General features: G+C 38.3%; 1 non-coding gene across 1 annotated transcript; it reads left to right on the forward strand.

The window, feature by feature from the left end:
* The first annotated feature begins 27,421 nt into the window (after nt 1–27,421).
* Nucleotides 27,422–27,492, forward strand: TRNAE-UUC (transfer RNA glutamic acid (anticodon UUC)). Its single transcript has one exon. It is a non-coding gene; the product is annotated as a tRNA-Glu (tRNA).
* Nucleotides 27,493–72,089: the final 44,597 nt, after the last annotated feature.

The raw sequence follows: 72,089 nt of genomic DNA on the forward strand, positions 1-72,089 counted from the left end.
GGGGAAGGCTTTCTCTCTCTGTGGGCTCTGGAGGAAGGTCCTTGTCCTCAATCTTCACCTGGCGAAGGAGCTTCTCAGGTGCAGGGAACCCGTGTCCAGAAGATGTGCTCTGCTCCTGATGCTGCTTTCTTGGTGGTATGAGGTCTCCAACTCTCTGCTTGCTTCCCTTTCATTTTATCTCTTGAGAGATAAAAGGTGGTGCAGGCCATACCCCAGGGAAACTCCCTTTACCTTGGATCAGGGAGGTGATCTGGGTAAGGGTGGCATTACAATCCCACCCTAATCCTCTCAACATAAAATTACAATCACAAAATGGAGGACAACCACACAATACTGGGACTTGTGGCCTAACCAAGTTGACTTATTTTTGAGGGGACACAATTCAATCCATAACAATAAGCAGTGTCACATAAATTATTTTTAAACTCCAAAATATTTTTTAGTTATCTGTATGTGAAATAGAAATTTTGAATTTTTATAATCAGTGATATGAATTCGATGCTTCCTCTTGTATGGAGAGTGGCTGGTTATGTTGGACATATTCCCTTTATGCCTTCTGCTCAGCTCTAGTCTTGGGGGGACCCTTACAGCCCAGGTGTGTTGCCATCATCACACTTTGGTTCATCATTTTTCACCTTTTTGGAATGTTCTCTCCCCTTCCCCTTACGTATTTAAATCCTTCCAATGTTTTAAAGCCTAACCAAAGGGCTGCCTCTTATGTTCAGCTGCCCTTATTGATTTTTGTTCACATAAAATTTCCTGCGTCCCAGTACAAACAGTACACATACATATATTTACATCACAGCTTAGGCAAATTGTTGAATTTACACCACAGATTTCAAAGATCATCTCTTAGGTCCAATCAATATCGTTGGGGTACATGATAGCAGCTTAATAAGAAACTTAATGATGAAGAGTATTTACTTCAACATAAATTTGAGTTTTAAAAATTCACTATGGCTGCTGGCTGACAGCCTCTTATCCTGCTCATTGATTACTGCCTTGTTGTTAAGGACACCAACTTGAGAGTCAAACTGCCTGGGTTTGAATTTTAATTCTACCACTTACTCAAGAGTTGGCTGACCTTGGATAATTTAACCTTTCCATCTCTCAGGTTCTCCAGGTATTAAATGCAGGTCATAATAATAATATCCATCTCATCTGGTTGTTGTGAATGTTAAATTAATGAAGCAATTAGAACAAAGCCAGAACCATACAGGCAGTCAACAAATATTATTATCATGATTAACCCATGAAAACACTTATTGTCTTCCCTAAACAGCTCATCAACATGCAGATAATTAAATTACAGCAACAAAAGGTGATATATCACAGTGTTGGACTGGGGCTAATAAGCTGAGGTAAGACATAGTAATAAATAGTAGCCAAACATTTCCATTTAGCATTTTAACAAAATGGGATAAGTGCAATCTCCATTTTCTTGGCTAAATCAAACATACTATGAAACCATGTTGTAGTTAGGTGCCACTGAGTTGATTTTGACTCATAGTGACCCCATGTGTTACAGAGTAGAACTGCCCCATAGTGTTTTCTGGGCTGTCATCTTTAAGCAGATCACCCAGTCTTTTTCCCATGGAGCCACTGGTTGAGTTCGAACTGCCAACCTTTTGGTTGGAAGTCAAGTGCTTACCTTTTTGCACCACCAGGGCACCTTTAAGCTATTTAATTGTTGGTTTTGCATAGCCAAGGTCAGTGGTCAGAAAAACCATAGATATTACCCAAGCCCTTTAAGAAGAGAGTGGGAAAGGATTTCTGGCTAATTTAAGGGCCTTTCAAATTCTGAAGTACATGATGGTCTATTGCTTCTGGTATTCCCTAAGACTAGTAAATGTTATGGAAAAACAGATCACTGAAAAGGAAAAATAGGGCCCATAATGAAAATGTAAGCAATGAAAATATAATTGGAAAGAGGATAAAAGCATAAGTTTTGATCTTAAAAAAATAAAGGCTTATTATAAATTTCCAGGAAATAACTATTTTAAATGTTCCATAACTACAATCCTTGTGAACTCATACATATATATGTGTATATATATTATATAAAATATATATAATATAAATATATAATATTTTACAAGTTGAGGTTTTACATTAACATTAATTCATCTTTCACACTTTTCTGTATATAACTATCAAATAATTGAAAGGATCATTACTGTATTTTTTTCACAAACAACACACTCACGTAAATAGCACACCAACACATATAATGCAAATAGCATGCCTGGGGAAATAATGCACAAGGGAGTTGTGCAGTTGGCAAAAAACATGTAATGTGTGTGCTATTTGCACAAAAATATTGTAAGCTTAAAGTAGTCTCATGAGCCTAGAATTTATTAAATTCTTTAAAAATTAGCTTAAACAGCCACAGTCCTTACCCTATAGGAATTTACAATCTAAGATGGGAAAAATTAATGTCTCTTTAAAGCAAATACAGTGTATATAGAAGGCAAAAAAAGGAAGGGGGTGGGAAAAAAATCATCACATCAAGCCCAGTTTAAGAGAGAAGTCTCCAAAGGTGAGGGAGAGTAGAAGGAGTAGAGAGCTTGCTAAGAATAAGTACCCTGGCCTTCAGATTGGAGGGAGAGACACAAAATAGGCCCAGTGTTAGAATGCGACCATCAGATGAAACAGGTTTCCAACTCCTGTGTCTCTGTTCAGGCTGGTCCCTCTGCTTGGAATGTCCTGCTCTTCCTTCCCATCTGCCTGGACTTACCTTAAAATGTAAGTCTATGACTTTGTGTATATAAAGTTCAAAAATAGGCAACACCAAGCTATGATGTTAGGAATCAGAATGAAGGTGAATTTTTTAGTGATTAGAACGGGCATGGAGGCTTTTGTGGTACAGTTATATTTTGTTTTTTGTCCTTTGTGCCTGTTGTACTGGTGTTTTCACATTGCTGTAAACACTTATTGAGCTATACATGTATTATCTGTACACTTTCTTGTACAGATTACATATTACATCTCAACATTTATGTTTTTAAAAAGGTCAGCTCATGTCACCTACTTGATGAAGCTTTCCCTGTGATACCTTTTCCTATCTCCTATTTCCAGCCTCCTTGTGCCTACAATATTATGATTAGTTAAGAGCAAGAGCTGTATGTTTTTATTATTACCAGAAACTAGAGAAGATGTGCTTATTAATCTAGGCTTAATAAATTATTGATGATACAGTTAATAATTGAATGGCAAATAAAGATTTGTAAGATCAAAATATGAATACCAAGAAGAGACTAAAACATTTAAAAATTGCTGACCAGCAAAATCTTGAAGGGTAAGGAGATTCCTTAACTTATATGGAAATGCCTATTCAGCACATAGGTACCCACCCAGTAACTGATCACCATTATTTCATACCCCTAAAATTTTAAATTATTAACACTGAAATTGAAAATTATGGAGACTTTTTGCCCAGAAAATATCTTATTCCTGTTATTTTCATTACAAGGGGTTTGTAGTCCAGGTTATGTAGTCCAGCCATATTTAATAACTTATAAGTAGAAGCTTTATGATAATAGTGACATTGGATTTATTTTTTCTTTAAACACTGTATTAGGTTTATAGAGCTGCCAGAACAAAGTACCAGAAATTGGGTGTCTTATAAGAAGAAGGACCCAGCAGTCTACTTCTGAAAAGCATTAGCCGGTGAAAACCTTATGAATAGCAGTGGAACATTGTCTGATATAGTGATGGAAGATGAGCCCGCCAGGTTGGAAGGCACTCAGAAGATAACTGGGGAAGAGTTGCTTCCTCAGAGTAGAGTCGACCTTAATGACGTGGATGGGGTAAAGCTTTCAGGACCTTCATTTGCTGATGTGGCATGACTCAAAATGAGAAGAAACAGCTGCAAACATCCATTAATAATCAGAACCTGGAAAGTACGAAGTATGAATCTAGAAAAACTGGAAATAGTCAAAAATGAAATGCAATGCATAAAAATCCATATCCTAGGCATTAGTGAGCTGAAATGGACTGGTACTGGCCATTTTGAATCGGACAATCATATAGTCTACTATGCTGGGAATAACAACTTGAAGAGGAATGGCCTTGCATTCATCATCAAAAAGAACATTTCAAAATCTATCCTGAAGTACAATGCTGTCAGTGATAGGATAATATCCATACGCCTACAAGGAAGGTCAGTTAATACAACTATTATTCAATTATACGCACCAACCACTAGGGCCAAAGATGAAGAAATAGAAGATTTTTATCAGCTGCTGCAGTCTGAAATTGATTGAACATACAATCAAGATGCATTGATAATTATTGGTGATTGGAATGCGAAAGTTGGAAACAAAGAAGAAGGATCGGTAGTTGGAAAATATGGCCTTGGCGATAGAAACAATGCTGGAGATCGAATGATAGAATTTTGCAAGACCAACGACTTCTTCATTGCAAATACCGTCCTTCACCAACATAAACAGCGACTATTTTTATACATATGGACCTCGCCAGATGGAACACACAGAAATCAAACTGGCTACGTCTATGGAAAGAGACGATGGAAAAGCTCAATATCATCAGTCAGAACAAGGCCAGGGCCAGCTGTGGAACAGACCATCAATTGCTCACGCCAGTTCAAGCTGAAACTGAAGAAAATCAGATCAAGTCCACTAGAGACAAAATATGACCTTGAATATATCCCACTTGAATTTAGAGACCATCTGAAGAATAGGTTTGATGCATTGAACACTGGTGACCGAAGACCAGATGAGTTGTGGAATGACATCAAGGACATCATCCATGAAGAAAGCAAGAGGGCACTGAAAAGACAAGAAAGAAAGAAAAGACCAAGATGGATATCAGAGGAGACTCTGAAACTTCCTTATGAATGTCGAGCAGCTAAAGCAAAAGGAAGAAATAATGAAGTAAAAGAACTGAACAGAAGATTTCAAAGGGTGGCTCGAGAAGACAAAGTAAAGTATTATAATGACAGGTGCAAAGAGCTGGAGATGGAAAACCAAAAGGGAAGAACATGCTCAGGGTTTCTCAAGCTGAAAGAACTGAAAAAAAATTCAAGCCTCAAGTTGCAATAGTGAAGGATTCTATGGGGAAAATATTAAACGATGCAGGAAGCATCAAAAGAAGATGGAAGGACTACACAGTCGTTATACCAAAGAGAATTAGTTGATGTTCAACCATTTCAAGAGGTAGCACATGATCAGGAACTGATGGTACTGAAGGAAGAAGTCCAAGCTGCTCTGAAGGCATTGGCAAAAAACATGGCTCCAGGAATTGATAGAATACCAACTGAGATGTTTCAACAAACAGATGCAGTGCTGGAGGTGCTCACTCATCTATGCCAAGAAATATGGAAGACAACTTCCTGGTCAACTGACTGGAAGAGATCCATATTTATGCCTATTCCCAAGAAAGGTGCTCCAACCGAATGTCGAAATTATAGAACAATATTATTAATACCACATGCAAGCAAAATTTTGCTGAGGATCATTCAAAAACGGCTGCAGCAGTATATTGACAAGGAGCTGCCAGAAATTCAGGCAAGTTTCAGAAGAGGACATGGAACCAGGAATATCATTGCCGATGTCAGATGGATTCTGGCTGAAAGCAGAGAATACCAGGAGGATGTTCACCTGTGTTGTACTGACTATGTGAAGGCATTCGACTGTGTGGATCATAACAAATTATGGATAACATTGAGAAGAATGGTAATTCCAGAATAATTAATTGTGCTCATGAGGAACCTTTACATAGTTCAAGAAGAAGATGTTTGGACAGAAGAAGGGAATACTGATTGGTAAGGAAAGGTGTGCGTCAGGGTTGTATTCTTTCACCGTACCTGTTCAATCTGTATGCTGAGCAAATAACATGAGAACCTGGACTATATGAAGAAGAACGGGGCATCAAGATTGGAGGAAGACTCATTAACAACCTGCGTTATGCAGATGACACAACCTTGCTTGCTGAAAGTGAAGAGGACTTGAAGCACTTACTAATGAAGATCAAAGACCACAGCCTTCAGTATGGATTACACCTCAACATAAAGAAACAAAAATCCTCACAACTGGACCAATGAGCAACATCGTAATAAATGGAGAAAAGATTGAAGTTGTCAAGGATTTCATTTTACTTGGATCCACAATCAACAGCCATGGAAGCAGCAATCAAGAAATCAAAAGACTCATTTCATTGGGTAAATCTGCTGCAAAGGACCTCTTTAAAGTGCCGAAGCACAAAGATGTCACCTTGAAGACTAAGGTGCACCTGACCCAAGACATGGTATTTTAAATTGCATCATATTGCATGTGAAAGCTGGACAATGAATAAGGAAAACCAAAGAAGAATTGAAGCCTTTGAATTGTGGTGTTGGTAAAGAATATTGAATATACCATGGACTGCCAAAGAAGGAACAAATCTGTCTTAGAAGTACAACCGGAATGCTCCTTAGAAGCAAGGATGGCGAGACTGCATCTTACATACTTTGGTCATGTTGTCAGGAGGAATCAGTCTGTGGAGAAGGACATCATGCCTGGCAAAGTACAAGGTCAGCGGAAAAGAGGAAGACCCTCAATGAGGTGGATTGACACAGTGGCTGCAACGATAAGCTCAAGCATAACAATGATTATGGATTAAGGATGGTGCAGGACCAAGCAGTGTTTCGTTCCATTGTGCATAGGGTCACTATGAGTCAGAACCACCTCAATGGCACCTAACAACAACAACGACGTAAGAATCAGAAATGTACGGACTCACAGTACTAGAGGCTAGTAATCTGCATTAAGTTTGTTGATAGGGCCGTGTTATCTCTGAAGCCTCTAGTGGAAAATCATTTCTCGTCTTCTCCAGCTTCTGGTAGCCCTGGTCATGCTTTGGGTTGCTGCTGCAGCGTAACTCCCTAACTCCATCTCTGCCTTTGTCTTCACATTGCTGTCTTCCATCTGAATCTCTCTCTGTGTCTCCTCCCCTCTTTCCTAAGGGCACTACTCATGTGGAGTTAAGGACGACCTTATTCCCTGTAGGACATCATGTTAACCTAGCTAATAACACCTTCAAAGATCCTATTTCCAAACAAGGTCAAGTTCACAGGTACCAGAGGTTAGGAATTCAAAATAAATTCAATCCATATGAATATGTATTGAGTTTCTTCTATCTAATAAAACTTTCCACAGTCTGAAGATACACATATAGTTTCTTTTCTCAAAGATTTTATTGGTTATTAGGAAGACAGAAATTTATATGTGATAAGTGCTATGCTAAGGATTAACACAGGATGCTAGGAAAAGTTTTAAGATAATCTGCAGCTCACATAAGGAAAAATTCTAAGGATATAGGATAAATAACCACAGTTCTTTGAGAGGTATGAGTGTTTCATCTTTTCAGTAAAGTCAAAGGCAGACAAAGAGTCTTAATTTATTAATCTATCACTTACAATAATTTTTCACATTGTTGCTACTCAATTCATATTTGTATATTTTTTAAACTAGAGATGTGGGTATGATTTCTGGTTTCATCTTTGACACATAAAGAGCTTAGAAGCCATCACTTCCATCTCTACAGCAAGAAAAACTGTCCAACTATAAAGCTGGAGGATGATTTTTCTGGGATCCATCAGAGAACTGAGGTCATAGGACAAATCACTAACCCAAAAACCGGAGAGAGAGGTGAAGCCAGAAAAACAGCTGGATCTGTTTACCTGGTACAGAAGCTGCTGGAGCCATAATCTGGTAGGGTTACATAAATGGTAATCTGGACACATTATTGAAGGCTGAGTTAGTGTGAGAAAGTCCACATTTGCACTTTTTTACTTCCAGGAAGATATAACGAAGATACCCAAGTGACTCTGGTATGGGGAGGAAAAGAGGAGTCATTATGAAAAGAGTCCTCAGCCTTCTCCATGTCAAAGGCCTCCTCTCCAGGAGAAAGAATATTGCCAGAGATTTATCCCAGACTTCCTGTCTCAGTTAAGATGCGAACGGCAAAAAAAAAAAAAAAAAAAAAAAACATGGTCTACAGCTCAGGACCTTAAGAAAATAGATCGATAATGCTGCAGCCAGAGAAGGGAGTAGGAGGTAGATGGTGGGTGACAGAGGAAAGATATACCGCTGGAGAAACATTTGTGAAAGTCACACCCCTGAGACACAGGCTCACTGAAAGACGAAGATTTAATCATACAGTTACAGAACATGCCCCATCTCCCACACTTCACCACCACACCAACAGAACTCCAGTATAGTAACAGTGGATTACAGCTGAATCGACTGCAAGACACAGAATCTCTCTGAGCAGGAACACTTAGGGAAGCCCAAAGTTAGGAGGGAAGACCAAAAAAAGAAAAAAACAAAACCAAGGACACTAATGGTTTATTTTTCACTCATGCAATGTTCACTGTGGGGCTAATGGCTCTGCTGGGAAGGTATTTTCAGTGAGCCTAGGATCTAGTCTGTGGATTCCTCTAGTTCCATGATCTCTTCCTCCCTGACAGTTGAAGAAAAAGCAGGAGGGTTTCACTGTATTTCATAAGTGGTTCTGCCCAAGAGACAGACACATCATTTCTACTCAAAGCCCATCCACCAGATAACGAATTCACATCACCCCTCCGATAAAGCTGAAAGATGTGGAGGGAGCAAACTGATATTCAATAACCAATCCATGTCTCTGCCTCATCAGTCACATTGATTCACTGTAGGACTTGTGAAATTATGTCAGAAAAATAAGAATTTGAGGATTTGCAGAAATCTTGGGGCATATACCTTTTAAATGTCAAGGATCTACTGCAAAGAGAGGAAGAGAGAAGGCTCAGATTTTTTCAAATAGGAGACTTATTGAGAAATAAGGGCTTTTCTTGCCAAAGCCAGTTTGCCATCTTCTATTTTGACAATCTTAGAATGACAGATTTTTTTTTCACATCCAAATTATTAGAGCTCTGCAGATCTTGCCATTATAACAAAAGGTTTAATTTAAAGCTGTACAATTGAACTATAGAGTTGCATTAGATATGGCAGTTAGACCACATCTGGGTGACGGAATGAAACTTTTACAAGGAGCCCAGTGATAGCTGAGGCCATGCATGAAGCTTTATTTTTCATGTGTGGTGTAAGAATACAAAAGTGCTATGTAAAAAAAAAAAGAAAAAAAATCGTGAATGGAGCAGTTGTTAACCTGACATAATTGTGAGATTTCAGACCCTTTACCAAAACAGCCACAAATCTAACATCCACTTCTTAGCAAGCAGTGTTAGTTGCATCACTTTCACTGCTGTAGGCTCCTTCTTTGAAGGTCAATCTTTTAAATAGTGTTATTTATAATTACACTCATGCTAGACCATGTATGGCAAATGTAGGTCAGATTAATTTCAAGAAAACATTACCATAGACAAGGAGCAAGTGGACGAGGGCTACAGTAGACTACAAAACACGGTCAAGTGCCCAGACTGTGTATAAAATTCAGCAAGATTTCTTTTGTGAAGTGCTCACACTTTGAGTTGATTTTTGTCATTGGTTGGATTCACAGGAGCCCTTTCTTTATGGCTTTTCTTTTACTCTTCATAAGGCATAAGAGCTCTACATACCATAACAAATGGCTATTTTCTTTATTTGTAGCAAATTACCATTACGATTTCACTGTCCATCTGTGAGTTTTTTGTACTGTAGTGGTTTGAGTGTTGCTATGACTTGGAAACCCTGGTGGTGTAGTGGTTAAGAGTTACGGCTGCTAACCAAAGGTCGGCAGTTCAAATCCACCAGGCACTCCTTGGAAACCCTATGGGGCAATTCTACTCTGTCCTATAGGGTTGTGTGAGGTGGAATCGACTCAACAGCAATGGGTTTGGGTTTTGGTTTTTTATGATGCTGGAAGCTATGCCACTGGTATTCCAAATACCAGTAGGGTCAACCATGCTGGACAGGTTATAGCAGAGATTTCAGACTAAGGTACACTAGGAAGAAAGGCCTGGCCATCTACCTTTGAAATTTAACTAATGAAAATCTATGGATCACAGAACATCGTCTGAGACTTTTACTTGCTAACTTTGGACGCGTCATCAGAAGGAACTGATTGCTGGAGAAGGACATCGTTGTTCGGTAAAGTGGAGGGCCAGAGAAGGCAAGGTAAACCCTCAGTGAGATGGATTGAGACAATGGCCACAAAAATGGACTCAAACATACCAACGATCATGATGATGGTGTAGGACCTGACAACAGTTCTTTCTGTTATGCATGGGGTCACCATGAGTTGAAGATGATGCCATGACAACCACCGACAACCATTTAAGATTAAAATTCAGTTAATACCCGTTCTGCACCTCTGCTTAAAATGCTGTAAATTAATCTAAATGACAGCGTTTCAAAGATTAAAGCTGAAAAGAGCTTCAGCTCCACCCACAGTCCCTATTTCTTCATTTAACAGATGAGAACACTAAGCCCCAGAGAAATGACATGGCTTGCAACACGGCATAAATCATATAAGTGACACATGCCTGCCCTAATTATAAAGTGAAGATGAGAATTCCTTCCCTCTCTACCTTTCGGAATTCCTGTATGAATCAAATTAGACAATGTAGGCAAATATTTTAAAAATAAACTCAACAATAATATTTATGGTAATAATAATCATGAAGGTACTGTTTATTGAGCACCTAGCACAAACCAGGCACGGTGATTTACATATATTATCTCACAAACCTTCGTACTAATCTATCAGGTCTATTATTTAGTATCCCAGTGGAACAAGAAATCAACTGAGTCTCCAAATTTCTCTGAGGTTATAAATTAGCCAGTAGTGGAGTTGAGAGTTAACCCAGGAAGCCTAACCCTAAAGCTTGTCCGTCTTCCCTTTCCTTAAGGCCGAAGGATTCACAGCTTGTTTGGAAGCAGAGGTTCTATGGAACCACCATTTTTTGATTCACAGTACAGGGTCTTCTCATTGTTACTTATAATTTCCATATGATTCTTTCAGAAGCAGAGACAATTGGAACTGCCTATTGCTTTCTGGAAGCCCTGGTGGCGTAGTGGTTAAGTGCTACAGCTACTAACCAAAGGCTTGGCAGTTCGAATCCACCAGGCTCTGGTTGGAAACTCTATGGGGCAGTTGTACCCTGTCCTATAGGGTTGCTATGAGTTGGAATTGACTCGATGGCAATGGGTTTTTTCTTTTTAATTCCTTTCTAGGCTTAATTGTGGTGTATTTTTACCTTTAACATTGAGGTTTAATCTGAGAATAGAAAAACTCCCTGTGACAGTGCTATAAATGTTTTCAGCCCTCCCCCTTGGTTTCCTTTCTTCCTGTATATTTTGCCAACTGAACCTCGAAGAGTCCAGTGCTAACCCGTTTGAATAAACCTCTCATCACTCTGTGCTCTGTCTGTTTCCTTGCAGCCAGAAGCGTGAAGCTGTACACTCTATCTCAGGAATTTAAGAAAAGCTCACTGATTACAGCAATGGCAGCTGTGGGTGTGTGTTTGCATGTGGGGTTGTTCATGTGTCAATGTTCCCGATAACGTTAGAATACTGCCACCTTCTGTTTAGCCCACGTCCTGCCAATGCAACCCATTCCTGCAGCTTCCCTGAGCCCTCTGAGCTGATTTAAACCGATCCCCAATTGCGCTTCTGCAATATATAATATGACAAGTTAAACACGAAGCCTGCCAAAAAATCCTGATAGGCTCCACTTTTGTGCTGCAGCACTTGAAAAGACCATTACCACTGCCAGGCCACTAAAGTGTGCTCAGGATTTCTGACAGTGGATTATCTAAGCAGCAGTTTATCTCGGCATTCATGGGTTGTTATAACCATTTAAGGATTCAAAAGAAGGAGGATAAAGGGGATGGGGGTAGGGATAATTTTCTATTGTTCAAATGGTAGTGTGTTACTCTTCAAGGTTTTCCTGCGCTAAAAGTGTTTTATGGTTATTCTCAGGTGCATCTTCTGCTGAGACACTCGCAAGAAATGAAACATGGACTGGGAGGGATTGTACATTTGTAAATGCCCTAACCACCCCAGATGCTGGTTTTTTTCTCCAGCTAAGGGGGTTATACTGCGAGAGCCTGTGCCTTATCCCAGCAAGCTGGGCCTCCAGCAGCTGGTTATCAATAACAATCACCTCTCCTTATCAGCATTAAGCTATTGTTTCCTTCAGGACAGAAAACCTAGAGCAATCACTGACACCATAGAGTGATCCCTTAGACCTGGAGTTCTGCCAGCCTGAAATCCTACCACCAGCTCCCCTGCGGAAAGTGAAGGCAGGCCTTCATTTTCTCTCAGTTCCCCAGTCTTGCATAATTAGCTTTGTCCGGGATCATTTTAATAAAGAGCACATGAGCACCGCGTGTCTACACTGAAGTCTGGGTGTGTTGAGTCTTGTTATGTCATTAAAACACCAGGCTTGTTTAATGAAGCTGGAGAGTCAGGAGTGGAAAATAGTTCGAGGCCCAAACTGTCCGCTAAGTGCTTGCTGACCAAATTTTTATGGCCTAAGAAAAAAAAATTTTTTTTTAAGAACCTTATGCCATGTACCTTTATGATTACACTCAAAACTCCAGTTGGGTTTGAAATATATATATATATATATATCATATGTATATACATATAGAGAGAGAAAGCAAATGAGCTCTGGGGTCACAAAGGTTAAGTGCTCAGTTGCTAACCGAAAGGTTGGTGATTAAAACCCACCAGTGGCTCCAAGGAAGAAAACACCTGGCAATCTGCTCTTGTAAAAAGTACAGGCTAGAAAACCCGATGGAGCAGTTCTACTGTGTCAAATAGGGTCACTATGAGTTGAAATTGACTTGACAGCACCTACCAAACACAACACAGACATACACATATGAGATACAAAGAAATCTGGTTTTATATCTCATGTTGTAGGATACAAGAAACAAAGAGTAACATATATTTATTACCCTTAAATTGAAGCCTTATAGAAAAAATACCACATCAACTTCCAGTTTTTCTTTGTATTATAAATAATATCCTAATGTTCTTCTTTGTTTTATCTCACTTATGCATCATTTGTCTAGAATTGCTTCCTTGTATTTTAAGAGCCTTATATAGAGAAGACAGACACTCAACATTAGTTGGAGACAAGCTTACCGATCTTGGGCCTTGCAAATGCCCAAACTAATTGATAACTTTAGTGCAAATAATTTCCAAGATAAAATGCAGCAAAACATTACTTTCATATTTTGGGGGAAGAATTCTCTGTTCAAGCAGAATTAATGTCTAAGTACAAGGCCTATGTACCTTGTACAGCAGATAGCTTTACAGAAAGCAGTCCTCTCCAAGATGTGGTAGACACGGTGTCAGCACCCTTGAGAGCAGAGACCCTGTGCTTCCCAAGGCTTAATGTCCAATAGAGTCAGGCACCTAAAATGGGCCAGACATAGAACCTAACCTTGAGTTAGGAAATTTCAGATGGGTAACAATTAAGATGAGGAAGTTTTCCCCAAATGCTTTGGTATACAGACTCCGTTACCCATTAGTAAAATATTTTTCATCTTTTATTTATTCAAGCAAATACTAAAAGCACTGCTTCTCAGTGTTTGACTTTATTCACATATTATTTAACAGCTCTCTCTGACATCTCCCAATCATTTAGCTTAGTTTCCATTGAATTCTATTGACTGACACCAAGGGAATATCACACAGGATCTGAACCCTAAGACAGAATCACCCAGATCTGGAACCCCAATGGCTTCTTGGTAATCTTGCACAGATTCTAAATTAGAGAAGTGAAAGGTCGCTTGGGAAGACATCTAATGTGTCAGGTCAGCTCCCAGTAAATCAAATTCAAAAAAAAAAAAAAAAAGTATTATAAAGCTATACTGAGCAACACAGACTTTGGACCAATGCCCTCATTAGTAATGAAGAGATTTAAGTGCAGAGAATGATTCGTCCACAATGATAGAGATAGTCTAAACCAAGAAAACCAAACCCGTTGCCTTCGAGTCAATTCCAACTCAGAGTGACCCTGTAGGACAGAGTAGAACTGCCCCATAGAGTTTCAAAGGAGCATCTGGTGGACTCGAACTGTGGACCTTTTGGTTAGCAGCCATAGATAGCACTTAACCACTACACCACTAGGGTTTAGTTAGAAATAAATCTAGAACCAAGTCTACCGTCTGGCATTCTTATTTCTTTTTCAACTGCAACATCCATTTTCAGGCATTAGTGTGCCTAAGAAACACCTAGGCAATATGGTTATGAGGCAGACCTAGGCTCACAGGAAGAGATTCTGAGTCATTAGGGCTGGTGTCAAGTTCAACAACCTGTATTTTTAATAAGCTCTCTAGGCGATCATGATGCAGGTGGTCTGACACCACACTTTAACAAATACAGTATTACTTCATGTAATAGCTTCTTATTTAAATGTAGAGAAAGATTTCTGGAATTCTGCCTAAGAAATTATTCAGATGGCTAACCAAAGGGTCACCAAGGTTGAACCAGCTGACACAGGAACTATACCTCCTGCTCCTCCAAACCCAGAATATGCCAGAATATGTCTTCCTACAAAGAGCTCTCATTTCGAAATTAATCAAGGCAGCACTGTGATTATTCTCCACAGAGACAAGTCAGGGTTCTGCTCGTTGGGGTCATAAAACATTGTGGATATAATAACCTGGATAAATTGGATTAAGTTACAGAATGGACTGGATTAAGTCAAAATGAGAGATTTTTTTTTTATTCCAGAGTCCCCACCACTTATCTGTTACATTATCACCTCTCAGGTAAAAAAACAAACAACAAACTGGTTGCCATTGAATCAATTCAGAGTAGAACACTGCTCCACAGGATATTCAATAGCTGTGATCCTTCAGAGGTAGGTCGCCCGGTCTTTCTTCTGAGGCACCTCTGGGTGGATTCAAACCATTAGTCTTTAACTCAGTACCCTAGCACTTCGCCATCACCCAAGGACTCCATTTCTCAGGTAAAGTGCCACCAAAGGGTTAACTAATGTATGAAAACCATTACAATCTTCGGTCATAAGCAATCTTCTCCCACTAGAACTGAACTCCCCAATATCAGGCAATGAGTCACAGAACAGCTGCTACCTGCATCCCTGTCCTTTTCTCATACCCCCAGCGATCACCAGGCACCAGACAAGAAGATAAGAAGAAGCAAAGTAAAATCGCTGCATTTCTTTCTCTTCCTGCCTCAGACTTGGAGCTACCGCCAGCCTCTCCATTAAAAGCAGGAGAAAGGGTAGACTCGTCCTGTTTGATTAGGATTGTCACCACCCCACCGTAGTTGCAATTAGTCCACCACGCCAGCCGTATTCAGGCCTTGGATCCTTTTCAGCAGTGAAAAAGGGAACACTCGAGTTCTATTGAATTGGAGCGTGGCATCTGCTGCACACCGAGGGGAGAGGTCGGGGGTCAGGGCTTGATTTTGATAAAGCGTGCCAGATTAATTGTCTTCCATAATCCTGTTTGTCACGGTAGATATGCAGAGGCGTCTTTGTGGCCCAGGCTGACATATGGGCCAGCCTGCTGCTTTGCCTATTCAGGCCCCCCCAGCACATGCTCTTCACAGTTGGACTGGTTCCCAGAGCCTTATGTTCCAGGGGAGTGGGGCCTCCTGCTCCTATTCAGCCAGCCCCCATCTCCACAAACAGCCTCCTAATCTCTGGGCCTGCCTGGGCTATTGAAAGAGGCTGTATTATTCCAAGGGGCCTAAACAGAGAAAGGGAGAGAAGGGGGGCTGGTGAGGACAGGGAGAAGGGGCTGTAAGGGGGAGGGAGAAAAGCAGACACCAGAGATAGGAGAGAAAGATGACAGATTGGGGAGGGGGTTGGATATGGGAGGGTGGGGGGACAGAGAAATATAATTACAAAAAATAGCAGCCATGTACTTGGGGCAGGGCGCTTCAGGAGGCTGATTATAGTTCCTCTCCAAATCTGAATCTATCACCAAATTATACCCTGCCTCTTTTGTAAAATAAATGTTAATAAGAGGTAATTTGGGTCCTGCTGATTGTTAAGTTCAATGGAGATAGACATTTTTTTTTTCTTCTTCTTCTTCCTCTGTGTATGTATATGTTTATTGTAATGTCTGGAGGCCTTTTTTTGTTTTGTTTTGTTTTCTCCACCAGAATTTATATTTGACCACAAAAGATGAAACAAACGTTCCGTGGTCTGAGACAAGTACCAGAAAACCCAGGATGGTTTGAGTTGTATGATAAAGAGTGAACTCACAGATTAGAAACTGGCCTGTTAACTCCAGGAAGGGTGCCGTGGGGGTGCTCTGGAAAGAAGGTCCCCCAGAAGATAGACGAGAATGGAGCCTGGGGGAGGAAGGAGGACTGAAATTATCCTGGTGGGGGAGGGGAGGGGTCTTTGCTCTAAATAGCTTTGCCTTTCTTCGGTTTAAAAGCAGGGAATTTTTTTTTTCATTTACATAATCGTTATTTCGAGTTGCTGATAATTCTTTTGGGGGCTTTTACATGCAAAAGCACCAAAAAACAGAGACAATTCTGTGACAGATCTTTTGAAAATGTTCTTATCATGTATATTGACAAACAGATACAGCAATGGGGTGATTAGAAACAATGAATGATCACGTTCCAATCAGACAAAAGCATGGAGACATTAAAATATAAATCCTTGATCATAATAGCCCTGAAGCTGACATGCAGGTATCTTTGAAGGTTCTGTTCCTTCCAGACACAGAGGCAGGGATGGGAGGGTCTGCCTGGCTGAGGCATGGCGGCCGTCATGGTCATTGGTGTTGACCACAAGCTGCCTGGTCTCCAGTTGTTCTTGTTCTTCCATAAATGCGTTGAATATTATTTATTGTAATAATTGTACAGTAAGAGACAATTTCATTATCATCAATTTCCAGGGGGATGTAATAGATTTGTTCAGATTTAAGAAGTAGAGCTAAAAAATAATTTAACTGCTCTTTTAATCTAGGCATTAAAAGGAAAAGGGTTAGCTTTTGTGTTTTTTCCTTCTCCAAGTAATTGTCTGGTTGTCCTTAGTCATTGTGGAGCTGATTTCTACTCATGGCGGCCCCATTACAACAGAACGAAATGTTGCCTGGTCCTGTACCATCTTCACAATTGTTGGTATGCACCAGTCCGTTGTTGCAATCACTGTGTATTTTGAGTGCCTTCCAGCCTGAGGGGCTCATAGTTGTTAAAAATATGCTTCTGTTTTTAGGATATGGGTTTCAGTTTTTGTTTTACATTCTGTAGTAAAGCAAGCACTGAACTAAGTATTGCCTGTATAATGGTGATAGAAACAATTATAGTTCCTGACTCAATAGAGCTTATGATATTTGAGGGTTCATTGTTGTTTCCCCAATGTATAGAACAGTGCCAGGAACTCCTATGAACTCCTTAATTGTATTTATTTAAAAAACTTCATAAAATCATTGAAAAAATAGCAAAACAAATTACATTTGCAAGATGGAAAACATTTGAACTCATGAATTGCATCATGAAGGAGGAGGAAAAAGAAAAGAAGAAGAAAAAAACAAGAGGAAGGAGAGGAGATAAAAGAAAAAATGAATAAAATGTATGTATTATAAAGGAGGAAGAGAAAGAGACAAAGAAGAAGTTGAGGAAAAGAAAAGAAAAAAGAATGCCATTTTTAGAGTACGTAGTATACGCTGGGTATTGTGCAAAGTGCTTTATAAACAATATCCTATGAAATCTTTAAAAGGACTCTGTGAGAGCGGAGGGCTAATATTCGGCTCATGCACACTGGTAACGCCAGTCTATTTATATAATTAAAATCACATGATAACCCCTTTAAATGAGTTGTAGCTGATACTCAAGCCTCATTAAAAAGAAGCACTGTGGTTAGGGCCCCGGCTGCAGTAGTTTTTAATGCCTCCCGGGTGATTCTAATGAACATGCAAGATTGAGAAGCACTCTTTGTAAGTACTGTTTCTCAAACTTTAATGTGCATGCCGATCACCAGGGGACCTTGCTAAAATGAGGTTTCCAATTCAGTTGGTTTGTGGTGGGGCCTGAGATTCTATATTTTAACAAGTTCTCATGGCAACCCAATGTGTGTCAAAGCAGAACTGTTCTATAGGGTTTTCAATGGCTGATTTTTCAGAAGGAGATTGCCACGCCTTTCTTCTGAGGTGCCTCTGGATGGCCTCTAGCCTCCAACCTTTTCACTACTGACACAGTGTGTTAACTGTTTGTACCACCCAGGCGTCTTCATTTGTCGAAATCAAGCTGGCAACTGGTAGTGGTGATGGAACAGGTCCCCAGGTGAGGCTGACATTGCTGGTCTCTGAACCTTCTTTTGAATAGCAAGACTTTAAAGGTTAAGCAATTTGCCCAGTGACTGACCTGGATTTCCAACCTTGATTTTCCCAGCTGAGGAACCTGAGTTCTTGAGCCCTGTGATATTCTGCCTCCTTTTTTTTTTTTTTTTTTTTTATAAAATTAAGTCAGGCATTTACAGAAGGAAGGTCTGATGGGAAGAACACTCATCTGCCAGGAGATTTGAGGCTTAGGTACCATTCTTCTACTTGGCTGTGATTTTGGGTCTTGCCTCCCTGGAACTCAGTTTTCTTCTCTGTAATATGTGTTATTGGTTGTTTTTGTGGGTTGCCCTCAAGTCGATTCTGACTCAAGGCAACCCATGTGTGCAGAGTGGAACTGCTCCACAGGGTTTTGAAGGCTGTGACCTTTTGGAAGCAGCTCTCCAGGCATGTCTTCCAAGGTGCCCCTGGTTGGGTTTGAACCACCAACCTTTCAGCTAGCATTTGAGCATTTAACTGGTTGCCTACCTAGGAACCTGTAATATATATTGTTTGGAACTGATTATGGTTGCTCTCCATGAATTACCCATGTATCACCTATTTCAATGCCATCTGTGAGATCAAAACTTTCCTGCAGGAAAAAAAAAATGCTACTTTAGGCAGAGCCACAATGTTTTTCTTTTTTTAATGAACATATGTGATGCATTATCTCCTTACAAAGATGTAAAGGAGATAAAGATAAATAAAAATAAGAAGTATTGATGGTATTGAGAAGGGTCCTTGGTTCAACAATATCCCTAGAACAACCCCATATGATACCCTTCACTTTAATTTTCCCCAAATTTTATCACATTAAGGCTTAGGCAGTTATTAAGTGAAGAAAACTGATTAAAAGTAGAAATCTGTGGGAAATATTAACCATTTACATCTTGATGAGGGGCTCCCAGAATGCCCTGAGACAATCTGGGTGGCAGCTGGAGAAAGGAAGGGCATAGGTGATACAGAAATCAAGGCAATATAAAGCAAGAGGTACAATACCTGTGCCTGACTGACTGAAACACAGAGATAAAAAAGAAATTCAGAAAGGGATAAACACTATACCTTATATTCTTTCAAGGCTTTGTTTCTAGGGAGATCTGCTTCAGGGACTTCCAGCCTTTCAAAAATTGGCACTGGGAGAATCACCCTGAAGAGAATGGAAAATGACCAAAACTTAACTGGCATCTCTCTCCCCACTTCATGCCCTGAGCCAAAGCCCTTTAAACCTGTGTGATTAGGCTCTGTGGGGACCAGGCAATCTCTACCCATCTTTCTCACATGCTTGCTATGCAATTATAAGGCAAAAGTATACCTCTGAATTCCAAAAATAAGCTTACATAGGGAGAGTGTCTCCTATACTGGGCTGTAGGAATGAGGTGGAACCTAGACTGTGTGTATTTCAAGAGAATTGTAGGCATCGAGGAAGACCCAAATATAAGTAGGCATCACAGTCCTCATTTTATTCCTTCTCAATCTTCCTTTATTAGGCTTATTTGTGTCTTAATATCTTTACCTAAGTTACTCAAGAGGCTTCTTGTCAGTTTGGCATGTCTACCTGAGAAACAAGCCATGGAAAAGAAGCAGCCTTCCATCCTAAACATGCCCTGTCAGACGGAGCATCACTTCAAACCAGCTTCCACAGATAGCTTGACTTCTTTCTACTCCAGAACAAGTTACAGGCTCGCTCACCGTGCTTCCTCCAAATTTCACAAGATCAAAAGTTATGTGAAGGGGAAAAACAGCTCTAGAGAGACAGGAAAAATAAATCATGTTTTATTCAAAAAGTGGCTTCCTTGGAGTAAAGCATGATCCCTTTCAGGGCTGTCTCTAATGTTGAAGTTTAAGGAGTCTTGAAGCTTGGAGTAAAAATTTTGCTTATCTTTTAGCTCTCCCCAGTGGGCTAAGGACTCTTAACTCTATTTTTAATGCTTTCTGCCAACTCAATAATACTACAGACTTCGAATGGCTGGCTTCATGCCATGGATTGTCCACAGGCACAGGTCAGGATGAGAGAGAACTGTGTGATTCAGTCAGGTTACTTACGTAAGGTCCTTTTCAGTGGCTCATTCCTGTGTGTGTGTATGTGTGATAATACTGAGGAATAATTATTGCCCCTACCAAACAAAAGCACAAATAGAGATGTTGCTTTTATGTCCCATGGTGTTATTTAAAACCAGGTTAAGGAAAGAAATGCTTCTTCTATCTGTGCTCTGCATTTCTCTCTAGGGAAAAGAAAACAAATCCTTCTTGACTCTAAAAGATATTCTACTTCTTGGCCCGCCCGCTAGCATTTCTCAATGTACTTTAACAGTGACTAGCATCTTGGACCACCACCCATTTGCCAGTTTCTTGTACTGTGGTGACTTACGTGTTGCTATGATGCTGGAAGCTATGCCACAGGTATTTCAAATACCAGCAGGATCACCCAGGGTGGACAGGTTTCAGCAGAACTTCCAGGTTAGGAAGACAGGCCTGGAGTTTTGCTTCTAAAAATTAGCCAGTGATAACCTTATGGATCACACAAAGCATTGTCCAACCAGCTTGCTTTGGACATGTCATCAGAAGGGATCAATCTCTGGAGGACATCATGTTTGGTAAAATGGAGGGTCAGTGAGACAGACCCTCAGTGAGATGGATTGGCACAATATCGTATTTGTACACAAATAATGTGTACCTTCTACTTTTCTTTGCCAACCATGCCCTTCCCCCATGAGGTGTTTTCATAAGTGCTGCTATGCCAATTTTTTTACATGTTGCTGTAAAAAAAAATAGCATAGCGTGCTTACGAAAATACCTCACAGGGGGAGGGCATGGTTGGCAAACAAAAGTAGAAGGCTTGCTTTATTTATGTAAAAATATGGTAGCTGCAACGATTAACTGAATCATGATGGCGACCATAAGGATGATGCAGGCAACGTTTTGTTCTGTTGTACATAACGTCGCCGTGAGTCAGAGTCGACTCAACAGCAGCTGATACTATCTTTTTATCTACCTGTCTATAATCTGTCATCTGCCGTCTATGCCCTCAAAGTGTAAAATTCAATGTAAGGAGATAAGACAGAAAAACAAAATCTCAAATAGTGGAACAGAAGTAATAAACCATTGGAGAAACAGTATATGCCCTAACGAAAGGCAATTCTGATGAAATGCCAATGAGTGACATATCTGTTTTAGGCGTTATCAACTAAGAGAAGTAATTTGCAATTTAAGAGCAGACATGATAGGAGTTTCCATTTTTTTAAGTTGAAGGGTTCACATTTCTCTGGCTACTTTTTTCACATAAATTTTTAAATATATTGCATCTTCCTTGAATTGATCAGGGTGTATGTCTCTCTAAAACACTAACAGCTAAACTGCTGAGAGAATATCTTGTTAATTGACTTCCCTGTGATATTTTAGGCAACTTGTTCTCCTGGGTAGTAAACTGAGTAGAGTCTGATCTATCAGCTTGTTTGTAGAAGCCTGACATTTTAGAATGGATTGTGAAAAGGCAGCTAGCCCCTGAGATTATGAAAAATAGTAATAAACAATGTAAAAAAATGGCTTATAATCATGATGGTGCAAGGCATAATTTTAAGTGCTTTACATATTTTAATCCATAGAAATCTCAGGACAACCCTTGAGGTATATGTTTCTGGTAGAGATGGCTGGGCATTCACCAAAATCTGGTTTCTTTTCTTTTGATTACATTCACACCTTTCTTGCAGTTACCTGTGGCTTTGGAACTGACTTTAGAGCAGTATAATGTAGACAAGTGTGATATTTTCAATTTCTGGTCTGAGCCTATATACAGCATTTGTGCATACCCCTCCATGTTCTTTTCTATATCCAGCTGGCTAGAATGGAGCCACACAGGCCCTCCCCCTTTACACACACACATAGTGGCATCTTTGGGAGCTAAACATTCAAGAAGATGGAGTCACAAGATAAAAGGAGCCAACTTGGAAGAGAGCCATTCAACCAGGGACATATATTAGACTGTGATGAGAGCAATAAATAATACTTTTTTTGGTTAAGCCACTGACATTTTGAGATTTACCCAATAGTGCACCAAATCTAACTTAAGAAACACATTATTATTATTATTTCTTCCATTTCACAGTTGAGGAAGAGAGACTCAGAGTGATTAAGCAACTTGCCTAGGGTTTCTTTGGTGGAGCCAAGATCGTAACCCAGGTACTCTGACTCGAGAGCCCAAACACTATCCACTGCACTGAACTGAAATTTAACTCATTATTTTCTCCTTAGCTGTGACAGTAATACACAGTTACCTTAGCTGACACTAGGTTAGTGATGATATTGTGCAAGATATTCACTACTGTATTTTTTTTGAATAAATGGGCTGTAATGGAGCCCTGATGACACAGTGTTAAGTGCTAGAGCTGCTAACCAAAAGATTGGCATTTTAAATCCACCAGCTGCTCCTTGGAAACCCTCTGGGGCAGTTCTACTCTGTCCTGTGAGTCAAAATCAACTCCACAGCAAAGGAGTCAGTTTTTTTTTTTTTTTTTTTGGCCTTGAGCAAAGTACAATTTTAAGCAGTAGTTAAGAGTTTTTAAAAAGTGTTAATTTTCATTATCTGCTTTTGTCTCTATAGAGCATTGTGCTTGTTGTTTTATATTAGTTTTAAGTTTTAGAACATGTCCTAATATTCAGTCATCCAAAGTTTGGGTATTAGGATAAGAAAAGGTAAATGGAAACTTAGTGTTCCCAATGAAGAATCAACTGCTCTTGACAAGGTTGTATATGTTTCTTAGAGCTAGGACATTTAAACCCAACCAACTAACCCATCACCCAGTCAACCACCCACCCAACCAAACAACAAACCAAATAAGTAAGCAACAAAAATTTTCCAGGCTACATTTTATCCTTGTTCTGATATTCAGTTTTCTTGAAGGGAATACTAAACTATAAAAAATAAACAAATTGGAATGGGTTTTTAAACTGCTATAATAAAATTAATGTACATGAATTTGCAAGTCAAGGTGGAGGGGCCAAAGAGCAAAGGTGGAGGGGCCAAAGAGTACTTGGGCCAAAATATTAAACTAGACTTATGATTTGAAACTTTTTAGTGTTGACCAGGGATGATTATTACATGCTAAACTTGCCATAAGCTTCAAAGCACTCTTTCATGCTTCTCTCTCATCCAATCTACTTCCCAATTTCGCAGTTTGTATTATTTATGTTTCCACAATATTATTTCCCCTACCATATTATACAAGCCCCTGCAACTGAGAAACTGTTTTTATGCATATTTTTATCCCTCATATTGTCTAGTGTGGTATGTTCTCAAAATAAACTGTTCAATAAACATCTGCTATATAAATGAATATTTGAGTGGTCTCTAATGTGAAATGAGATTTAATACAACACTTGAGTCCCTTGACACTTACAGCACAGATAGTTATAATACTTTAGGAATCTATTTTGGTGAGCTGAATATTAGCCATTGCTTTCCAAATAGCCGATTCTATGCCTAGAGGTTCATTTTAAGTCTGTAAAGCATACTGATTATTCATGGCAAAAAAAGAAAAAATAAATAAATAAAATAACTTTTTACTCCTAGGGCTTCATATTAGCATAAAGTAAAAGGAAAGGTGGTGTACCATCTTTGAAAGTAAAAAGTATAAAAAGACATAAAAATAGTAATGAATGGAGGAACCGAAGGAACCCTGGAAGCCCACAGTTAAACACTCAGCTGCCCTAAAAGTTTGCCAGCTCAAACCAGCTCAGTAGCGTTACGGGAGAAAGACCTGGTGATTTGTTCCCTTAAAGGTTGCAGCCTAGGAAACCCTATATGGCATCTCTACTCTGTCGTGTGGGGCCGCTATGAGTTGAAATTGATCTGGACAGCACCTAATAGCAACAACAACAACAACGTGTAGAAACTGGCCGAATCTGAGTAACATCTATAGACTAGTTAATTGTAGTAAATGAGTAAATTTCCTGGTTTTGATATTGTACTTTCATTTTGCAAGATGCATCACTGAGAAAACTGGATGACGAGCACACAGACCCGTCTGTGAAATTTTTGCAACCTCTTATGAGTCTATACTTATTTTAAAAACAGAAAAGTTAAAAAAATAAAAAAGTAGAGTAAGAATATTTTCGCAATGGAAGGGGATGCCGGAAAATATTTCTCCCCTCTCAATTTGCAATATTCACCTGTGGTTAACAAAGGACGTTTGAGGACATTTTTGCTTTGAGGGTAATATCAAGGTCCTTATATTTCTGGTTACTTTAGTGCAGTCCAGCCCCTTCTGTTATATAACATAGAGTGGCAGAAATTATAAGAAAATATATTCTAGGAATAAGTATTTTTTGTTTTTGACTGTTAGCTACATTATCTAAGTCAGAACAATTTATCTACTCAGATTTTATGCGAACTATGTTTTTATAGCCTTCCATCTCATTTGATATTGAGTCATTTGGTACTGGTTTTATTGCACTGATGACATAGTTTACTGCTTTATGGTGTTTTTTTTTGTGGCAAAATATATGTAATGAAATTTTCCACTTTACACGTTTTTAATATGTATGTATTATATATATACATATGCATATATTATATATATACATATGAATAGAGCATATATATACATATGTGTATATATATACATACGTATATGCACACACACTTATTTTGATGACGGTACACACAGCCAAAGATAAACAATTTCAGCAATTTCTACATGTACCATTCAGTGACATTTGTTACATTTTTCAAGTTGTGTTACCATTCCGTTATCCTTTTCTACATTATTCCACCACCATTGTCTTAAATTCACTGACCCCTAAGCTTCCCCTCCAATCTTATGAGTTGTCGGTTGTCGATTTGCTCTAACATAGATAATTCTATAAAAGAGCACAATGCTCAAGGGAGATATACTTTACTAATTAAGATAAGCAAATTTTTTTTGTTGTTCAAAGGAGACTTTAGGGGATAAATTCGGTTTAAGTTTCAAAGTTTAAAGGTTACCTCAGAGCAATAGTTTCAGGGACTCATCCAGTCTCGATGGATCCAGATAGTCTGAATTCTGTTAAGAATTTGAAATTCTGTTACATATTTTTCCTCTTTTGATCAGGATTCTTCTATAGAATCTTTGATCGCTAAGTTTTCAAGTGTATCATAGCATTAAGTATATTCACAATGTTGTGCAACGATCACTACTATTTGTTCCCAAAATTTTTTCATCACCGTTTTTGGCAATGAAACTCTGAACCCACACAGGAACTCTGAACCCCTGGGGCATTAATGCCCATCCCCTTCTTCCACTTGCTCCTGGTAACCACTAATACACACTCTGTTTCTATGTATCTGCCTATTCTAGATATTTCATATAAGTGTGATCATAAATACTTGTTCCTTTGTGTTTGGCTTATTTCACTTAGCATGATGTTTTCTAGGTTCATCCAAGTGGTGGAGTGTATCAGAACATTTCTCTTTATGCCTATATAATACTCCATTGTGTGTGTGTGTGTGTGTGTATATATATATATATATACACACACTGCTGTTGAGTCGGTTTTTGACTCATAATGACCCTATAGGACAGAGTAGAACTATTCCACAGGCAGTTCCAAGGCTGTACATCTTTACAGGAGGAGACTGCCACGACTTTCTTCTGCAGAGTGGCTGGTGGGATTGAAATGTTGATCTTTTGGTCAGCAGCCAAGCACTTTAACCACTACTCCAACAGGGCTCATATATATACATATAAAACAAAAAAAATAACTCCTTTGCTGTTGAGTCCATTTCAACTCAGCGACCTTATAGAAAAAAAAGAACAGAGTGTAAACTGTCCCATAGGGCTTCCAAAGAGCAGCCAGTGGGTTCAAACTGCAGACCTTTTCGTTAGCAGCAGTAGCTCTCAACCACCGTGCCACTAGGGCTCCCTTCACCAATTAAGGCACTAGAAAAGTATGCCATCCCAATGCTAATGATAAAATTCTATGTTTGTAACAAAAATTTTTGAAACTATAGAATACTAAAAAGCCTAAATCAATCAACTAAACCATCACACACACACACAGATATACACATGCATAAGGAACACTGGTGGTGCAGTGGTTAAGCGCTTGGCTGCTAACAGAAAGGTCATCAGTTCAAACCCATCAGCTGCCGATGTGGCAGTCTGCTTCTGTAAAGATTTCAGCCTGAGGCAGGTGCTACTCTGTTGGGTAAGGTTGCTGTGAGTCAGAATCAACTCACCGGCAGTGAGTTTGGTTATTTCACACTCCACAATTATCCCATGAACTTAGATGCATCCAATTAGGAAAAATAACTTCTATTTAGGTCTATAATTCTCAAACTCTCTCTTCTTATTGCTTATATATTTTTTCCCCTTAGATTTATTCAGGGCAGGTTTCCTTATGAACTTTAGTGGCATCCTCAGGACTATTTTGAACAAGCTGTGCTTCTACAACTAGATTATACAAATAGAAGGATCTTCAGAAATAATAAAATCTAACTGATTCATTTTATGGAATAAGAAGCTGGGTATCCGCCATGCCAATGGTTTAGTGGCATAGACTGGGTTAGAAAACAATCTTTTAATTTTCAGAATAGTGGTCATTTCACTGTCTGATGTCATCTCACCTAAGAGAAAGTGGAAAAACCAAAATCTTAAGAGATGAAAAGTTCTATATCAGATAATTTCTTCACATTAATTCCAGGTATGACAGTCACCTGGTACTGATACCTCGGATATATATATTCACTTTCACACACCTTCTGTCCTTTTTCCCTTCCTCTGATTAATCTACCGACAGAAAAAATAATAATAATAAGACATATATCTAGAAATTGCTTAGTATAGGAATATAGTGAGAGCAAGAACGGGGCTTGAGAACTATGTCAAGTTTCTTTTTCCTCCAGTGTCATTGTTCTGTCTTGAAGTGAAGAATTATACTGCCAAAAAAATCCTTCATTTCCCTGTCATGTTGGAAGACTGCAACAGTCATATGTTGGCGTTCTGTGGATTAGTGAGATACCCTACCGTTTTATGCTTCAAAACTATTTGCCATTGTTGTTTAATTACCTAATTAGTCATTTTTCTAGTTTCTGGATGCTATTTCATGAACCACAATCACTTTTGGACAGGCAGAATTGTAGTCATTTTAGTCTATAAGAATTTTTCCTATTGCACTGAGACTTGTTTTATGAGAGCTATACTGAAGGCTTTGGTGGTTCAGTGGTAGAATTCTTGCCTTTCATGCAGGAGACCCAGGTTCAAATCTTGACCAATGCACCCATGCACAGCCACCGCCTACCTGTCAGTGGAGGCTTGTGTGTTGCTGTGATGCTGAACAGGTTTCAGCAGAGCTTCCAGACTGAGATGGACTGGGAAGAAAGGCCTGGTGATCTACTTCTAAAAATCAGCCAATGAAAACCCTGTGGATCACAACGGTCTGATTTGTGTCTGACATGGAAATGGTACAGGACCAGGCAGCATTTTCTTCTGTTGTGTGTGGGGTCACCATGAGTCAAGGGCTGCCTTGATGGCATTCACCACCACAACAAAACTGAGCTTCTGGCACTGAGGGAGAGAAAAATGGGTACAATAATTAGAAAAGACAAATATACTGATTGAGATTTTAAAAGGCCTCCCTTACCCACCGTCTTAGTCATCTAATTTTGCCATAACACAAATACCACAAGTGGATGGCTTTAACAAAGAGAAGTTTACTCTCTCACAGTCCAGTAGGCCAGAAGTCCAAACTCAAGGCACTGGCTCCAGGGGAAGTTTTTTTCTCTCTGTTGGCTCTGGAGGAAGGTCTTTGTCGTCAGTCTTCTCTTGGTCTGGGAGCATCTCAGCGCAGGAACTTCAGGTCCAAAGGATGCGCTCTGCTCCTGGTGCTGCTTTCTTGGTGGTATGAGATGCCCATATCTCTCTGCTCGCTTCTTTTATATCTCAAAGCGATTGGCTTAAGACACTATCTAATCTTGTGTATCTCATCAATATAACCACCACTAATCTACCTCATTTCATCATAGTGACAGGATTTACAACACATAGGGAAATCACAGAAAATCGTAGACAACCACACAGTACTGGGACTCATGGCTCAGCTAAGATGACAGGTATTTTGGGGGGGACACAATTCAATCCATGACACTCACCTCCTTTACTCATTCTACCAACACATGGCTGTCCCTTCTTCCTTTTCATATTGTCCCCATTTGCATTCTTACTGGTGTCTATTATAATTTAATTTCACCAATATTGAGAAGATAAGTGCATGGTGTTCATTCAAAGTATTAGGAAAAATTGCGAAAACTTCTGAAATGGATTAAAATGATTACTGGTATCTTCACTGTAAAACTACGTGGTGGGGTTTTCACCTTTCATTGTCTTTGTACTATTTTACAACTCTCTACATTTCATATAACAAATAGCAATGCAAACATTTATCTTCCATATACAAATGGATTCTGTGCAGTAGAGGGACAACAGAGTTCCCCCCTCTTATGAAAAAAGCCAATTTTACATCTATTTATAAATTCATTTCAGCATTCCAGGTTGATCTACATAACTGTGGTCCCCTGAATTCTCCTTCAAACTGATTGTCGTATCTTACTATTTCTCTCATTAATGAAATGAGATAAATAAAATCTCTGGCACATGTTCATTTTATGCTCCTATACTTGTTCAATATTTGTTTGAGACTTAAATTTTACCCTTTTTTTTTTTTGTGGAAAAACATCTTTTTAAGAAGGACTGTTTATTTGAGACTCTGACCTGCCCTTGAACATTGCCAGGCCAGGCCCTGAAGCATAATTTATGTGCTCCTGACAAGCATGACTTTATGAGTATTAACAAAAATAGGCTGTATTTATTGAAAACCATTTACTAAAATTTTCTATCAAAAATATCTAGACCCAAATTTACCTCTCAAATAAGCAGATTATTGATATATTAATTTTTCATTGCCCCTATAACAAATGACTGCCACTTGTCTATCAGTTTCTCATACTGTGGTGATTTGAGTGTTGCTGTGATGCTGGAAGCTATGCCACCAATATTTCAAATACTAGCAGGGTTACTCATGGTGGACAGGTTTCAGCTGACCTTCCAGACTAAGCCAGACTAGGGAGAAGGACCTGGTGGTCTACTTCTGGAAAGATTCGCCAGTGTAAACCTTCTGAATAGCAGCCGAACATTGTCTGATATAGTGCCTGAAGATGAGCCCCTCAGGTTGCAAGGCACTCAAAATACAACTGGGGAAGAGCTGCCTCCTCAAAGTTGAGCCAACCTTAATGACATGGATGGAATAAAGCTTTTGAGACCTTCACTTGCTGAAGTAGCCCGACTCAAAACGAAAAAAAGCAACTGCAAACATACTTTCTTAATTAGAACATGAAATGTACGAAGTATGAAAATTGGAGGTCATCAAAAATGAAATAGAACTCATAAAAATAGATATCCTAGGCATTAATGGGATGAAATGGACTAGCACTGGCCATTTTAAATCAGACAATCGTATGGTCTACTATGCCAGGAATGACAAATTCAAGAGGAATTACGTTGCATTCATCATCAAAAAGAACATTTCAAAATCTATCCTGAAGTACAACACTGTCATTGATAGGGTAATATCCATATGCTTATAAGGGAGACCAGTTAATATGACTAATATTCAAATTTATGCACCAATCACTAATGCCAAAGATGAAGAAATTGATGAATTTTTACCAACTTGTGCAGCCTGAAATTGATCAAATGTGCAAATATACTGATAATTACAAGTGATTGGAATGTGAAAGTTAGGAACAAAGAAGAAGGATTGGTAGTTGGAAAATACAGCCTTGGTAATAGAAACAATGTTGGAGATCGCATGAAAGGATTTTGCAAGACTTATTCATTGCAAATACCTTTTTCCAACAACATAAACAGCAACTATAGATGTGGTCTTTGCCAGATGGAATACACAGAAATAAAATCAACTACATCTGTGGAAAGAGACGATGGAGAAGCTCAACATCATCAGTCAGAACAAGGACGGGGGCTGACTGTGGAACCTACCATCAATTACTCAAATGCAAGTTCAAGTTGAAGCTGAAGAAAATTAAAACAAATCCATAAGAACTAAAATACGAACTTGAGTATATCCCACCTGAATTAGAGATCATCTCAAGAATATATTTGATGCATTGAACGTTAATGACCAAAGATCAGACGTGTTGTGGGATGACATCAAAAACATCATCGACCATACATGAAGAAAGCAAAAAGGTCATTTAAAAAGAGAGGAATGAAAGAAATGATCAAAATGAATGTCAAAAAAGACTCTGAAACTTGCTCTTGAACATAGAGAAAGGAAAAAAGGATGAAGTAAAAGAGCCAAACAGAAGATTTCAAAGGGTGGCTCCAGAAGGCAAAGTATTATAATGACATAAGCAAAGACCTAGAGTTAGAAGACCAAGAGGGAAGAAGATGCTCAGCATTTCTCCAGCTGAAAAACTGAAGAAAAAAAATCAAGCTTTGAGTTGCAATACTGAAGAATTCTATGGGTAAAATATGAATGATGGCAGAAGCATCAAAAGAAGATGAAAGATTCAGAATACACAGAGTCACAGTACCAAAAAAGAATTGGTGGACGTTCAACCATTTCAGGAAGTAGCATATGATCAAGAGCTGATGGTATAGAAGGAAGAAGTCCAAGGTGCACTGAAGACATTGAAGAAAGAAAAACAAGACTCCAGGAATTGACAGAATAGTAACTGAGATGTTTCAACAGATGGATGCAGTGCTGGAGGTGCTCACTCGTCTATGCCAAGAAATTTGAGAGACAGCTACCTGGCCAATTGATTGGAAGAGATTCATATTTGCACCCATATGAAAGAAAAGTGATTCAACAGAATGCAGAAATTATTAAACAATAATATCAATATCATGCAAGTACAATTTTTACTATTTTTATTTTGTTGTTGTTGAGAATATACACAGCAAAAAATACACCAGTTCAACCATTTCTACATGTACACGTACAGTGACATTAATAACGTTTTTTGAGTTGTGCAACCATTATCACCCTCCTTTCTGAATTGTTCCTGCCTGGTTAACATAATCTTACTACACCCTAAGATTCCTATCTAATTTTTTGGGTTGTTGTTTTCACTTTGATCCCATATAAATAGTTCTTAAAAGAACATAATGTTCAAGGAAGAACTTTTTTACTGGTTAAACTAACCTATTGTTTGGTTTTAAGAAGACTTCAGGGGATATTTTTGGTTTAAGTTTTTCTAACATTTTTTAAAATTGTACTTTAGATGAAGGTTTACAGAACAAACTAGCTTCTCATTAAACAGTACACATATTGTTTTATGACATTGGTTAACTACTCCACGACATGTCAACACTCTCCCTTTTCAAACTTGGGTTCCCTATTACGAGCTTTCCTGTCCCCTTCTGCCTTCTAATTCTTGCCCCTGGGCTGGTGTGCCACTTTAGTCTCATTTTGTTTTATGGGTCTGTCTAATCTTTGGATGAAGGGTGAACCTCAAGAGTGACTTCAGTACTGAGCTAAAAGGGTGTTCGGGGGCCATACTCTCGGGGTTTCTCCAGTCTCTGTCAGGCCAGTAAGTCCATTTTTTTTTGTTTTGTTTTTTTTTGGTGAGTTAGAATTTTGTTCTACACTTTTCTCCAGCTCTATCTGGGATGCTCTATTGTGATCCCAGTCAAATAAGTCAGTGGTGGTAGCCAGGCACCCTCTAGTTATACTGGACTCTATCTGGTGGAGGCCATGGTAGTTGTGGTCCATTAGCCCTTTGGACTAATCTTTCCCTTGTATCTTCATTCTCCCTTGCTCCCGAAGGGGTGAAACCAGTGGAGTACATTAGATGGCTGCCCACAGGCTTTTAAGACCCCAGACGCTACTTACCAAAGTAGGATGTAGAACATTTTCTTTATAAACTATGTTATGCAAGTACAATTTTGCTGAAGACATTTCAAAATCGGTTGCACCAGTACATTGACATGGAACTGCCAGAAATTCAAGAGGGATGCAGAAGAGGATGTGGAATGAAGGATATCATTGCTGATGTCAGATAGATCTTGGCTGAAAGCAGAGAATACCAGAAAGATGTTAATAACCTGTGTCTTATTGACTATGCGAAAGCATTCCACTGTGTGGATCATAACAAATTATGGATAACATTGCCAAGAATGGGGATACCAGAACACTTAATTGTGCTCATGTGGAACCTGTACATACACCAAGAAGCAGTTATTCATACAGAACAAGGAGATACTGCATGGTTTAAAATCATGAGAATTGTGCATCAGAGCTTTCTCCTTTCAACATATTTGTTCAGTCTGTATGATGAGCGAATAATGCGAGAAGCTGGACTATATGAAGAAGAATGGGGCAACAGGATTGGAGGAAGACTCATTAATGATATGCAGATTGACACAACCTTGCTTTCTGAAAGCGAAGAGGACTTGAGGCCCTTACTGATGAAGAGTGAAGACTACTGCCTTCAGTATGAATTGCACCTTAACATAAAGAAAATAAAAGTCCTCAAACTGGACCAATAAGAAACATCGTGATCAATGGAGAAAGGATTGAATTTATCAAGGATTTATTTTGGATCCACAATCAACACCCACGGAAGCAGCAGTTGAGAAATCAAATGACACTTTTTATTGGGCAAATCTGCTGCAAAATATCTCTTTAAAGTGTTAAAAAGCAATGATGTCACTATGAAGACTAAGGTGTGCCTGACCCAAGCCATGGTAGTTTCCATAGCCTCATGTGCATGTGGAAACTGGATAATGAATAAGGAAGATCAAAGAAGAATTGATGCATTTGTATTATAGTGTTAGCAAAGAATATTGAATATACCATGCACTGTCAGAAAAACAAACACATCTGTCTTGGAAGAAATACAGCCAAACTGGTCCTTAAAAGGGAGGATAGCAAGATTTTGTCTCATGTACTTTGAACATGTTATCAGGAGGAACCAGTCCCTAGAGAAGGACATCATGCTTCATAAAGTAGAAGGTCAGTGAAAAACAGGAAAACCCTCAATGAGCTATATTGGCACAGTGGCTGTAACAATGGGCTCAAACATAGCAATGATTGTGGAGATGGCCCAGGGTTGGGCAGTGTTTCGTTTTGTTGTAGATAGGCTCCCTATGAGTTGGAACTGTCTGGACGGTGCATAACAACAACAACAGAACAAATGATAACAAACTTAGTGGCTTAAAACATCACAAATTTATTACTTTACAGATCTGTAGGTAATAAATCTGACAAAGGTCTTACCGGGCTAAAATCAAGGTGTTGACAGGCCGTGCTCCTTTCTGGAGGCCCTTGGGGTGAATCATTTCCTTGTCTTTTCCAGCATCTAGAGGCTACCCACATTTCTTGGTTCATGGTCCCTTTCTCCATCTTCAAAGCCCAAAACACTGCATCTCTCTGACCATTCTTCTGCAGTTAAATTACCCTCTTACCCTCCTCTTCTGCCACCCTCATCTACTTCTCAGAACCCTTGTTATCAAATTGGATCCGCCTGAATAATCCAAGATAATCTCACTATTTTTTAAAAATTTTTATTGTGCTTTAAGTGAAAGTTTACAAATCAAGTCAGTCTCTCATACAAAAATGTATATACTCCTTGCTATATACACCTAGTTGCTCTCCCCCTAATGAGAGTATGCTCCTTCCCTCTACTCTCTCTTTTCGTGTCCATTCAGCCTCCTTCTGTCCCACTCTGCCTTCTCATCTCCCCCCCAGACAGGAGCTGCCCACATGGTCTCATGTGTCTACTTGATCCAAGAAGCTCACTCTTCACCATTATGATTTTCTATCCCATAGTCCAGTCCAAGTCCTGCCTGAAGAGTTGGCTTTGGGAATGGTTCCTGTCTTGGGCTAACAGACGGTCTGGGGACCATGATCTCGGGGGTCCTTCTAGTCTCAGTCAGACCATTAAGACTGGTCTTTTTATAAGAATTTGAGGTCTGCATCCCACTGCTCTCCTGCTCCCTCAGGGTTCTTTGTTGTGTTCCCTTGTCAGGGCAGTCATCGGTTGTAGCTGGACACCATCCAGTTCTTCTGGTCTCAGGCTGTTGCACTCTCTGTTTATGAGTCTCTTTCTGTCTCTTGGGCTCATAAGTACCTTGTGTCTTTGGTGTTCTTCATTCTCCTTTGCTCCAGGTGGGTTGAGGCCAATTGATGCATCTTAGATGGCCACTTGCTAGTGTTTAAGACCCCAGACACCACTCTCCAAAGTGGGATGCAGAATGTTTTCTTAATAGATTTTGTTATGCCAATTGACTTAGATGTTCCCTGAAACCATGGTCCCCAAACCCCCACCCCTGCTACTCTGGCCTTCGAAATGTTCAGTTTATTCAGGAAACTTCTTTGCTCTTGGTTTAGTCCAGTTCTGCTGACCTCCCCTGTGTTGTGTGTTGTCTTTCCCTTCACCTAAAATAGTTCTTACCTACTATCTAAATAGTGAAAACCCTTCTCCTCCCCTCCCTCCCTTCCTTCCTCCTCACTCTTGTAACCATCAAAGAATATTCTCTTCTCTGTTTAACTTACTTTTCAAGTTCTTATAATAGTGGTCTCATATAATTTTTGTCTTTTTGCAGCTGACTAATTTCACTCCACATAATGCCTTCCATATTCCTCCGTATTATGAAATGTTTCACGAATTTATCATTGTTCTTTATCAATGTGTAGTATTCCATTGTGTGAATATACCATAAATTATTTATCCATTCATCTGTTGATGGGCACCTTGCTTGCTTCCATCTTTTTTGCTATTGTAAACAGTGCTGCAGTGAATGTAAAGGCTCTTATTTCTCTAGGATATATTCCAAGGAGTGGGATTGCTGGATCGTATGGTACTTTTATTTCTAGGTCTTTACGGAAGCACTAAATCGATTTCCAAAGTGGTTGCGCCATTTTACATTCCCACCAGCAGTGTATAAGTGTTCCGGTCTCTCCACAATTTCTCCAACATTTATTATTTTGTGTTTTTTGGATTAATGCCAACCTTGTTGGAGTGGGAAACCCTGGTGGATTGTGGTTAAGTGCTACGGCTGCTAACCAAAAGGTCAGCAGTTTGAATCCACCCAGTGCTTCTTGGAAACTCTGTGCGGCAGTTCTACTCTGTCCTATAGGGCTGCTATGAGTTGGAAGCGACTCAATGGCAATGAGTTTGTTTTTTGTTGTTGTTGTTGGAGTGAGATGGAATCTCATTGTAGTTTTGATATGCATTTCTCTAATGGCTAATGATCGTGAGCATTTCCTCATGTATCTGTTAGTTACCTGAATGTCTTCTTTAGTGAAGTTCCTGTCATATCCTTTGCCCGTTTTTTAATTGGCTTATTTGTCTTTTTGTAGTTGAGTTTTTGCAGTATCATATAGATTTTAAAGATCAGACGATGATTGGAAATGTCATAGCTAAAAACTTTTTCCCAATCTGTAGGTAACCTTTTTACTCTTTTGGTGAAGTCTTTGAATGCGCATAAGTTTTTGATTTTTAGGAGCTCCCAGTTATCTAGTTTTTCTTCTGCATTGTTAGTAATGTTTTGTATGCTGCTTATGCCATGTATTAGGTCTCCTAACATTTTCCCTATTTTTTTTTCCATGATCTTGATTGTTTTAAATTTTACATTTAGGTCTTTGATTCATTTGGAGTTAGTTTTTGTGCGTAGTGTGAGGTATGGATCTTGTTTCATTTTTTTGCAGATGGATATCCAGTTATTCCTGCACCACTTTTTGAAGAGACTGTCTTTTCCCCATTTAACTGCCTTTGGGCCTTTGTCAAATATCAGCTGCTTCTATGTGAATGGATTTATGCCTGGATTCTCAATTCTGTTCCATTGGTCTATGTATCTGTTGTTGTACCAGTACCAGGCTGTTTTGACTACTGTGGCAGTATAATAGGTTCTAAAATCAGGTAGAGTGAGGCCTCCCACTTTGTTCTTTTTCAGTAATGCTTTACTTATCTGGGGGCTCTTTTCCTGATAATCTCACTATTTTAAGATAATTCCTTCCCAAGCTTAATTCCATCTGTAACCTTAATTCCTCTTTGCCATATAAACTAACACATTTATAGTTTTTGGGAAATGGGATGTGAACATCTTTGGGGGAGGTCATTATTCTGCCTACCACAGGATGATTTCAATATACCTTTGAATACATTATTTTAAGAGCAGAGATTGCTGTTACAAGAAATGAAGCCTTCTGCATATTCAAAGTTATATGCTTAGTTGTGATGTTTAATAACTTCATAATCACTACTATAATTATTAGAGTGGTAGCTGGCAGGTTTAGGGGCACATGGACATCAGAAAGATAGAGGCAGAGAGAGAGGAGAGAGAGAGAACACAAGAGAAAAATTGAGGATCAAGGAGTGAGAAGAGAGCATGAGAAAGCAAGAAATAAATATATACATACAGGGAGAGAGTTGGTCACTCACTGTTTCAGGTTTGCCTTAACCAAAACCAAGAATCAAATCCGTTGCCGTAGAGTCAATTCTGACTCATAGCCGACCCTATGGTGATGCTTCGTGACCCTGTAGGACAGAGTAGAACTGCCCCATAGAGTTTTCAAGGAGCACCTGGTGGACTCGGACTGCAACCTCTGGCTAGCAGCCATAGCTCTTAACCACTACGCCACCAGCGTTTCCAATTTCACCTTATAAACTATGTAATCTTGGCAGGGCCATGCAAGTGTAGAGCTTGGCCTTTAGTTATTTTACAAGCGGAAACTTCATTTTATCAATTTATCATAAAGATTTTTGAAATAAATTCATGTGAATTAATCACATTTAATTTCAGGCTACATCGTATAAACCAGATTTTTTAAAATATAGCTTTGTTCTGGGAGCTATATATGACAAAATGATCAATTCTGGTTTTCCAAGAGTCCTAAAATTTGCTATTAGCATGAAATTTGAGTATTATTAAAAGGCTATCAAAGTGAAGCTAACATTATTTGTTATTTTTCAGTCTGTATTTCAGTCTACACAGCTATATTTCAGTCTAAACAACCAACACACATCCCTGTGGTTAAAACGGTATCCCTGTACCATTTTGAAAAGACGCTGATCTACTCTGTGCATACAACATTCTTTTTCTATATCCCTTATCAGATGCCAATGACCTCCATCATAGCAATTTCCTCATTGTGTGCAATTTCTTTTACAGCTTTTTGTATGAGCTACATTTTACACTGATGCTATCATTCCCAGGAGGTATTCTTTGGCCCTTGCCAAGATTTAGGATGCGCTCTAGTCTCTTGCACAACGTATTTACAAATCATCTCTCTCTTTTTGCTTTTTTTTTCCTAAGAGCTTTTAAATAATGTTTATTTTTATATGTTGATTTTTTGAGGAAACTGACTTTTAGGGTAATATTATCTGTTCTTTTTCTTAAATAAGGGAATGATATTTTTGCTTGAGTGCTCTCACTTGCTAGCCTCAGTCAGAAAGAAGAATATTGTTTTTAGTGGACTAAAGACAAAAAGGGCCTGAGTAGATATTTTCTCTTCTAGACACAGACATAAAATCCCAGACCAACATTTCACAGAAATGCTTGCCAAGTAAAAATGTAAGAGTTTATCTATGGAGCACATAATAAAAGGGGACATATGGCATCCAACCTTATCTGAAGACAAATTAATGACACAATTTCCCAAGTAAAAAATGGAGTTGTTGGGTGAACTTTACTTTGCCCATGGATTTGCAGAGATGTTCAAATATGACAGATAATTGAAGTTTCAAGCAGAAAAAGGAAGCTAGAAACAACTTAGGAAAGAGAGACAGGCTATGTTCATTGTTGTTGAGAAGCATCTTATTTAACACAAAGAGAATTTTGTGATGGTTTTCTGGTGGGGAATCAAACACTGTATGAAGGATGCTGGGTGTCATATGGGACAGTATGTTTTTAATGCTGCTATCTTAATATTTCCACAAATTTCACATTGCTTGGCATATAGCTGAAACAAACAAATATATTGTTTAATGTGTGTGAAAATTTGCTTGATGTTTACGTACATAAGCTCTCAAATCATGATGGAACATCACAGATATGAAAGGAATAGTTTTATATACACATGCACAGTCAGTAGGGTTGGTGTCACCCAGTGTGGTAACTCATGGTGTCACTCCCTTTCCCCCTGCCCCGGCCCCATGGATTTCTTCCCATATCAGAGCATCCAGAATCCTTAGTTATGTTTTTTGTACTTAGGTTATTCATAAATTGGTATTCCTGTAAATCACTCCTTCTTTTCCTTTGGTTACTACTTTATTCTCAAAAAAGGTATTGATATAGGTTCACAAATACTAATTACTACAATATTGTAGCTAAAACACCAGAAAATTTGACAAAATCAGTTTCTATAAAAACACCAGCCCCAACAAAAACAACAGTGCACACTTGTAGCTCACGCACAGGAAAAAAACAGGTGATTCGAAGCATCATTGTAATTGGGTAATAATGACAGGTCTGACAGGATCACATTAGAAGGTTAAAAGAATAAATTAGCACAGAGTTTTAGCCTTGTAGGTGTATTGATACATGTAAGCTTGGCTTACAAAAAAATGTTTTTGTAATTATAACTAACTGAAGGAATTTTTTAAAATTAAAAAATGATAAATTTCTGCTGAAACACTGCACAAAAATTTTATATACAATCACTTTGGTGTTGCCTCCTCTGACAGTGTGTCACTCCATGTGGTCCACCCTACCTACAACCCCCTAGTGATGCCACTGTACACAGTACATTGTTATAATGTTTACATTAAGCAGTCTACCATTTTTAAAGAAATTTTATATATATTTATATTCAAATATACACAGTACCTTGTAAAAATGAGTAGTGAAAACAGGCCTCTTCTACTTTCTCAGATATTTATCATTTAAATGATGCTCTCTATTTTTTCTGCAGATCCAGGGTTCCGTCTCTGCGTATTTACTTTCAAGGTGAAAAAATTTTTTTTGGTATCTTGACACCATTCTCTCAGCTTTTGTCTGCCTGAGAATGTACTGATTTCACTGTAGTTTTTTAAGAATATTTTTCATGTACATAAAACTCTAGGCTAATATACAGTTTTTTCCTTTTAGTACTTTAAAGGTGTTACTAAATTGTCTTATAACGTCCATTTTTTCTAAAGAGCAATTAGCTGCCATTCGCATTGTTTTTTCCCTTTGTGTAATGTGACTTTTTCCTTTGGCTGCTTTTAAGATTTTTCTTTTCTTCTCTGGTTTTCAGCAATTCAATTATGATAATTTTGTCCTCTGGTGTTTACAGGACTTCTTGATATATGGGTTTATGTTTTGGAATGTTCTCGATCATTACTCAAATATTTCTTTGGTCAAATTCTGTCATTTCCTTCTGGGATTCCAGTAATGCATAACATACACTATTTGAAATTGTCTCACAAAATTTGGGTGTTTTGTTCTCTTTCTTTTTCTCTTTTTGTTTCAGTTTGTGTATTTTCTATTGACTTTTTTTCATGTTTGTCTATCCTTTTCTTACTGTATGCAATCTGCTCTTAAGCTGATAAACTAAACTTTGTTTTCTTATACTGTATTTTTCATTTCTAGCATTTTCATTTGATTCCTTTTTTAGTTTCAACATCTTTGCTAAAACTTAGATATCTTTACACATGCTTCCCATCTTTTTCTGGATTCTTTAGCATTTCTTCACAGTCAATTGAAAGTCCATGGCTGCTATTTCCAAAATCAGTGACTTCTCTAATTCTGCTTCCATTGACTCTTTCCTTTTTTGACAGTCACCATTTCTTGCTTTTTTTTTTTTGCATGTCTTTTGATTTTTAAATGTTTGCTGATTATTTTAGTAAAAGCACAGTAGAGTCTGAAGTAAATAGTGTTTATTTTCATAAATGGCATACCCCTTCTTATTCATCAGGTTGCTAGAGTAGAAACTGAGTCAATACACTCAGTAATTAAGGTCTAGACTTTGTTTAAATGACAGTTTAATTTTAGTTCAATGTGGGACTCAAATGTTTTCAGGGTAGGATCAGTGTATTACCTTTAGCAGGGCCTAGGATCCTAGTGGAAACCCTGGTGGCATAGTGGTTAAGTGCTACGGCTGCTAAGCAAAGGGTCGGCAGTTCAAATCCACCAGGCGCTCCTTGGAAACTCTATGGGGCAGTTCTACTCTGTCCTATAGGGTCACTATGAGTTGGAATCGACTTGACGGCACTGGGTTTGGTTTGGTTTTAAGATCCTAGTCTCCTTGAGGTTATTGAGAGCTTCCTGAGTTTCACAGATGAGCCTCTTTTTTCCAAACATAGAGATCTCTCCCTGCATTGTATCCTGCTACCAACTTTTTGGATAGCTGGAAAGGTTTCTTTGCTTTCTAGTCCTATCTGCTGCTTTGAGAGTGATCCCTGCTGGCCCTTTTGAGCCATCCTTGGTTTTTTGTGGTCACTTGGGACTGCCCTACACTCTCTGAGGATTGTGCTGTCTGGGGGAGGTATTTCTCTTCAACTTCCTTAGCTAAAATCCCAAAGTACCTGTAAGTGTTTCTCTTAGTTCTTCTTCCCTGACTCTGTTTTTAGTACACTGACCCAAGTACTTGGTAAGGATCTGTGGGTTTATGGGACTCTTTTGGGTTCAAGCTTGTTGTGTCAGTCCACACATGGCCATTAAAGGTTTGATAAGAGTTTCACTGCTTTCTACTTAACCCCATGTATGGCAAATTCTTTATCCCCATGCCATTTTGTTCAGTCATAACAGCAGCCAGGTATTTTTTCTCTCTTATAAAGGACTTGTCACTTTCTGGAGTTTAGTTTCACTAGGTTTGTGTGGGTTTTCATCTCTCTGATGGCTTTTACATGTTTATGTAACCTACCTGGCTTGTTTTAATTGTTAGGATGAGAACACTGGTCTTTTGAGATATCACTATCTGATCCAGAAGCACCGATAATGATTTTTAAGTGTTTATAACAGCCTCCAGTACGTAGTATTCAGTGCTATAAAATAGGCTTTCAATAAATGTTTGCTGAATAAATATGGATAAGAATACACATTTATTCTCCTTTGCACCAGAGTTCAGCAGAACTAGGAGCAAGAAATAGAATTATGGAGAGGTAAATTTTGGGTCAATGTAAAAAGAGAAGTACCTTTTAAGAAATACATCTATCGAAAAATCAAGCAGGCTTACTTGTGAAGTAGTAAATTCGAAGTTATTGCAAATGTTTAAGCAAAGATTTTAGTCAACAGGCAAAACTATATAAACTTCCTGAATACTGATCTTTGATGATTAGTTCAATTTTTATATCTCATTGGTTCTCTACCATTTCAGGAAGAGCAAGTTTTATTTTTGTAAACTATGTAAAAGTGGCCAAAAATTTACACACACTATTCATACGTGCAAAGAAAATGTGACTTCTTACTTTTTTCAATATCGTCTTCTTTAAGCATTCCCATGCCTTAGGGTAGTTGTGGAAAAACAAACAATAAAAGTTCTGAGCTTGCCCAATCAATAGTATCTTAACTCCCAGGGGATTTAGTAGTTTCTGAATGACTTTGTCTCATGTGTAAATGTTCTATCTTACAGATTCCTCCATGGCCTGATCATCTCCACAATCTCTGGGTAAGAGCTACTGCTTACTGTTTCCTTTACTCTCTCTCTCTCTCTGGTGCCTTGTCTGATGAGGTTCCTGGCCCTTACTTGCAGAGGTGTGACTGGTCTCATCTGCCACTTGGGGTATTTTGTGGTACCAACTAGAGACCGCTATTTTGTCCAATGTTAGCCTTAGATCAGGAAGTTTTCTGAACCTTGGCATCTCTGTGTAATCCTACAGATTTCTTCTCATCTGCCAGCCTTCTCAATCCTCCTCTAGGCCCTGTACAGACCCTACGAAGCCAAACGAGCTAGAATCTGAAACTCAGGCTAATCTACCCCAACCATCCTTCACTGATTTTTTTTTTTTCTTCTTTTTTTTTTTTTCAATGTGGCTTCTGGCAGGGTTGACTTACAGCCTTCTCAAGTTATGCCATCACTGTTGTCTCCCGCAATTAGGGGTTTTCTCCAAGAAAGTAAAAGAGAGGATGGCATACCTGACCCCTCAGCTCTCAAGCTCCATGTCTGCTTCCCTCCTATTCCACCCTGATGCAATGGTAGCCTCTAAGTACACTTACCAGTTGCTGGTTGAGTCAATTCCACCTCATGGTGACCCCATGTGTATAGAGTACAACTGTACTCCATAGGGTTTCCAATAACTTATTTTTCAGAAATAGATCCCCAGGCCTTTCTTCCAAGGTATCTCTGGGTGGACTTGAACCTCCAACCTTTCGTTAACAGCTGAGCACTTAACTATTTGTGCCACCCAGATGGCCACCAAATATACTGTTATATAAGTTATACCCAAGTTATGAAACAAAAGCTCAAAGGCTGAATTGAGATGAATGAACTACATGGTTTATTAAATTCAAAACCACAAGTGAGAAGCAAGGGAAAGAAAAGAAAGTAATTTACCCATACCATCAAAATTCTAGGTTATGCAATGTTCCTATATTCCACCTCTTTCTCTGATGCATAAGCATTCCACAATGATGGTATGGTTACCAGGACCAGAGTGGAGGTTTCTCAAGGAGGTCTAATGGCTGGAAAATGCTTGAGGCCAACATTCATATTTGCTTATCAGAGACCCAGGGGCAAGTACATCTGGTCAGAGCTCATAGCTAAAAATTGTCAGTGACCTGTGGAGCAGCCACAGTATTTTATTTGTCTCAAGAAGGGGACATGTGGGCCAGAAAGTGTATCACCAACGAGTAGGTAAGACTTCATGAATATTGGATGCCTCATAAGCCACATGTATATTTAGTACGTCATGAATATTTAGTGTTTATTTTGCCATTTAAGTACTCAATACCTTTGTTCACATGCATATGCTTTGCCTGCAACATAACCAAGATTGCGTTGTGTGTTGGTGTGAGCTCTTTCTGCTGTTACGTTTATAATGCCATTACTTTAGGGAGTCCATTCTGTTTTACGGTCCTTAAGCATTGCTGATACTTACACAGCTGTTCTACAGTTACATAGATGATCAAGTTAATGTAACTGATGCTTAATCTTTGCTTTAATACTACAATCTGCTGTTAAAGGGACAGAAGTGATAACTAAATAATGAGCAGGTAATAGGTTTGCATGATGGTAGTTCATGTTGATGGATAGAAAAAAAACATCTGTCCATTGATAATTTAGCTACACTCAGAGCATATTGTTATTTCACCTCCAAAATATTAACTGTATATTTTTTCTAATAGTTTCTGGTTCAGAGGACTTACAGTCCAGTACAGTTTGGAGCCCAAAGTAATTTGAAAGCCACTAACAAATTTAGTGGTTGACCAGTTTAAATATAAGTTCTTTTTTCAGGAAGTTCTGTTTTCACTGAGATAATACATTGAAAGAATGTAGCAATCAATATTTATGCTGACTTGTGGTAATTACTGTGAAATCATGTACAGCCCTACAGTAATTCCAGTGTGAGTCTCTGAACAATGGGAAAAAAGGTATCTGCACGTGTAAATCCAGGTTAAATCCTAGAGTGCTGGGATTGCTTATACATGGCAATAATATCGCCATGTGCAGGCAGAGAAAGCTCCTGGCTGTCATAAAATGTAAATCCTCTCTTAAGAAAACAACCGACTTGAAGCGTTTTTGTATCTGTGGATCATGCTGTCAGGATTTTAGTGTTCTAATAACCCAGTTCTAAAGAGTTCTTATGATTTATTCAATAAGGACTAAAGGTCTTTTATATAATCGTTACCTTGATGGCAAATACAGTAGAATAAGAGTCTCAGTTACTTATAAAATTCTACACAGAGACATTATTTAGCTCCTATCTCTGGATAACCAAAATAAATAGTTTTAATCACAACTTTTTTATTAAAGAAATCACCACAGTCAAAATTATTATTATTTTTCAGTGGCATAATCACTGTTTGGAATTTACCCAGTGGAATCTGTCTTCAGGTATGAGAGTCATTTTAACTATAAAGAATGGTCATGCAGATGAAGTGATAACTATGGATTCCATTTTGTCTAGGGATTATGTTAATAAGTTAAGACTAGGAATTCAAAAATGAATCCTTCAGTATTGGTATCAGTATCACATCTCTTTATTTTTCTATAACACAGTGCATATTTATAACTGCCCATAGCAGTTAAATGACCTGCTCCTTTTTTCTTAGCTGATTTTGTACACATCTACTCAAAAAAATCATAATACCCATTCTTCCAATTGATTAATCAACTGGAATGAGATGGTCACATGCATACACAGTCAGTGTGAAATGAATCATTGATAAAGAGACAAAGGGATATTCAAATTATAATTTATATAGCTGTGAGTATTGGTGCCTCATTAAAAAAATTAAAGTACTTGTGAAACTTCTGCTATTGGTATTTATGTGTGTTTCATCTTTGTTATCTTCTTCTATCTTTGCCCTTTCTCACCTTCACATTCCTAATATGGTATCTGGACTATTTTTGATTCATTTAATTAACCAATATACATTATATTCCATTATGTCACAGTAATAGGCACCAGAAATACAAATTAGTAAGTTACATGAAAATGTTTAGAAATTAATAAATGATTGAAAAATTAATAATTCCAGCAGCTGTCAAGACACTGAAGTGGTTTTTTATTTGTTCACTTTTGTTTGTAATCAGTAGGGGTGAAGCTCTTTAGAGTTATACAGTACTTAAAGATTTTTGCATTGGATTGTAAATATGATGAAAGAGTAGGTCAGCCATGTACTTTTCTCTGACTTCTATGCTGCTTCAGATCAACAATATCGGCAAGCCCTATAACTGCTTCTTAGGATTGTTTTAAAAGATTTTATTATTTGATATGTGATGCATACTGAAGAATATGTGTGGCATAAATATGTGAGCTATGAAGCATAATAATACCTATAATACAAAGAAACATACTACACATTTATCAAAAAAAACAGATTTAAAGAAAAATAAATGAATGGTTAAACAATAAATGTGTATATTATGTTCCCAAGCTAATGGGTTCTAAAAACCATTATTGTCATATATAGCTGTACATATTTATGTGTGTGTATGCATATGTATATGTCTATTTGTTGTGTGGGGGGGGCTTAAGTGTTGTTGTGATGCTTGGAGCTATGGCACTGGTATTCAAATACCAGCAAGGTCACCCATGGTGGACAGGTTTCAGCTGAGCTTTCAGACTAAGACAGACTAGGAAGGAGGACCTGACAGTCTACTTCTGAAAAAAAATTAGCGAATGAAAACCTTACAAAATGCTGTAGAACATTATCTGATATAAAATTAGCCCCTCAGATTGGAGGGCACTTAAAAGATTACTGGGGAAGAGCTACCTCCTCAAAGTAGAGTTGACCTTAATGATGTGAATGAAGTCAAGCTTTTGGGACCTTCATTTGCTGCTGGAGCACGACTCAAAATGAGAAGAAACAGTTGCAAACTTCCACTAACAATAGGAACAGGGAATGTACGAAGTATGAATCTAGGAAAATTAGAAATCACAAAAATTAAATGGAACACATAAACATTGGTATTCTAGGCATTAGTGAGCTGAAATGGACTGGTGTTAGTCATTTTGAATCAGACAATCATATGATATACTATGCAGGGAATGAAAAATTGAAGAGGAATGGCATTGCATTTATAGTCAAAAAGAACATTTCAAGATCTATCCTGAAGTACAATGCTGTCAGTGATAGGATAATATGCACTAAAGGTTTTTTTACCAACTTCTGCAGTCTGAAATTGATCAAACATGCAATCAGAATGCATTGATTATTACTGGCGATTGGAATGCAAAAGTTGGGAACAAGGAAGAAGGGTCAGTAGTTGGAAAATATGGCCTTGGTGTTAGGAATGATACAGGAGATCACGTGATAGAATTTTGCAAAACCAATGACTTCTTCGTTGCAAATACCTTTTTTCAACAATATAAATGGTGACTATACAAGTGGACTTCATCAAATGGAATACACAGGAATCAAATCAACTACTTTCGTGGAAAGAGACCATGGAAAACTCAGTATCATCTGTCAAAATAAGACCAGAGGCTGAGTGCAGAAGAAAGCATCAATTGTTCATATGCAAGCTCAAGTCAAAGCTGAAGAAAATTAGAAGTCCATGAGAGCCAAAGTAAGACCTTGAGTATATCCCATTAAATTTAAAGACCATCTCAAGAATAGATTTGACACACTGAACACTAATGACCAAAGACCAGGTGAGTGTGGAATGACATCAAGGATATCATACATTAAGAAAGCAAGAGGTTATTAAACAGACTGTAAAGAAAGAAAAGACCAAAATGGATGTCAGAAGAGACTCTGAAACTTGCTCTTGAACTTTGAGTAGCTAAAGCAAATGGAACAAATGATGAAGTAAAAGAGCTGAACAGAAGATTTCAAAAGTTGGCTTGAGAAAAGAAAGTACTATAATGACATATATGCAAAGACCTGGAAATAGAAAACCAAAAGGGAAGAACACATTTGGCATTTCTCAAGCTGAAAGAACTGAAGAAAAAATTCAAGCTTCGTGTTGCAATAGTGAAGGATTATATGGGCGAAATACTGAACTACGCAGGAAGCATCAAAAGAAGATGGAAGGAATACATAGTCACTATACCAAAAATAATTGGCCGATGTTCAATCGTTTCAAGAGGTAACATATGCTCAAGAGCCGATGGTACTGAAGAAAGAAGTCCAAGCTTCACTGAAGACATTGGTGAAAAACAAGGCTCCAGGAATCGATGGAACACCAATTGAGATGTTTCAACAAATGGCTGCAGCACTGGAAATGCTCACTCATCTATGCCAAGAAATTTGTAAGACAGCTACTTGGCCAACTGACTGGAAGAGGTCCATATTGATGCCTATTCTAAAAAAGGTGATCCAATTGAATGCAGAAAATATTGAACAATTTCATTAATATCATACACAAGTATAGTTTTGCTGAAGACCATTCAAAAGCCTTTGCAGCAGTACATCGACAAGGAACTACCAGAAATTCAAGTTGGATTCAGAAGAGGAAGTGGAACAAGGGATATCATTGCTGATGTCAGATGGATCCTGGCTGAAAGTGGAGAATACTAGAAAGATGTTTACCTGTGTTGTATTGACTATGCAAAAGCATTTGACTGTGTAGATCATAACAAATTATGAATAATAATTGTGAAGAACGGGAATTCCAGAACACTTAATTGTGCTCATAAGGAACCTTTACATAGATCAAGATGTAGTCACTTGAACCAAACAAGGGGCTACTGGGTGGTATAAGTCAAGAAAGGTGTGTAATAGGATTGTATCCTTTCACCATACCTATTCAATCTGCATGCTGAGCAAATAATATGAGAAGCTGGACTATATGAAGAAGAATGGGGCATCAGGATTGGAGGAAGACTCATTAACAACTTTTATTATGTAAATGACATAGCCTTGCTTGCTGAAAGTAAAGAGGACTTGAAGCACTTGCTGATGAAGATCAAGGACTACAGCCTTCAGTATGGATTACACCTCGACATAAAGAAAACAAAAATCCTCACAACTGGACCAATAAGCAATATCATGATAAACGGAGAAAAGATTGAAGTTGTCAAGGATTTCATTTTACTTGGATCCACAATCAACACCCATGGAAGCAATAGTCAAGAATCAAAGAATGCATTGTATTGGGCAAATCTGCTGCAAAAGATCTCTTTGGGTTAAAAAGCAAGGACGTGACTTTAAGGACTAAGGTGTGCCTGACTCAAGCCATGGTGTTTTCAATAACCACAACTGGAGGATGGTGCAGGACTGGGCAGTGTTTTCTTCTCTTATACATAGGGTTGCTATGAGTCAGAACCGACTAGACAGCACCTAACAACAACATATATATAATATTTTTTCCACATAATTTCCAGTCATATCATAGCTTTATGTTTTAAATGCATCTTTTGAAAACAACATGTGGCTGGGTAGTTTTGTTTTTTAACCCAATCTCTGCCTTGAAAATGAAAATAATATATATATGATTGCTTGAATTTTTAACTTGTTTTAACCAACTTTCTCTGAGTTTTCCACTTGTTCTGCTTTTTTTTTTTATAACTTTTATTAAACTTCAAGTGACCGTTTACAAATCCAATCAGTCTGTCACATATAAGTTTACATACATCTCACTCCCTACTCCCACTTACTCTCCCCCTCTTGAGTCAGCCCTTTCAGTCTCTCCTTTCTTGACAATTTTGCCTGCTTCCCTCTCTCTCTATCCTCCCATCCCCCCTCCAGACAAGAGTTGCCAACACAATCTCAAGTGTCCACCTGATATAATTAGCTCACTCTTCATCAGCATCTCTCTCCCACCCGGTGACCAGTCCCTTTCATGTCTGATGAGTTGTCTTCGGGGATGGTTCCTGTCCTGTGTCAACAGAAGGTCTGGGGAGCATGGCCGCCAGGATTCCTCCAGTCTCAATCAGACCATTAAGTTTGGTCTTTTTATGAGAATTTGGGGTCTGCATCCCACTGATCTCCTGCTCCCTCAGGGGTCCTCTGCTGTGCTCCCTGTCAGGGCAGTCATCGATTGTGGCCGGGCACCAACTAGTTCTTCTGGTCTCAGGATGATGTAGGTCTCTGGTTCATGTAGCCCTTTCTGTCTCTTGGGCTCTTAGTTGTCATGTGGCCTTGGTGTTCTTCATTTTCCTTTGCTCCAGGTGGGTTGAGACCAATTGCTGCATCTTAGATGGCCGCTTGTTAGCATTTAAGACCCCAGACGCCACATTTCAAAGTGGGATGCAGAATGATTTCATAATAGAATTATTTTGCCAATTGACTTAGAAGTCCCCGCAAACCATGTTCCCCAGACCCCTGCGCTTGCTCCACTGACCTTTGAAGCATTCATTTTATCCCGGAAACTTCTTTGCTTTTGGTCCAGTCCAATTGAGCTGACCTTCCATGTATTGAGAGTTGTCTTTCCCTTCACCTAAAGCAGTTCTTATCTACTGATTCATCAATAAAAAACCCTCTCCCACCCTCCCTCCCTCCCCGCCTCGTAACCACAAAACTATGTGTTCTTCTCAGGTTTACTATTTCTCAGGATCTTATAATAGTGGTCTTATACAATATTTGTCCTTTTGCCTCTGACTAATTTCTCTCAGCATAATGCCTTCCAGGTTCCTCCATGTTATGAAATGTTTCAGAGATTCGTCACTGTTCTTTATCGATGCGTAGTATTCCATTGTGTGAATATACCACAATTTATTTACCCATTCATCTGTTGATGGACACCTTGGTTGCTTCCAACTTTTTGCTATTGTAAACAGAGCTGCAATAAACATGGGTGTGCATATATCTGTTTGTATGAAGGCTCTTGTATCTCTAGGGTATATTCCCAGGAGTGGGATTTCTGGGTTGTATGGTAGTTCTATTTCTAACTGTTTAAGATAACGCCAGATAGATTTCCAAAGTGGTTGTACCATTTTACATTCCCACCAGCAGTGTATGAGAGTTCCAATCTCTCCACAGCCTCTCCAACATTTATTATTTTGTGTTTTTTGGATTAATGCCAGCCTTGCTGGTGTGAGATGGAATCTCATCGTAGTTTTAATTTGCATTTCTCTAATGGCTAATGATCGAGAGCATTTTCTCATGTATCTGTTGGCTGCCTGAATATCTTCTTTAGTGAAATGTGTGTTCATATCCTTTGCCCACTTATTGATTGGGTTGTTTGTCTTTTTGTGGTTGAGTTTTGACAGAATCATGTAGATTTTAGAGATCAGGCGCTGGTCGGAGATGTCATAGCTGAAAATTCTTTCCCAATCTGTAGGTGGTCTTTTCACTCTTTTGGTGAAGTCTTCAGATGAGCATAGGTGTTTGGTTTTTAGGAGCTCCCAGTTATCGGGTTTCTCTTCATCATTTTTGGTAATGTTTTGTATTCTGTTTATACCTTGTATTAGGGCTCCTAGGGTTGTCCCAATTTTTTCTTCCATGATCTTTATCGTTTTAGTCTTTATGTTTAGGTCTTTGATCCACTTGGAGTTAGTTTTTGTGCATGGTGTGAGGTATGGGTCCTGTTCCATTTTTTTGCAAATGGATATCCAGTTATGCCAGCACCATTTGTTAAAAAGGCTATCTTTTCCCCAGTTAATTGACACTGGTCCTTTGTCAAATATCAGCTGCTCATACGTGGATGGATCTATGTCTGGGTTCTCAATTCTGTTCCATTGGTCTATGTGTCTGTTGTTGTACCAATACCAGGCTGTTTTGACTACTGTGGCTGTATAATAGGTTCTGAAGTCAGGTAAGGTGAGGCCTCCCACTTTCTTCTTCTTTTTCAGTAGTGCTTTGCTTATCCGGGGCTTCTTTCCCTTCCATATGAAGTTGGTGATTTGTTTCTCTATCCCCTTAAAATATGACATTGGAATTTGGATCGGAAGTGTGTTAAATGTATAGATGGCTTTTGGTAGAATAGACATTTTTACTATGTTAAGTCTTCCTATCCATGAGCAGGGTATGTCTTTCCACTTAAGTATGTCCTTTTGAATTTCTTGTAGTAGAGCTTTGTAGTTTTCTTTGTATAGGTCTTTTACATCCTTGGTAAGATTTATTCCTAAGTATCTTATCTTCTTGGGGGCTACTGTGAATGGTATTGATTTGGTTATTTCCTCTTCGGTGTTCTTTTTGTTGATGTAGAGGAATCCAAGTGATTTTTGTATGTTTATCTTATAAGCTGAGACTCTGCCAAACTCTTCTATTAGTTTCAGTAGTTTTCTGGAGGATTCCTTAGGGTTTTCTGTGTATATAATCATGTCATCTGCAAATAGTGATAACTTTACTTCTTCCTTGCCAATCCGGATACCTTTTATTTCTTTGTCTAGCCTAATTGCCCTGGCTAAGACTTCCAACACGATGTTGAATAAGAGCGGTGATAAAGGGCATCCTTGTCTGGTTCCCGTTCTCAAGGGAAATGCTTTCAGGTTCTCTCCATTTAGAGTGATATTGGTGGTTGGCTTTGCATAGATGTCCTTTATTATGTTGAGGAATTTTCCTTCAATTCCTATTTTGGTAAGAGTTTTTATCATGAATGGGTGTTGGACTTTGTCAAATGCCTTTTCTGCATCAATTGATAAGATCATGTGGTTTTTGTCTTTTGTTTTATTTATGTGATGGATTACATTAACGGTTTTTCTGATATTAAACCAGCCTTGCATACCTGGTATAAATCCCACTTGATCAGGGTGAATTATTTTTTTGATGTGTTGTTGGATTCTATTGGCTAGAATTTTGTTGAGGATTTTTGCATCAATGTTCATGAGGGATATAGGTCTATAATTTTCTTTTTTTGTAATGTCTTTACCTGGTTTGGGTATCAGGGAGATGGTGGCTTCATAGAATGAGTTGGGTAGTATTCCGTCATTTTCTATGCTTTGGAATACCTTCAGAAGTAGTGGTGTTAACTCTTCTCTGAAAGTTTGGTAGAACTCTGCAGTGAAGCCGTCCGGGCCAGGGCTTTTTTTTGTTGGGAGTTTTTTGATTACCGTTTCAATCTCTTTTTTTGTTATGGGTCTATTTAGTTGTTCTACTTCTGAATGTGTTAGTTTAGGTAGGTAGTGTTTTTCCAGGAATTCATCCATTTCTTCTAGGTTTTCAAATTTGTTAGAGTACAATTTTTCATAATAATCTGAAATGATTCTTTTAATTTCATTTGGTTCTGTTGTGATGTGGTCCTTCTCATTTCTTATTCGGGTCATTTGTTTCCTTTCCTGTATTTCTTTAGTCAGTCTAGCCAATGGTTTATCAATTTTGTTAATTTTTTCAAAGAACCAGCTTTTGGCTTTGTTAATTCTTTTGATTGTTTTTCTGTTCTCTAATTCATTTAGTTCAGCTCTAATTTTTATTATTTGTTTTCTTCTGGTGCCTGATGGATTCTTCTGTTGCTCACTTTCTATTTGTTCAAGTTGTAGGGACAGTTCTCTGATTTTGGCTCTTTCTTCTTTTTGTATGTGTGCATTTATTGATATAAATTGGCCTCTGAGCACTGCTTTTGCTGTGTCCCAGAGGTTTTGATAGGAAGTATTTTCATTCTCGTTGCTTTCTATGAATTTCCTTATTCCCTCCTTGATGTCTTCTATAACCCAGTCTTTTTTCAGGAGGGTATTGTTCATTTTCCAAGTATTTGATTTCTTTTCCCTAGTTTTTCTGTTATTGATCTCTAGTTTTATTGCCTTGTGGTCTGAGAAGATGCTTTGTAATATTTCGATGTTTTGGACTCTGCAAAGGTTTGTTTTATGACCTAATATGTGGTCTATTCTAGAGAATGTTCCATGTGTGCTAGAAAAAAAAGTATATTTTGCAGCAGTTGGGTGGAGAGTTCTGTATAAGTCAATGAGGTCAAGTTGGTTGATTGTTGTAATTAGATCTTCCGTGTCTCTGTTGAGCTTCTTACTGGATGTCCTGTCCTTCTCCGAAAGTGGTGTGTTGAAGTCTCCTACTATAATTGTGGAGGTATCTATCTCGGTTTTCAATTCTGTTAAAATTTGATTTATGTATCTTGCAGCCCTGTCATTGGGTGCGTAAATATTTAATATGGTTATGTCTTCCTGATCAATTGTCCCTTTTGTCATTATATAGTGTCCTTCTTTATCCTTTGTGGTGGATTTAAGTCTAAAATCTATTTTGTCAGAAATTAATATTGCTATTCCTCTTCTTTTTTGCTTATTGTTTGCTTGATATATTTTTTTCCATCCTTTGAGTTTTAGTTTGTTTGTGTCTCTAAGTCTAAGGTGTGTCTCTTGTAGGCAGCATATAGATGGATCGTGTTTCTTTATCCAGTCTGTGACTCTCTGTCTCTTTATTGGTGCATTTAGTCCATTTACATTCAGGGTAATTATAGATAAAGAAGTTTTTAGTGCTGTCATTTTGATGCCTTTTTATGTGTGTTGTTGACAATTTCATTTTTCCACATACTTTTTTGTGCTGAGGTGTTTTTCTTAGTAAATTGTGAGATCCTCATTTTCATAGTGCTTGACTTTATGTTAGTTGAGTCGTTACGTTTTTCTTGGTTTTTATCTTGAGTTATAGAGTTGTTATACCTTTTTGTGGTTACCTTGTTATTTACCCCTATTTTTCTAAGTAAAAACCTAACTTGTATTGTTCTATATTGCCTTGTATCACTCTCCATATGGCAGTTCAATGTCTCCTGTATTTAGTCCCTCTTTTTGATTATTGTGATCTTTTACCTATTGACTTCCATGATTCCCTGTTATGTGTATTTTTATTTATTTATTTTTTTAATTAATCTTAATTTGTTTGTTTTTGTGATTTCCCTATTTGAGTTGATATCAGGACGTTCTGTTTTGTGACCTTGTGTTGTGCTGATATCTGATATTATTGGTTCTCTGACCAAACAATATCCTTTAGTATTTCTTGTAGCTTTGGTTTGGTTTTTGCAAATTCTCTAAACTTGTGTTTGTCTGTAAATATCTTAATTTCGCCTTCATATTTCAGAGAGAGTTTTGCTGGATATATGATCCTTGACTGGCAGTTTTTCTCCTTCAGTGTTCTGTATATGTCGTCCTATTCCCTTCTTGCCTGCATGGTTTCTGCTGAGTAGTCAGAACATATTCTTATTGATCCTCCCTTGAAGGAAACCTTTCTTTTCTCCCTGGCTGCTTTTAAAATTTTCTGTTTATCTTTGGTTTTGGTGAGTTTGATGATAATATGTCTTGGTGTTTTTCTTTTTGTATCAATCTTAAATGGGGTTCGATGAGCATCTTGGATAGCTATCCTTTCGTCTTTCATGATGTCAGGGAAGTTTTGTGTCAGGAGTTCTTCAACTATTTTCTCTGTGTTTTCTGTCCCCCCTCCCTGTTCTGGGACTCCAATCACCCGTAGGTTATCCTTCTTGATAGAGTCCCACATAATTCTTAGGGTTTCTTCATTTTTTTTAATTCTTTTATCCGATTTTTTTTCAGCTATGTTGGTGTTGATTCCCTGGTCCTCCAGATGTCCCAGTCTGCATTCTAATTGTTCGAGTCTGCTCCTCTGACTTCCTAGTGCGTTGTCTAATTCTGTTATTTTATTGTTAATCTTTTGGATTTCTACATGTTGTCTCTCTATGGATTCTTGCAACTTATTAATTTTTCCAGTATGTTCTTGAATAATCTTTTTGAGTTCTTCAACAGTTTTATCAGTGTGTTCCTTGGCTTTTTCTGCAGATATCCTAATTTCATTTTTGATATCATTAAGCATTCTGTAAATTAGTTTTTTATATTCTGTATCTGATAATTCCAAGATTGTATCTTCATTTGGGAAAGGTTTTGATTCTTTTGTTTGGGGGGTTGGAGAAGCTGTCACGGTCTGCTTCTTTAAGTGGTTTGATATGGATTGTTGTCTCCAAGCCATCACTGGGAAACTAGTTTTTCCAGAAAATCCGCTGCGTCCAGTCCAAATCCCTGCGGGACGGTTCTCCGGCTCAAATGCTGCTCTTTCTGCTCCAAGACCAGTCACTGCCTCCCGGGGACTTCTTCTACCGGCTGCGTCCCACGCCGCCCGTGGAACCGGCTAGTCCCCCTCCCGGGGTTAGTTCAGGAGGGTGGAGCAGGTCTCTGTGCTTGTGCCGTACCTGACTGGTACGCTGGCTCCAGGCTCTGGAAACAATCGCTGCTTCCCCGTATTAGTTCATTCTCCGTCTCTAAATCTGTGTTTGTTGTTCAGGGTTCGTAGATTGTTATGTATGTGATCGATTCACTTGTTTTTCCGTGTCTTTGTTGTAAGAGGGATCCGAGGTAGCGTCTGCCTAGTCCGCCGTCTTGGCTCCGCCTCCTTGTTCTGCTTTTTAAGTTTTGTTTTTTCTCTATGGCTCAGGCTTTTATTGAGTTTTTTTGCTTATCTCTTGATTGTTTTGATCTTTTCTTTCCTATTATCCCACTAATACATAAGATAAACAATCTCTTTATAGTCTTTTACTGTTTACTCTTGAAAATTTTAGGTACCTCCTTAACTATGCATAGTTAACAGAGCCTAAAAGTTATTGAATCTTAACACTCATCACTCTGCCATGAAAAGATATAAGGATTTTTCAACATTTATGATCATTACCTCTCAATTCACATACCACATTCATCTCTTAATTTTCTTATTTTGGGAGGAGGCCAATACTTTGGACATTGTTATTATATACAGGCAATTTTTATTTATTTAAGCCAATATTTCTACTAGTTTATTTGTTCACCATTCCTTCTTTCATTTCATACCTTCTGTCTTAAGACATTTTTCATTCCTGTTAAGGTACTTCCTTTAAAAGCAATTTTTGTAAAGCCTTATTGGCAGTCACCTTTTAGTTTTGTTTTTTTTTTTTTTGCAAATGTCTTCATTTTACCCTGTTACTTGAAGGACAGGATACAAAATATTTCTCTTTGTTGACATAAAATCTACATTGAATTTATTAGTTACTCATTAATGAAGCAGCTACATGATTTAATTTTTACTATCGTTTCTGTTAGCTGCATATAAATTTGCTGTATTAAAGTCTTGTACAATTTGAGTATTGGTCGATTTCTTGAAATTACTCCCTTGCTATGGAATATATTCACTTACAACTGAATATATATTTCATGAAACATGGAGATAATTTTGGAGGTTTCAGTGCCAGAGATCGCTTCTGTGTGTCCTTTCTAGCCATGGCCTTCTAACTTCCACCCGTGTGATTGGGTGGGACTGTGCAGATAAAGTAATTGTGGCCCACCAAAAGGGTTGGTTAGTTTTGCCATCTCACTGGGCTTGAAATAAGCCATCCCAGAGGTGGGAAGGAGAAGAGCCCACCACCACCAAGGAAGGAGAGACCCTCAATAAAGACTCACAGGAGATGGTACTCACAGGAGGCTTCCCTACCCACAGGGCAAGAAAGCTGAGTGTGCTTGGGCAGAGACTGGGGGCTAGGGATGGGCATGCCTGCAAGCACAGCAGGAAAGAGGCTGTCCTGATGGAAGATCTGTATCCTTGAGTGTTCCTGAGCCTGAATTGTAACCTGTTACTTCCCTAGTAAACCCCATAATCATGAGCATGGTCTGTATGAGTTCTGTGTGGCCATTGCAATGAATTAGCCAATTCAGCAGAGAAGTAGAGATTGCCATGGAAGGGATGGTTGGTGTCAGAATTGGTAAAGACGGTGAAGAGAGAAGGCATGTCTGAACTCTCTTAATGGGAATCAGCCTTAGGCTATTGGTCTTGATTCTCCTTTTCCCTTGTGAAGTTGGAGGAGGTCAGACCCTGCGTCCATGCCATTTTTACAGAGGTCAGTGATTGTTTTAAATGAGTATTTAATTCTTTAAAAGCCTTTTATGAATTGACTGTTTCCCTCAAAATTATGTGTTGTAAATCCTAACCCCTGTATCTGTTGATGTGTTCCTATTTGGGAATAGGACTTCCTTTGTTATGTTAATGAGGGAACATCAATGTAGAGTGTGTTTTAAGCCCATCTCTTTTAAGATATAAATAAGATTAGGCACAGAAGTAAGCAAGTACAGATGAGGGAAGATAGGTGTCCTGCAATGGGAAGATTGCCAAGGAACCCAGGACCTGAAGCTGATAAAAGACAAGGACCTTCCCTCAGAGCTGAATGAGAAAGAAAGCCTTCCCCTAGATGCATGCCCTGACTTTTGACTTCTAGCTTCCTAAACTGTGAGAAAATAAATTTCTGTTCATTGAAGTCACCCACTTGTGATATTTCTGTTACAGCAGCACTATGTAATTAAGACACAGCCTAATAGAAGTTCATAAATAAGGTAATCCATCTCAGATTCTTGATATTTTATATGTATTATTTCATCATTGTATTCAAGTAAAATGGACTGACCCAGTGACACAGAGTATGAGTGGTGTATCTATTGGAAAGAAAACCACTACCAATTGTATTCTTAACTGTAAGGCCTACAGTAGTTCTTCATCTTATACACAGTATTATTTATTTTATATTCTACTTATGCACTAAAACTTTGAGAGTTCACCATAAAATAAAATAATTAAGAATCATTTTGAAACTGAAATGAATGATCAGTTAAAAATGATGGAAGCAAGTGTCTGCTAAGAATAATCAGCAATGTTTTAGGCGAACCCCTTTCTTCCCTTCCTCAACCTAGAACCAATTGAAAATTAAGACACTGCACACAGAAGTTTTTTAAATGTCAGGTATATTGTTGGTAAATGAGACTAGAACTTTTCACTATAGATCTGTAACCAAGAGAATAGCAAAACCTCCCTTTCTAAGCCTAAAGCTTCAGGCAGGCCACAACTAGATAACTTTGAGTCAAATTAATTGCTTCTATCCTTTACACTTTTTCTTTTTTTCTCCTCCATCTTACCTCTCATTACAGGAAGTGCAAACCTGGAAGGGATTTTAGATATCATATAGCATAAACCCTTCATTTATCAGGCAGGAAAATCAACCCCTGAGTAATGATGTGAGAGGATGAGAGGTTGTTGATGTTAATTGCCAGTCAGCTCCAACTTATGGTGACTCCACATACAGCAGAATGAAATGCTGCTTGGTCTTGTGCCATCTTCATGATCCTTGACAAGCTCCAGTCCATCGTTTTGGCCACTGTGTATTTTGAGTGCCTTCCAACCTAGGGGGTGCTCATCTTCTAGCACTATCTTGGACAATATTCTGTTGTGATCCATAGTATTTTCATTGGCTTATTTTTTAGAAATAGATCACCAGGTCTTTCTTCCTAGTCTGTCTTAGTCTGGGAGATATGCTAAAACCTGTCCATCAATGGTAGACCCGCTGATGTTTAAAATACTGGTGCCATATCTTCCAACATCATAGAAACATGCAAGCCACCACAGTGTGACAAAGAGATAGATGGGTGGTTTTAGCAAAAGCTCATTAGCTTGTTGAAGAGCTTAGAACTCAATTCTTTCATGAGGCAAACCAGCTTCTGTTCTCCCAAGAGCCATAAGAACCAATGGTCTTAATTTATTGATGGATGAAAAATAGCTAACATCTACCATGTCCTTGAATTCTCAGAATACTCCTATGCTGTAGATACTATTTTTATTTAGGTCCTACAGATAAATAAATTGAGACACAGAAAGGTTAAGTAACTTATTCAAAGCTACACAGTTGGCGAGGGGTTTGGTTGTAAATCCATTCATCAGACTCTAGAAATTGAGCTCCCAACCAAGACATAATGCTACTACCTTCTGTATTATTTGATAAAGTAGGGAGGTAATTTTGAAAAAATTGTTTCATACTCAAATGGCAATTGGATATGTCGTGATTTTTATCATTTCCTAGATATTAAATGAACATTCATGAATAACAGGGAAAACAAGAGTTAAAAATAAGCATTAGCTCCCCTCCTGTTTTGAAAAGGCACTAAGAAAGAATTGAGTAGATGAAAGCTGAGATTTCATCAAGTTGGCTGAATAGAGGGGAAAAAAAAGTTCTACAATATATCACAGGATGCAGAGTCAGCTGGAAATGTACAAATGTGGGCCAAAAAATAATGACAAAAAACAAAGACGAAGAAAGAAAACTCTCCACAAAAAACTCCGGGGAGGTCAAGAGAAGAATGACATTTCTGTGGGTGCCTTTGACTAAGAGATTTGGCTCCCCTTCTCTCTTTGAATCTAATCTGATCCCAGTAGGAAAGTTTTACTCATACTTGCTTCCACCTCACTAAATGAGACATTGCAAGTTTCAATATTTTTTTAAAATTACATTTAGTACTACACTCTTGTCAAAAACATGTTAAGATATATTGGTGAATCCAAGGTATGAGAAATATTAAATTAATCTTCACTATATTTGCTAAAGGCATACAGTAAAATTCCATACATTTTAATAAAGTGTTTAAGAAGACAAATCACTGAATTGAGGGTAAGACAACTGAATTCTAGCATTATTTATGCCAACAAATACCACTGTATGCAAGTTCATTTCTAGTTGCCTTTGAGTTGGCATGATTCCGAGCAACCCCATGTGTGTTAAAGTAGAACTGCTCCACAGGGTTTTCAATGGCTGGTTTTTTATAAGTAGATCACCAGGCCTCCCGTCCAAGGTGCCTCTAGTGAACTCAAACTGCCAAGTTTATGGATAGCAGTGAACATGTTAACCACCCAGTTTGTACTAGCCAGGCAAATAAAATATAGATATTTAATTGGAGCAGGTTTCCAAACTAATGGTACAAATCAAATTCACCCACTAAAATGCTTAACCTGGGAAGCCTAGGAAATATATATTTTTTTAAATTAACATTGATTTTTACTTAGGCAAACTTGAAATTTCAATTGACTATGGGCACTACCAGGTCCTCTGGGTGGTGCAAACACTTAAGCACTATACTACTAGGGAAAGACTGGTGATTTGAACTCACCCATAGGTGCCTCAGAAGACAGACCTGGTGATCTGCTTCTGAAAGGTCACAGCCATGAAAACCCTATGCAGCAGTTCTACTTTGCACACATAGGGTTGCCATGAGTCTGAGTTGACTCAACGGCAACTAACAACATGGGCATTACCACTTCCAAATGCCTTGTACTTCCTGCCACTTCTGTTGCCTGAAGATAGGTGTGGGCTATGGTCAGCAAAATGGTGATAACTGCTGCAACTCTATAGGAGTTTCTATAGGACAGGCATAAGAAATCCACTGTTAATTAAATGTAACAACTACAGTTAATGAGGTAGATGACGTTATTGGCTCCAATTCCCCAACACTTCCAGTAACACATCCTCTGTCCTCTGTTTTGGTGACCTCCCTCTATGAGTAAGACATACTTCCCTCCTTTTTGTGTTTAAGTTTGGACATATGACTTGCTTTTGAAAATACAATGAGGCAGTAAAGTGGAGTGCCAATTCTAAGCTTAGGCTTCAAGAAGCTTTGTATGTCTCTTCCTGTTCATTTTTACCTCTATCATCACCATGAAAAAAATTTGGCTGGCCTAATTGCTAGCCTTGGGAAGACGTAGTATAAAAATTATGAATGTGTATTTTAAAAACGTTCCCATGTTTGAATTCACTGGAAATCAAACATTGCAAATTAAATCCCTAAAAGATCAGATAACATGTTGCATAGCATATGGGAAATTAAGGAAAATAATATATTATTTTATGCACCAATCACCAAGGCCAAAGATGAAGAACTTTTACAGTCTGAAATTGATCAAATATGCAATCAAGATGCATTGATAATTACTGGTGATTGGAATGTAAAAGTTGGAAGCCAAGAAGAAGGATCGGTAGGTGGAAAATATGGCCTTGGTGATAGAAATGATGCTGTAGGTGACATGATAGAATTTTGCGAGATCAATGACCTCTTCATTGCAAATACCTTTTTCAACATAAATGGCGACTGTACATGTGGACCTCGCTGGATGAAATACACAGGAGTCAAATCAACTACATCTGTGGAAAGAGGCAATGAAAAAGCTCAGTATCATCAGTCAGAACAAGGCCAGGGGCCAGCTACGTATCAGACCACCAATTGGTCATACGCAAGTTCAAGTGAAGCTAAAAAATATTAGAACAAGTCCAGGAGAAGGAAAGTACAACCTTAATTATAACCACCTGAATTTAGAGACCATCTCAAGAATAGATTTGACACACTGAACACTAAAGACTGAAGACCAGACAAGTTATGGAATGACATCAAGGGCATCATACATGAAGAAAGCAAAAGGTCATTAAAAAGGAAAGAAAGAAAAGACCAACATGGATGTCAGGAAAGACTCTGAACGTAGACTTTGAAGTAGAGTAGCTAAAGTAAAAGGAAGAAATTGATTAAATAAAAGAGCTGAATAGAAGATTTCAAAGGGCAGCTTGAGAAGACAAAGTATTATAATAACATGTACAAGGACAGGGAGAAAGAAACTCAAAAGGGAAGAACACACTATGCATTTTTCAAGCTGAAAGAACTGAAGAAAAATTCATTCCTTGAGTTGCAATATTAAAGGTTTCTATGGGAAAATACTAAATGAAGCAGGAGGCATCAAAAGAAGATGAAAGGGATACACACAGTCACTGTACCAAAAAAATTGGTCGGCATTCAATCATTTCAGGATGTAGCCTATGATCAAGAATTGATGGTACTGAAGGAAGTGGTCCAAGCTGCACCGAAAGCATTGGCAAAAAAACAAGGCTCCAGGAATTGGTGGAATACCAACTGAGATGTTTCAACAAATGGATGCAGCACTGGAAGTGCTCATTCCCCTATGCCAAGATATTTGGGAGATAGCTACCTGGCCAACCAACTGGAAGAGATCCATATTTGTATCCATTCCAAAGAAAGGTGGTCCAACAGAGTGTGGAAATTATTGAACAATATTATTAATATAACACCTAAGTAAAATTTTGCTGAAGATCATTCAAAAGCCTTTGTACCAGTACATCAGCAGGGAACTGCCAGAAATTCAAGCTGGATTCTGAAGAGGATGTAGAACAAGGGATATCACTGCTTATGTCAGATGGATCCTGGCTGAAAGCAGAGAATACCAGAAAGATGTTTACCTCTGTTTTGTTGACTATGCAAAGGCATTTGTCTGTGTGGATCATAATAAATTATGGATAACATTGCAAAGAATGGGAATTCCACAACATTTAATTGTGCTCATGTGGAACACGTACTTATGCCAAGAGGCAGTTATTTGAACAGAATGAGGGGATACTGCATGGTTTAAAGTCAAGAAAGCTGTGTGTCACGGTTGTATCCTCTCACCATACTTGTTCAATTTGTATGCTGAGCAGATAATCTGAGAAGCTGGACTATATGAAGAAGAATGGGGCATCAGATAGGGGAAGACTCATTAATAACCTCTGCTATGCAGATGACACAACCTTGCTTGCTAAAAATGAAGAGGACTTGAAGCACTTATTGATGAAGATCAAAGTCTATAGCCTTCTGTACAAATTACACCTCAACATAAAGAAAACTAAAATCCTCACAACTGGACCAATAAGCAACATCATGATAAATGGAGAAAAGATTGAAGTTGTCAAGGATTTCAATTTCCTTGGATCCACAACCAACATCCATGGAAGCAGCAGTCAGGAAATCAAAAGATGCATTGCATTGGGCAAATCTTCTACAGAAGACCTCTTCAGAGTTCTAAAAAAGCAATAATGTCACTTTAAAGAATAAGGTGCACCTGACTCAGCCGTGATGTTTTCAATCACTTCATATGAGTGTGAAATCTGCACAATGAATAAGGAAAACCAAAGAAGAGCCAGTGCCTTTGAATTATGGTGTTGGCAAAGAATATTGACTATACCCACGAACTGCCAGAAGAGCAAACACATTTTTCTTTGAAGAAGTACAGCCAGAATGCTCATTAGAAGCAAGGATAGGGACACTTTGTCTCACATACTTTGGACATTTTATTAGGAGAGACCAGTCCCTGGAGAAGCACATCATGCTTGGTAGAGTAGAGGGTCAGGAAAAAGAGGAAGACTCTCAAGAAGATGGACTGACACAGTGGCTGCAACAATGGGCTCAAGCATAACAACCATTGTGAGGATGGTGCAGGACAGGACAGTGTTTTCTTCTGTTGTTCATAGCGTCACTAGGAGTCGGAACCTACTTGGCAGCACCTAGCAACAACAACAACAATTCATGCCTAGCATGGTTGGGTTTTGGAAGTGACAGGGAAGGTGACAATGCGGTGCTATTTGCAATTTTGTTGGAGGGTAAATTGGCTCCATCTTTCAAATACGGTATTTCAAATACAGCATCAAAAGCATTGAAAATATTCATTAGTATTTTTCTGTAGAAATTTTACATGGAGGGTTTTCCCCTAAAGAAATGATTTCACAGAGCCCAAGATACAGATATGTTCGACATAACCGTGTTTATAATTGCAAAACATTAGGAACAACAGTAGAAAATTGATTTTTTAATGATGATCTAAAATATAATTGAATAATAGAAAGCTGTTAGGAATAGTGTTATAAAAGTGCATGCCATAGTCAGCTCTTTGCATCCACGGGTTGCACATCTATGGATTCAGCCAACTGCAGATCAAAAATATTTGGAAAAAAATAAAGTTCTAGAAAGCAAAACTTGAATCTGCTGTGCACTGAACATTACACCGAACCCAATCAAATGAAGTGCTGTGTAGCCATACCCTGCTGTAGCCTCCTGCCATTTCACAGATACTCAGTCTCTCTCCAGCACTTGTTGTTTGAGCATGGTTCCCCTTGCATCTTGACATGATTCCCTAAACAATACAGTACTGTATAACAACTGCTTAACATAGCATTTACATTGTATTAGGTACTGTGATCACGAAGGTTGTGTGTCAGCTTGCCTGGGCCATGATTCTCAGTGGTTTGACAGTTAGGATGTAGTTTGGCAGTCATTATTGACTAATAATGATGTAATCACCTCCACGATGACATGTGATATAATGTGATCACCTCCATAATGGGATCTGCTATGAGTAGCCAATCAGTTGAAGCCAACCAGATACGGAGTGATGTCTGTATTAACTTAGAAAGAAGTAGTAAAATTACAAGGAAAAGAAAGTTACAAAATAATACTTAAAACATTATCTCACTTTTGTGCAAAATAAACACATTATGTATAAAAGTCAATACTGCAAAATGTGGGACAGGTAATATATATTCTCTTACTTATGCTTATTTGCATTTTCTAGTTTTTCTATAAGTATGTATTACTTGTGTAATAAAAAAATTAAATAGAAAAGGCATGGTTCCCAAAGAAGTAGTTGATTCAATATTAGAGAGTTTCTGAGGTACAGATTAAACCTCTTTACAGCATTTCTAAATCTTTTTCCTGCCTCCAGAATCTCTCTTCCTTGGTGGCTGTCTCCACCCTCTTTCCTATGGCTATTTTACTTCTGACTTGAACAGTCATGGGATCCTTGATTCTTGGCTTTCCCTACTGTATCAGTGCCAAATCATAAAAAGGTAAAAAGGCAAAAGGGATTTTTATAGTTTTTTATTCACCATTTTATTCACAACAAAAGTTTTCACTTCTCATTTTCTTTTTCTAAATACTTATATTTCAGTTTCGCTTAAATTATCCATATTATCCTTGTAAATAAATTGTCAGCAAAGAATAGCCTTAGAAAGATTATGAATTTAGCAATAAACAATTACCAGTTTTGTCATTATAATATTAGCCACACTTTTTATTCACTATTGTTAATATTAAGAGATGAAGGTAGACAGTCTGACTTTGCTAACTTTAATAATTGCCTTGTACATATGGAAAGGTTTCTGTGTTGCTGTGATACTGAACAGGTTTCAACAGAGCTTCCAGACTAAGATGAACTAGGAAGAAAGGCCTGGCAATCTACTCCTGAAAAAATCAGCCAGTGAAAACCCTATGGATCACAATGGTCTGACCCCCAATTGGTCATGGGGATGGCACAGGACTGGGCAGGATTTTGTTCTGTGGTGTATGGGGTTGCCATGAGTCGGGAGTCAACTCAACAGCAGCTAACAACAACAACATATGGAAATAAATTTCACAATTATATTTGGATTTCTAATAAGAGTAAAGGGTTGCTATGAGTTGGAAACAACTTGATAGCACTGTTTTTTTTTGTTTGTTTTTTTTTTTTTTTAATAAGAGTCACTGAGACAGAAGTTTTTAGTATTGTCTCTTCTAACCAATGCAAAGAATCTTAAGGTTAGAATACAAGGGCCAATCAAACCTGGGTTCAGTAATTTTTTCATAGCTCTTGCCTGCTGGGAAATACAATGTTCAATTTTCTGCCATAATTACAACTGTAAGCTAATTCCATTCAATGCTTTGCTAAATATAGAATTTTACTTTGATTAGTTTTTGTGATAAATTTTGCTTAGAACTTTATCAGCTTTCCATCATCTCGTCTTAAAAATGTTCACATTTACTTCAATTGCTTTACCAACAAAAACACTTCTTTTAATAGAAACTCTCAGTCACTGAACTTGGAAACTGTTGCCCCCATGCTATTTTAAGAAATCAAAGAACAAGCTGAACTTAAGGTTTACTTGATGGATTTAGTTTGTTTTTCCATTTTTAATAGTTTTCAAAAGAAACTTCAATGTAGAAATCATTATTAAAAAAAACAAAGAAAAGAATGATTTCTGAGTCTCCTTAGGAATATTATGATTTCCTTTTTCCAAATTACCACCCAAATAAATAGAAAGAAAATTCCATGAGACATAAGAATAAACACCATATAGAGGAATCTGCCCTCCTTATAATAAATAGTAGTATAGACATAAGAATTTACCTAAGGAACTCAAACGTCAATATTTCTTCAAAGGAATCTAAACAACAGCGCACAAAAATTTTTCCAAGAAGTTTTTGAGAAATACAAACCAGATAGTTTAATTAGTCATTGACTAGAACTAGACAAAGTGTTTTTCAACACAAAGTTTGGTTTTTTCTCTCAAAGTTGTTTTTATACATCAGATTATTTTATTTTGCCAATAAAAAGTAACAGTTATACTCATTCTAGCCATATGGCCATTACCACTTAACTGGCTGTGTGACTTTTGATTTATTAATCTCTGAAATTCTGCACATCCAGCCATGAAAGAGGTTAAAGCATAACCTTATTTATTCATTTATCTAGGTATTTATTTATTCTTTCCTTCATCTAACCTGATATTGCCGTATTTCATCCTTTACTCAACAAACATTTGAGAGCCTATGTTCATGACAAACCCTAGAGATAAAGCAATGAACAAGAAACACACAGTGTCTGCCCTCTCAAAACATATCTGTTGGAGGCGGGGACAAGATAGCAGAGTAGTCAGACACTTCCAGTGATCCCTCTTACAACAAAGACCCAAAAAAACAAGTGAAATGATTATATATATGCAAGCTAGGAGCCCTGAACATCAAAGACAAAGTTAGAAAACAGACTAAGTGGAAGAGGAAGGGAGAGACAGTTCAGAAGCGGTGAGGGGCTGCCTGGACCTGAATCACAGGGAACCCTCAGGCACCATTCCCTGGAGTGACTGCGGCAGGGGGGCTAGGCTAGCAGTAGCATTCTGGATACAGTTTCCTCAAGGATAGACAACAAGCTACACAGCCTACTCACACCTCTGGAACCAGAGAAGAACAGCACTCTCAGCAAAAGCTAAGTACTTGCGTTTATTTTACCGCACCCCCAGCCCCCAAGCCAGCTTCAGTGGCTGTCGATATCCCTGGGCCAGAGATAGGTCCTGTTGCGTGCCTTGAGCCATTCTTCGGGCCTTGGAGAAGGAATAAATTCACAACTGGAGGAAAAGATGATCTGCCATCTCCACTAAGCTGGGGAGCTGAGGACAGAAGCGTCTCCTGTTCTGGAAGAAATGGTCCATGGACTTTGAATACCTTTCACCTGTGCGTGAACCTGTCTGGGCCCATTTCAGGAGAATAGGCCCTTGTTGGCAGACTGCAACTGTTTCAGCTGCGTGGTGGAGAGGTGGGTGTTTAATGTTTGATACTGCTTTGCCTATTAAAATGGTCTTCACTTACACACATCAGGGGCCTAAGGACTGGTGGCTCCACCCACATCACCTAGCCACCTGTGACAGGAGTCCAAAGATAAGTAGTACCTCCCAGTCCATATAACCAGAAGGATTGGGTGCCCATCGTCCAGCTGCAGAACCCACCCAACTGCACGTTCTAGGGAACAGGGACGTGCTGTCCTCAAAGACACTCGGGGAATGGTTGTCAGCCCCCTGCTTTGTTCAGAGCATGGTCCCCTGTTGCAACCAGGTACCTGTACCTACACCAATCACTTCTGTCCCTCTAAGACTGCAGGACAGGGCCTGTACCACATGTTTGATGACCAACTACCTGGATGGCTGAGCTGAATCCATAGAAAAAAAGTGAATGGACTCCTAGGATTATATACCTGGTAACAGATCTAGTCATCTGGTGACAGGATATTAGAGCTTCAAAAGTGAAAATAATCAAGCTAACTCACTCAAGCAACCTATTTGGGCATAACAAAACAAAACAAAACAAAACAAGAAGCTAGGATACAGTAAGCAAACATAAAATAAACTAATACAATAACATAGATGGCACAGAGACAATAGTCAATATTGAATTGCATAAAGAAGCAGACAATGATTGCTTCAATAAGCTCTCAAAATAAAGAATCAAGGAATCTTCTCGATGAAGGTGCCTTCCTGGAATTACCAGATGTAGAATACAAAAGATTAATATACAGAACTCTTCAAGACATCAGTAACAAGATCAGGCAAAATGCAGAACAAGCCAAGGAATACACAGATAAAGAATCTGAAGAAATTAAAAAGGTTATTCAAGAACATGATGAAAAATATAATAAGTTGCAAGAATCTCTAAAAAAACTCTAGGGAGAGAGAAATCAGAATTCAGAAGATTAACAATAAAATTACAGAATTAGACAACTCAATAGAAAGTCAGAGGAGCAGAACTGTGGAAGTGGAAGGCAGAATAAGTGAGATTGAAGATAAAACACTTGGCACTAATATATTTGAAGAAAAAATCAGAATTAAAAAAAAAATTGAAGAAACACTAAGAATCATGTGGGACTCTATCAGGAGAAATAATCTACGAGTGACTGGAGTACCAGAACAGGGAGGGATAACACAAAAGACAGAGAGAATTGTTGAAGATTTGTTGGCAGAAAACTTCCCTGATATAGTGAAAGATGGGAAGGTATCTATCCAGGATGCTCATCAAACTCCACATAAGGTAGATGTTAAAAGAAAGTCACCAAGACATATTATAATCAAACTTGCCAAAACCAAAGATAGAGAATTTTAATAGCAGCCAAAAAGTCAAACAAAACTGTCTCTCAAATATGTAGGTGAAACTACAGCATGGCTAGATAAACAGAAGTTTAGGGAATTCCTAAAAACCAAACCAACACTACAAGAAATACTAAAGGGAGTTCTCTGGTTAGAAAATCAATAATACCAGGTATCAACCCAAGACTAGAACACAGGACAGAGCAACCAGATGTCAACCCAGATAGGGAAATCACAAAAATAAATCAGGATTAAAAAAACACTCAAAACAGGGAAACAGCGACCTCATTATGTAAAAGAAGACAACATTAAAACAATAAAGAGGGACTAAGAAATGTAGTCATAGATCATTCATATGGAGAAGTCAAGATGATATAAAGAAATAAAAGTTAGGTGTAAACTTAGAAAAATAGGGTAAATATTAAGGTAACCACAAAGGAGACTAACAATCCCACCCATCAAAATAAAAATAAGAAAAAAATAGAGACTCAGCAAAAACAAAATCAACAACAACGAATAAGAGGAAAAAAATATGTAAACTACTCAGCACAGAAAATTAAGTGGAAAAAAGAAACTGTCAACAATGTGCAAAAAAAGACATCAAAATGACAGCTGTAAATGGTCTAAATATACCAATAAAGGGACAGAGAGTGGCAGAATGGATTAAAAAAGATCTGTCTATATGCTGCCTACAAGGGACACACCTTAGATTCAGAGACACAAACTAAAACTCAAAGGATAGAAAAAAATATATCAAGCAAACAACAATCAAAAAAGAGCAGGAGTGGTAATATTGATTTCTGACAAAATGGATTTTTTTTTTTATTAACTTTTATTGAGCTTCAAGTGAACGTTTACAGATCAAGTCAGTCTGTCACATATAAGTTAATATACATCTTACTCCTTACTCCCACTTGCTCTCCCCCTAATGAGTCAGCCCTTCCAGTCTCTCCTTTCGTGAAAACTTTGGCAGCCTCCAACTCTCTCTATCCTCCCATCCCCCCTCCAGACAGGAGATGCCAACACAGTCTCAAGTGTCCACCTGGTATCATTAGCTCACTCTTCATCAGCATCTCTCTCCCACCCACTGTCCAGTCCCTTTCATGTCTGATGAATTGTCTTCAGGGATGGTTCCTGTCCTGTGCCAACAGAAGGTTTGGGGACCATGACCGCCGGGATTCCTCTAGTCACATCCAGACCATTAAGTATGGTCTTTTTATGAGAATTTGGGGTCTGCATCCCACTGATCTCCTGCTCCCTCAGGGGTTCTCTATTGTGCTCCCTGTGGGGGCAGTCATCCATTGTGGCCGGGCACCAACTAGTTCTTCTGGTCTCAGGATAATGTAGGTCTCTGGTTCATGTGGCCCTCTCTGTCTCTTGGGCTCTTAGTTGTCGTGTGACCTTGGTGTTCTTCATTCTCCTTTGCTCCAGGTGGGTTGAGACCAATTGATGCATCTTAGATGGCTGCTTGTTAGCTTTTAAGACCCCAGACGCCACATTTCAAAGTGGGATGCAGAATGTTTTCATAATAGAATTACTTTGCCAGTTGACTTAGAAGTTCCCTTAAACCATGGTTCCCAAACCCCCGCCCTTGCTCCGCTGACCTTTGAAGTATTCAGTTTATCCCGGAAACTTCTCTGCTTTTGGTCCAGTACCGTCCAGTTGAGCTGACCTTCCATGTATTGAGTGTTGTCCTTCCCTTCACCTAAAGCAGTTCTTATCAGTTAATTAATCAGGAAAAAAAACCCTCTCCCTCCCTCCCTCCCTCCCTCCCTCCCCCCCTCGTAACCACAAAAGTATGTGTTCTTCTCAGTTTATACTATTTCTCAAGATCTTATAATAGTGGTCTTATACAATATTTGTTCTTTTGCCTCTGACTGATTTCGCTCAGCATAATGCCTTCCAGGTTCCTCCATGTTATGAAATGTTTCACAGATTCATCACAGTTCTTTATCGATGTGTAGTATTCCATTGTGTGAATATACCACAATTTATTTAACCATTCATCAGTAGATGGACACCTTGATTGCTTCCAGCTTTTTGCTATTGTAAACAGAGCTGCAATAAACATGGGTGTGCATATATCTGTTTGTGTGAAGGCTCTTGTTTCCCTAGGGTATATTCCGAGGAGTGGGATTTCTGGGTTGTATGGTAGTTCTATTTCTAACTGTTTAAGATAACGCCAGATAGATTTCCAAAGTGGTTGTACCATTTTACATTCCCACCAGCAGTGTATAAGAGTTCCAATCTCTCCGCAGCCTCTCCAACATTTATTGTTTTGTTTTTTTTGTATTAAATGCCAGCCTTGTTGGAGTGAGATGGAATCTCATCGTAGTTTTAATCTGCATTTCTCTAATGGCTAATGATCAAGAGCATTTTCTCATGTATCTGTTAGCTGCCTGAGTATCTTCTTTAGTGAAGTATGTGTTCATATCCTTTGCCCACTTCTTGATTGGGTTGTTTGTCTTTTTGTGGTTGAGTTGACAAAATGGATTTTAAAGTTAAATCCACCACAAAGGATAAGGAAGGAGACTATTATAATGATTAAAAGGACAATACGCCAGGAAATTATAACCATATTAAATATTTATGCACCCAATGACAAAGCTGCTAGATACATAAAACAAACTCTAACAGCACCTAAAAGTGAGATAGACAGCTCGACAATAATAGTAGACTTCAACACACCACTTTCGATGAAGGACAGAACACCTACAAAGAAGCTCAATAAAGACACAGAAGATCTAAATGCCACAATCAACCAACTTGACCTCATAGACATATACAGAACACTCCACCCAACAGCAGCCAAGTATACTTTCTTTTCCATTGCACATGGAATATTCCCTAGAACAGACCACATATTAGGTCATAAAGCAAGTCTTAACAGAATCCAAAATATTACAAAGCATCTTCTCTGACTAGAAGGCCATAAAAGAGGAAATCAAGAACAGAAAAGCAGGGAAAAGGAATCAAACACTTGGAAACTGAACAATATCCTGCTCAAAAATGACTGGGTTATAGAAGACGTTAAGGATGGAATAAAGAAATCCATTGAATCCAATGAGAATGAAAACACTTCCTATCAAAACCTCTAGGACACAGCAAAAGCAGTGCTCAGAGGTCAATTTAGATCAATAAATGCACATATCCAAAAAGTAGAAAGGGCCAAAATCAAAGAATTATCCCTACAACTTGAACAAATAGAAAGGGAGCAACAAAAGAAACCCTCAGGCACCAGAAGAAAGCAAGTAATAAAAATTAGAGCAGAATTAAATGAAATAGAAAACAGAAAAACAATTCAAAGAGTTAACACGATCGAAAGCTGGTTCTTTGAAAAAAATAACAAAATTGGTAAACCATTGGCAAAGCGACAAAAGAAAAACAGGAGAGGAAGCAAATAACCCAAATAAGAAACGAGATGGGCGATATTACGACAGATCCAACTGAAATTAAAAGAATCGTATCAGATTACTATGAAAATTTGAAAACCTAGAAGAAATGGATGAATTCCTAGAAAAACACTACCTACCTAAACTAACACAAACAGAGGTAGAACAACTAAATAAACCCATAACAAAAGAAGAGATTGAAAAGGTAATCAAAAACCTCCTAATGAAAAAAAGCCTTAGCCCGGATGGCTTCATTGCAGAGTTCTACCAAACTTTCAGAGAATAGCAAACACCACTACTACTAAAGGTATTTCAGAGCATAGAAAAGGACAGAATACTTCCTAACTCATTCTATGAAGCCAGTATATTCCTGATACCAAAACCAGGTAAAGACACCATAAGAAAAGAAAATTACAGACCTATATCTCTCATGAACTTAGATGCAAAAATGCTCAAAAAAATTCAAACCAATAGAATTCAACAACCTACCAAAAAAAATAATTCACCATGACCAAGTGGGATTCATAGGCATGCAGGGATGGTTCAACATTAGAAAAACAATTAATGTAATCCATCAAAGAAATAATACAAAAGACAAGAACCACATGATCTTAACAATTGATGCAGAAAAGGCATTTGACAAAGTTCAACATCCATTCATGATAAAAACTCTCAGCAAAATAGGAATAGAAGGAAAATTCCTCAACATAATAAAGGGCATTTATACAAAG

The sequence above is a fragment of the Elephas maximus genome, chromosome 1, assembly GCF_024166365.1.
Source record: "Elephas maximus indicus isolate mEleMax1 chromosome 1, mEleMax1 primary haplotype, whole genome shotgun sequence".
Taxonomy (NCBI): Eukaryota; Metazoa; Chordata; class Mammalia; order Proboscidea; family Elephantidae; genus Elephas; species Elephas maximus.